Genomic DNA, 72,089 nt, shown 5'->3' with positions numbered 1-72,089 from the left:
CCAAATGGTGGGGTTTTTTATTCTAAATAAATTTGTGGAAAAAAAATTGAAACATTTTTAGATAGTTTTTTAGATATTTGAACTTAAAAGTTCCAACCCCATGGGATTTTAGTTTGGAAAAAATACCCCACAGAAAACCCCATGCAAACCCCATGGGGTTTTGCAATAAACCCCATGGGGCAAGAAACCCCATGAAATTTTTTATGGGGGAAAAAAACCCACCATTCCCGAAAAAAATCAGATGGGGTTTTTATCCCCATATTTAATGGTAATGTTGGGTTTTTCCCCCCATATTAACTAAAGTAATGATAATGGGGTAAAAAAACCCACAAAATATTAATTTGAAGTGAAGTAATAGAATCTGCTTAATGTCTGATATAAGGCCGATTGCATAGTTGATATACCTTACAAATTTTTACTAGGCATTTTCAAATAAAGTTGAATTTACTCATCAAATGTATGATGGATCTCTTTGTGACAGAACAGGTTGCAAGTGATTTTAATTTTTGGTTGTTTGAAAAAATCTGTATAATATTTCCATATTAGCTAGTTTATGCTTAAAATTAGCATTTAAAAACAAGGAAAATATATAGCAGCCCAGGTGAAAACTTAACTAACCTAATGTCAATTGTTGAAAAGTACCTGTTCATGTATTCTCATGAAGTCTACTTATTAATTAATTTCATAAGTTATCCTAAATTAATTGTGACTTTCACATTGCAATGGCAAGATGTGGTATTTATCAAGATATTGGTCAGCTAGGACGTATTACATGTAGTCTGTAATGTTCCAATCAAAAATTTTGCTGGCAATGAAGTTTTAAAAGTGAAAATATTTCAACAGCAAAACGATTAGGAAAAAATCACAAACAGCAAAATAAAACTGGACCAGTTAGCCTATTCAATATCAATCTACAACACATATATACTGTCTGGGGTTCTGTGTTCGTCAAGAAGAAGAACTCGTGATATTATGAGTATATAATGAGTTTCACACGCAAAAATCTACAATCCCTTATTTTGTACTTACAGTAAATGAATTCTTTGAAGGTGATGTTTAGTGAACTGATTCACGGCATCGAAAATTAGATTCTCGGAAAATTATTTACACGAGAAACAATTTACAAATGCATGATTCAGTCCAAATACTGTGACTGTCACTGTGAGAATCTTGTTCAAATGTTGCATCGTGTTTGTTTCAGATTGTTCTTTCCAGACTGATAAATAACGTAACAGTAAGCGCTTTTAAGACTATGACAGGTGTTGACTAAAATCAGAACATGCAACTGGGGAAGCTAATACACGATACTGTCTGTTTGAAGTTATTTCATTTTAAAAAAAAATATTTTAAAATATTCTAGAAATAGATCAGAACATTGTTATAAGGCCGGCGGAACAGCGATGACGGTTTTTGTCTCAGAAAAAAAGATCGCTTTTTTTAATTTACATTAGTGTACAGGTGTATCCTCGACCATATATTGGAGTACAGTACTGCAGTGTTATGGTGAATATATTGTACAACGGCTGCATCAGCGAACAGTGGTCATTAACTCTGTTGTATACACAAGCGCGAAGCGTGGTAAAGATATATACTTCCGAGGCAAGTGTATATTGACATTTAACATGGCATTTTAAATTGGGTATATCTTATAGTAGTAACTGCAAACTGTTTGAACTTCTCCGAGAGCTAGCTAGCAACTTAACATTGCTAATTTCTGGCAAACCCTATTTCATATACTTCCCAGTGTAAGTGCATGCATTTCCAAGTTAAAAGAAAGAGAAAACCCCAATTAATTAAGATACCTAAAGACACCCCACACACCTTCCCCTTAATGTGCTAATTACCCCTTAAAATTGGTTTTCATCCTCCCTCCCTAGGAATTCACCGCTATTACTTCTACTGGTCTGCATGGGTTTGATCCCTAATGATGAATACATCCCTGAATGTTAAACATATTTAGACTCATTAGACTGATTTTTTTGCATCATTAAAAAACCAAATCTTTATGATTGCAACATGTCATATAACCTGGAATTAATATAGCAAATGGTATATATATTACATAAGTAAATAAGGTTTAACCCTTTCCATTTTTGGATTTATTATATGATTTACTGATTTTATTGTCTTGGTTTTTATATGAGGAAAATTTAATGAGTAAACTAATATGAATTATACATGTTATATGGCAGCAATTTTTAAAAAAAAATGTTTGAGTTTGATATGAATACAAATCATAACTGCCATGAATCCATATTTTTATGAAAATTATACTAAATGAAAATAGATCAGTAAACTTTCATTAAGTTATAATAAGTGCATGCAGTTGATTAACAGCAGGAATGATCATTAAACTGTTATTTTAAGTAATTACAATTTATGAAATGCATTAACTTGGAATAGGGTTTCAATAAACCTCATAGACCCCTTTACTGTAAGAGTGGTACTGCTCTCTTGCAGGTAAATATGATCAATTATGGTGAAGTTTAAGTACTTGTGATGGTCATGCAGACCAGTTCGAACACTGGGGCGAGATAGCTCAGTTGGTAGAGCACCTGACTAGAGAATCAGGGGGCCCATGTTCGAATCACGGCCATCATTATTTCTCCCATCCTGTTACATTTGGTGCCGTGACCAACCCCTGGAACTGACAGGTTAACTCCTGCCAGGGAAAGAGTCTGGGTTGATCTTCAAGGGCGAAGATCATTTAAGGGGGGAGGAATGTGATGGTCAGACCTGTTCGAATACCAGCGCCAGATAGCTCAGTTGGTAGAGCACCTGCCTAGAGATTCAGGGGGCCTGGTTTAATGGTACGTCATGTTTCACCAAATAAAGTCATTTTGCCCTGCAAAAGAGCAGTCATCACAGTTACCGTGAAGGGGTCTATGACCCTAGCACAAGTGTTTGTTTCTGTTACTGTAAAAAAATATTTTTGAAATTAAGTTGATATGTAGACAAACAAAGTTATCATAGAAAACAAAATGTGAAAAAACCCATGTTTGCTCTGTTGCTTCTTCTGTCCAAAAGTTATATTTGAATAATGTTAGATACATCTAGTACATGTTGAAAATCTCCTCATCCTTCAGTTAACATGTAGAATATGTAAATGTATCTTTGACTGTAAAAATAACATCTACTTTGAAAATTCTTTTCAAAATGAACAAAAAATATATATATTTGGAATATTTATTTAATAAACATGTAGAAAAACATAGGTAAAATTTGAACATTTTTCCATGAAATTCTATTATCACCATGCAGCTATCCAGCTGTATATTAATCTTATTTTACTTAAAAGCATGCATCACTCTGGTAGCTATACATGACAAGAGAGTAGAAACCCCATATAGCTATAAGTACATGTATATACATTTATAAGATATTCACTAAAAATGAGTGTTTATAATTATAAAGCTCACTTTTTCATGGAATCAAGAAATATCATATGCCGGATGGAATGTCTCTTTGTCTGTGACTATATGTAAATATATACATGTAAAATGCTAGAAATCTAAAGGTCAATTTTTAGTTTCTATGACAATTGTTTTCAAATGTGTGTGAGAATTCACTCGAGGAAATTGCCATAGGTTTTATGATCCTATATGTGAAAGGTTTTTAACATCTAGCTGCACTTAATGAAAATCAAAAGATAGGGGGAGGGTATACATGTAAGGGTATTTCTATGTGATGTTATGCTTTTATCATGATAATGAAGATATACTTGTAGTATTGAATAATTAAGGTTTCTTATTAGAGGAGACTGAAGAGCAATTGACTTCTTAATGATTATATATAGTAAAATATAAACCCCATGAATTTGTGCATGTTTATACTTATAGAAAGATGATTAAGTGAAGTGGAGATAGTGGGATCACTTAAATGGTTATATTTTTTCTTAAACCTCAATGGAAGTGGCGCATTATGGGGTTTACTTTTTTTTTAGAACTGTATATTCTTTCTTATTATAATACAAAACTCTTTTTTATAGAAAGTTAGTGTAAGTGAAAGGTAGCAAGGGACTGTTTCAGATTATTTGTACCTGTCAATTATTTGGTGAAATGGAGAATTGCTCTACTTTCAGGCTTATGTTGTGTTGCAAAAAGTCATAAAATAGTTTTTAGTGATTAGCATTAGTTAGAGAGGTGTCTCCTATTGAAATTGGTATGCAATATGTAGGTCCCTATTGACTTAATTATATTAAGTTCATTATAATCCAAAGTACCGGTAAACTTTTAATTCATCTTGCAGCTATAATGACTGTTGTGTTGACTTTAGACAAGGGGTAAAATATAACATGAAATTTTTTATTCGAAGGGGAATAGTCAATGTGTTTACATCGTTTAAATGTAAAGAGTTCTTGTTGTAACTGGTGATTGTAATAAAAATGGCTTTTGAATTTAAAGTGGTCATAATTAATCTTAAAAGCAATTAATTTACAGAAACTGTTATTACCGGTACAAGGTGATTGGTTCAGCCGTGAATGGGAATGTTACTAAAACAGAATTAACTTTTTTATTTTTCAATAAAATAAGATTAAAATTGAAAATTTCTACTTAAAATTGCACAACCTAAGCATTCTGATTATAAAGTGTTTTTGTGAGAAATAAACTCTTAGACTTAATGTCAAAGATGGCAGTGGATACATTTATAGTTTTGTCTGAAAGACCTGTCTAATTCATGAAAAAGGAGGGGGGAAACCAGACATTTGAATGGTTATTTTAGGAATATATAGTCAGAATAATTATTGCAATCATTTGTTTGGGAGTGGAGCACATGTCCATTGTTCATATAATGACACTTTAATATTGGTTGTTTATTTTATCGAATAGATTAAGAAAATGCTACTGTAACAATGTTGCCAAAATTTTCACTTTTTGATTTGTGCTTGAAAAAGAGGATGTATGGGTCCCCCCAATAATTGATAATTTTTTGCATGGGTATAGACAATATCCCAAGTACAGTTGCTTCCAGCAGTTACTTGGGGCTTGTGCATGCTGGCCAGTAAGAAAGGTAACATTTTTAGAAAACAAATTGAGATTGGGCTCCTCTAGTTAGTGTATAATCATTATTTGAAAATCTCAAGAGTCAGGATTATATGTTTACCTTTGCATGCAGAACAATTTTAACAATTTTTAACCACCCCGCCCTGACCCACATGTAAGAAATACACAATATCCACTACATGTATACATCTAATTGACATATTTCTTTAATCGACAAAAAAAACCTGTCTCATTGTATTTAGAAAATTAACATAGATTGTATCTCAATATGCATGTATGTGATAAAATTATACATGTATTTAAAAAGCTTAACTAGTGCTACATATATAGTTACATGTAAATTGCGACAGACAACCCTTATTCTTGAATATATATTATTAGGTGTAATATTAAGTATCGAATACAACTGATAACTGATCAAGAACTTCTAATACCGCTAGTGCATTGGCAGCTCATTTTCCCTGATTGTCAATATAAATATTAATTAGAGCAAATAATTGTTATCTCATTCATCTTCATATTTAAAATAATATTAGAACCTTAAATTGATCTTCACTAATACAAAAAGATTGATAAGAAAATTACTAAGTCATTGAATGTATTTTTCTCCTCCTTGACATTTACATGTATATGTTTACTTAATGGATAAAACAATGCAGTCATAATTTGAATTTCATTATCAAAAAATCCTGCTGGTATGATTCCATAATATCAATTTTATAAATCTGAGCGACAAGTACGCGCTATTCAGTTGAATATAAAATTGTATTTTGATATTACATGTACATCTACATGTACAATCCAAATTCGCCATTAGGTTACTGATTATCTGGCATAGTAGCATATAGCAGTGTTTGTTTTATTGCAAAAATTATGTGTTAATTATGATCTACAATTTTGTGTGACCCAAATAAGACTTATCATCTGAGCACTCAATGAATACCAGAGATACATGCAAATTACATATGTAGTTAGTTATAGCTGACCGAGTAGAATTTTGAAATTTTAACTTGTTTAGTTTAATGTTATGCATTCCCAATAGGATAACATATTAATGTATCAAGTTACAGAGCTTGATTAATAATGAGATTATGAAAATATCAATAATTTTAAGAAATAACCTCATTACTACAAAATAATGCATTGTATATATTGATAGCATTTATCAAAGACTGGACATTGTTCTAGGAGATTCAAGAAATGCACAATGGGTTTGCGTATTTTTAGAAACACTTCATTGAAGAAACAATGTAATTTGTTTGCATATCATGATAATTTTTTCAGGATGTATAAAATTGAATTAAATTGATTGTGACCAGGATGATATTGATATAAATGAAACTTGACATCCATGTAAATACATGTATGTACCCATAATATGTACATGTATAGATACATTGTACATTCAATTAGAGATTAAATAGTCCAATATTCTAATACTGTAAGATTTTCTCTCATTGAAAAGTGAACCTAGGTGAAATTAATCTGCAAAATTTGGTGTTTGTACATAATATTATATATGTCTAAATAAGAGTATGAAAGTTAAAAAAATAATCCATAAACCCTTCCCAAATTAAGGAAAATGCAGCATGTATGTTTTAACAATTTTACATTTTTCTTCTAATATTGTGTTTGAATGAATAATTTAATTACTAGAATGTAGCCCTGTGTGTTTTTGTAACTTAGAAGATGAGAGTGCTGGGCTGGCCTGAGATGAACGAAGGAGACACACTGTGTATACCTCATTAGCACCTATTGTTCTTTCACAGACCTTGCAATTAACTAAGAATTTTTACGTGTCTTTGTAATGGGCACATTATGTGTATACCTTTTTACCACCCTATTGTTCTCCTAATGCTACAATCAACAGAGCAAAGCACTATATACACACGACACACGAGAACTTGAGAATTTGTAAGAAATTACAAACCAAAGGGTCTGAATGAATGAAATTAAAAAGTTTTTATAAGAATTTATAAAAATGAAAACATCTATAATCGAAATAAAATTTTAACATACATTGAAATAAAACACTTAATAATAATAAACAAAGAGACTTCTTAGAAGGTGAAATTTCCTTTAAAAAAGCTACAACAGTTGTAAAAAATATGGCAAATATTAAGAGTCCAGGCAGTGATGGATTTACAACAGAATTCTATTAAATTTAATGATCGAACCACAAAATGTCCTATCTTGTTCCAAAAAACTTTATAGAATTCTGTTGTAAATCCATCACTGCCTGGACTCTTATTATTTGCCATATTTTATATATGGGTACATGCAAAGTTCGGGACTCTCAGTCAAACAGAAACAAGGAATAATTACCTGTATCCCAAAAGATGGTATTTAAACAATTGGAGACCATGCAATAACACTTCTAAACATTGCTTATAAAATAAGTTATGGGTGTAATGCTCAGAGAATTAAAAATATGCTTGATATAATTAGTAGTCCCGATCAAACAGGTTTCATTCCAGGAAGATATATTGGTGAAAATACTAGACTGATATATGATCTTATGCAACATATGGGGGGGGGGGGGGGGGGTGAGACATTTCTGATGTATTATTCATAATTGATTTTTTTTAAAAAAAGCATTTGATACTGTTTCATGGAAATTTATTCACAAATGTTAATTTAAGATTTATTCAACTTTGGAGCATCCATTCAATCTTAGATATCTATTCTTGTCAATGTAATATAGAATCATCAGTCACACAAGCTGGAAACCTTCAACATTTTTCAAACATAGCAGAGGATGTCACCAAGGCGACCCAATCTCCCCATATTTATTCCTACTGTGTGCAGATATTTTGGCATATAAGATACATGTAAATAACTTTTATATTCGGGCTACACTCTGAGCCTATTTCTACAGACATTTATTCTATCTTCTTGATTATGAAATCCCATATCTATTGGAAAATATGTCTTAAGGAAACACTATCAATTCATGAATTAATGATAGATATTGAAAGACATATATCGACTCTAAAATATATTGATACAAAAAATTGCAGATTAGATGATTTCTATAAGAGATGGGAATCTTGGCTTTTTCTTCTTAATAGACTTACTCAAAATTGACTGTATAATAGAGATTATATAAAGCTCTCTCTCTCTCTCTCTTTCTCAAGAAACAATTTGGATTTGAAGTAAATGTACTTAAAAGCTGTTGTGATCACTTTATTTTATACAAATGTATTGGATTGTTCAACTTTCGATAAAAAAAGAAAAAATAGTCTAATATGTAAGATTTTCTATCATTGAAAAGTGGACCTAGGTGAAATTAATCTGCAAAATTTGGTGTTTGTACGTTACGGCTAAATAAGAATATGAGAGTTAAAAAAAAAACCATAAACCCTTCCTTAATTAAGGAAAATGCAGCATGTGTGTTTTAATAATTTTACATTTGTCTTATAATATTGTTTGAATGAATAATTTAATTAGAATGTAGCTCTGGGTGTTTTTTTGTTACTTAGATGAGAGTGGGCTGGCCTGAGATGAACGAAGGAGACACACTGTGTATACCTCATTAGCACCTATTGTTCTTTCACAGACCTTGCAATTAACTAAGAATTCTTACTTGTCTTTGTAACGGGTACGTTCTGTGTATACCAATTAACCACCCTATTGTTCAACGGAGCAAAGGTACATACACACGACACGTGAGAGCAGGTGTCCGATTGAGCTGTGCACGTGTAAGTAGGAACAAAGTAATGGACAGGGGGCTGCAATTAATCTGGATGTCAACTTGGGGGCCGGGTTGGGGGGGGGTCTATTTCTGCAGCAAAGATTTTTATTATAATTGAGTTATCATAGAGCCCACCACCCCCCCCCCCCCTCCCACACACACTCTTTTGGGGGAGAATATTAAAAATTGGAAAAAAGATGTTTAGAGAGGAAACTGAAGTTAAAGGTAGACTACACGCTATCACCCCCCCCCCCCCCACACACACACACACGCATTTTATAATCGATATTAAAATATATGCAACTTGGACCTGTTCATAAAACCGTGCATTTTGAACACACTTAAACGGCTCTGATCAGGAAGTATATCGCTACCGGATCGGGGGGTTGGGATTAAAGGCAATGGGTTGGGATGTAGATTTAAATTTTAAAATAAAAGTGTACTGGGTACATGTATGCGCTTGAAATTAATCCCTGGGTATTTCCTTTTGGTTATTTTCTAGGGACTTTTATAGGAGCAATAATTGAATGGTTAAACGATATGTTATGTTAATCATCTAGTAATGACCTTCGTCGGATTTTTTCTGCAAAGATGTATCACTGTTGACCAGTTTATTGCAGCGGCGATGATAACAGCGATCTGTGTTCAATTGAGCGGTGAAGTGTTTCTGGCGTGTGATCACAATTAACAGGGCATTGATTAGATAAAAGTAAAGAAAATACGTTCTCAAGCTTTTATGATTTATAACAAGATGCAAGCCATTACCAATTATCGGAGAATATTACTGTAACAATGAATAAGCATATCAAACATTGTGCATTGTACTGAAAGTTACTGTAGTAAAAATATCTTTATACATCTTAAACAACTTAATACAATTATCAGTAATGAATTATTTCTGCATTCTAATATCAATACTGGAAGGATAAATATATTTCGGCAAGAATTAGACGTTCTGGATGTGCAACAGAGACTAATAAGTAAATGATCATACATTAATATAAACTAATTAAATTAAATGTCGTCGAATGGAAACAAAGATCAAGTACAATGATTTTGCGTTGGTTCTGATAGTAGTAATTATATAAAAAAAATATAACATTAAATGTAAAAATCATTGGACACGTCGTAGAATATATCATTATTTCGAGTCAAATTAGGTTTAATCTCGACCCCCACCCCGCTGCTATCGATTAAATTTGCCGCACGGGTAAGAATACCTTCCGACGCCCAGGGTAATTAAACGAGAAACGATTACTGAATATTAAATCATATCTGATGAATATAAAAATAGGTAATGAGATTTTAAAATATCTTAGTTAAAAAAAAACACCATTTATTTATTATTTTTCCGTAATCAGTTAATGGCCCTTTTTGATATCGTTCAAATATTTAATTACATCAGCAGTAATGAGCGCCGTGGCGCATATGGTAGCGCATTGGCCTACGGACCCAAGGGTCGTGGGTTCGGATCTCACGACCGGCAATGATTTTTCTCCAAATTTTCTTTCTGTAAAATGCCACAAAAATTAAAATAATATCAATCCAGTAACAGTTAATTCTCGGCTCGATACAAATTTGACAACATAAAATCAAGCATGCATTGATATATTTAGTATACACAACGTTCCGATGATATGTATACACATGTGTTGAAATTTGGACAGTGAATACAAATTACATCTATACACAGGGCTTGGTCTTGTTCAGTTTATTATGAAATCGTGGGAATATATTAAACGATACAAATGTGCAATGGGCCTAGCTCATCCTTTGACTTAGATTGTGATGCCTTTTTGTCGGCCTTAGACTCTGTTATTATTGCCGGTGTGGAAATCACTCCAAGTATTCTCATGATTAAGCTTTAAAATCATTCTAAAGACTGCATGATTTGTTCTCCATGACTATGTATTTCAGGCACTGCTTTATTTTGTATAAAGGTTATCCATTATATATACTTGCCAAATTAATTGCAATGGGAAATTCGATTTTGAATAAAATTCCAGCTTTTGCTCGCTTGACATTGGGAAGAGTGGGAAAGAAATAGATAAGAGGTACTTACCGGTATACATGCTATGAATTAATTTAAAAACAAAATAATTATTGTGAGAGGCTTCTACAGTATATTTAAACGCACTGATTTTGTCACATGCTTCTGACGTACTATAGCCATGGTATCTATTTTTTATTATCCAAAATAGCTCCTGGACATTATCACAAAATTTATACTTTTACACTAAAACATTCTACGGAAAAGAAAAAATCAACGCGACTTTTCATCAAGCACCTTCCCCCCCCCTCCCAATGAGAAAACATGTACACAAGCTGAAACTATCCGTCGAAAAGTATTATTGTACATATATACCTTGATAACCACCTTACTATCTCCTGTTAAATTAAGAATTTATAAATAATTATTGGTTTTACTAATAGTATAATGATATAAAAAAATTGCACACTTTATTTATTAGTAGGCCTACTGCATTTAATATTGTTATAACTCCCCCCCCCCCCCCCCCCCCCCCCCCACCATTGGCACTAAATTCATCATGTTTATAGTTAGATGAATAATCTATATAATAATACGGTGTTCAGGATGCTAAATAACTATAATTGGATTTTCGAGTTCATTAAACGGCATTATACTTAAAATTCACGAAAGATCGACTGCTCTAATCGAAATATCTGTGTCCCGATTTGTCTGTAACTATTTCGACATCCGGTTTTCAACTCCATCAGTTGGTAGGGCTAGCGTTGCTAAGTTTGTGTTTCTTCTGTCCATTTTCAAAGGTAATTCCATTGACTGCAAATCAGTTTCATTTTAAATTTATACGTCAATATATTCTTTAATAACTTCCAAGTGAAAAGCTAGGTAATGAAAAAAACCCCAACATTTATTCTTGAACCGAATTTTCTCGAAATAGTGAGACCATAGATTTAAGACTGTTTTAATATGCTATGATATTTAACAGAAGTTTAAACATTATATGTAATCTTTGTGATTGCATAAACCGTAAATTTATGCCTTTATTAGTGGATCATATAACATTGGTACATACAATACAGTACAGTATTGGTAAATATTTACAACCTGTCAGATTTTAAAGAGTTTTATAATAAGCAGGGCAATACTTATTTTAAATTAGTTAGAACTTTTAAACATAATTTACATAGTTTTCATGACATTTTTTTAGGCAAATTAAAGGATGACAGAGCATACCTCTGATGCTGACACTTGTCATTTGAAAAAAAGGCATTTTTAGAAGACATTACCAACATCTGTGGATTATAATTCAATGCAAGAGAATATCTAGAGTCATTAAACTAATGCAAACATGAATAAATCAGTCTCGAGTAACTTATCATTGAGAATCTGATTTATTTGCTTGGATTGGTTTAGTTAACATCACCCCATACTGTCTGCACTGTGAGTACTGGTATTTTAATAGATTGGTAAAATATTTTAGTAATTTTATATTATGAACAAATGGGATAAAATACCCCATGAATATGTGGGATAATAAATCCCATGACATCTATTTTATGGGATTAAAAACCCTAAACTGTTATTTAAGAAAAAAGTGGGTTTTTAAACCCCACATTATTTTCATGGGGTTTTCTGCCCCATGGGGTTTATTGCAAAACCCCATGGGGTTTGCATGGGGTTTTCTGTGGGGTATTTTTTCCAAACTAAGAATCCCATGGGGTTGGAACTTTTAAGTTCAAATATCTAAAAAACTATCTAAAAATGTTTCAATTTTTTTTCCATAAATTTATTTAGAATAAAAAACCCCACCATTTGGTCCTAAATTTTGGTCAATAGTGTGTATGGAAAGGGGTGCGCAACGCCGGAAAAATGTCCATTCCGAAGTTGTCCGTCCCACTGTTAATAAATGTTCACCAATTGTTCAATTAAATGTGAAATCATTGTCATATTTTTACGTTTTTCAAAATTTCGTTTTATTATGCGAACTCCATTTCCTTCAAACAATACGTCAATTGTAACGCATTAAACTATACAAAAATAACACTTCCAAGTTTTACCTTGATAAATAGAATAGTTTTAAAATTAAGAAAAAAAACATTTGAGAATTTTCATCGGATATGTCATCTCATCACTACCACAGATAAAATAAGACAATACCGATTGAAATCATTTTTCTGCGACGAAAGATTGGTATTTTTCTGCGCCTGCTTCATATTATGTCAATTTTGTTTTAGATTGATATTAGTCGTTAGTAAAAGTTTCAAAATAAAACCACTTAAGGAGGCCGACTTTAGTTTGCATTGCGCATGTTTTGCGCATTCTAATATAATACAGTTGTTTTATACTTCTTATGAATTTTTTTCGATATCATTTATAAAATTGAACACAATAAACAAAAAAAAGATAAAAATATTTAGATTTTTAAAGGAAATTTTTATTTTTAACACGATTTTTACGTTGTGCGGTAGGGGAGCATTGCCATTGCGCTTTGATGACGTTATGATAAAATGAAGCTTTGTAGGAGTACGTTATAAAAAATAACATAAAAGAAAAAGTAAAAATTGTAAGCTGTTGAAATTTTAAATACAGAATGATGCTATCCTCGAGGATATTTTCCTCATTTTTGGAATGAATCCATTATACCAATCATCATTCGTGATGATCCAAATATATAGCAAAATTTGGTGCATTTTAATATTTTGAGATGGCCCCCACTAAAAACTAGACGGTAGAATTTCGTGTTTTTTACATATAAGGTAGGAAATGATATAACTTATCATATATAACAATTTGAGAAAAAAGCTATTGTAGTATTTTTTAAAACTGCTTTGATGTGCGGAAAATGACAGTTTCCTATACATTCCTATAGTAAATGTACCTCTATTTTGAGATGGACCCTTAAAAGAACCAGACGGTCGATTTTCATGAACCTTCGCATATAAACTAGAGTTAGTTTAAATTACATAGGGTTAAAAAATAAAGAGTTTTGCTATTGTAGTTTTTCCGCAAAAAAACCCAAATCGGCCTCCTTAAAATGGGCAAAATAATAAATAAATTAATAAAGAAGGCCGTAGGGATGTTGGTGTCTGAATAGCTCTTACGACAGGTTGTACTCACGTTAAATCGGTTGTTTATTTTGTAGATATAGATTTTAAATATTAAGCAATCCGAACGAAACGTTGTTTTAACTTATTTATTCTCTTCTAGGTTAAAGGTCTGGGATGAAATTCGACCGAACCGGAAGTATACATGACACCAATCAAATATCTAGGGTTGCAACCAAATGTCAATATCAATTCATCTTTCTGAACTACTTACATGTAATTGTTAAGTGGAAATCCCGACAAATAAATGTGTTTATTTCATATGGTAAATAAATAACATTTGATGAGCACTTAGAACTTTGGTTCAGTATAGTCATGTAAAAAATTAGATTTGTAGTGTTATCACAGACAAAGACACTGGGAAATGTAAATATTGGGACATCAAATCATACAGTGCGTTCTATTGGAGACACAGTTGATGATATACTGCTCAAACGATGTAAAATGAAAGACATACCAAACATAAATGTTGTCAAAAGAAAGATAAATGTAACTGATATATACATGCATGAATGCTTTCATCCAAAACAGAAAGACAGAGGGTATTGGACATGAACGCATCAATTCAACTATATACAATGTATGTGCAATTAAGCCTGTTATATTTGAAATGATTTCAATCTACACTTCAAAAGAGCCCAATCATTAAAAAGAGTTTCGGGACAAAATATATACGAATTGATAGACAAGTAAATTACAAAATAATTCTATCAACGATCTAAAAGAACATTTAACCCTCTTAACCACATACGACTTGCCAAGACCAGTTTAAATATTTTGTAATTCAGTTAAGAGTGGCGAATATTAATAATAAAGCATACCACAATGACAAAAAAATGAATATACTAGAATGTATTCCACGTATTTTAGTTGTTATGAATTTAAACAAATTTTTTAAAGATGTGATTTTGAGTGCTTACTTTCTGCATTTCTTTCAACATCCACAAAATTCATTTATCAAATGTAAAAACTTGTCCATTGAATTTTATAAATCTCGTAGTTTTGTCGGGATTATCAAGGTTTCATTTCTCAGCAACAATAGGAAGGATCAAAGATACGACTTTAGCCCAGTTCAAAATTTAAATATTTTCAATAATTAGCTCTAGAATGAATATACTGTGTATTTTGAATATTTGACTAAATGAGTATCAGAAGTCATGCAAGTAACAAGGGAGACACAAAGCCTTTAAACTCTTTGTAATATAAACAAAGCTTCTGTCATGTATGTTTACATATAGTGCAATTCAAGGAACTTACCATATCTTAAACAAAATGACAATTAAGATGATGGTTTTCAATTGCTCAAAAGATATAAAATATCTTGCTTTCTTTGTTTACATAATAGCAAATATTCGACTTAATGTCAATAGTTTACAAGCGATTTTCTTCATGTAAAATATTATAGTTACTGTGAGGAACAGAAACACGTTTGAAAATATCGTTTATCTCTGAAAAGGATTTTAGTAATTGTATTTCGTTAAAATGTGATTTTTTTTCTGTAAACAATTGACTAAAATGTTATTATAACGCCATATTTTACATGCATTGAGTACAAAAAAATTACTAGAATACTCACGGTAAAATCAATGAAAATTCGTCATCATGCAAAATCATTATCTATTAAATTTACACATGAACCCTTAATCTTTCATTCATCAATATTCCTGCAGGATGTATTCTATACATGCATCATGCCATATCTATTAACATGTAGCATACATTCTATATGATCAGACAAAAAAATGCTGGTTTGTCTTTTTTAAAAAACGAATAAAGTTTTTTCAGAATTCATCTTCTCCTCCACTTAAAGAATTTAGTGCAAAATAATTTATTCTAACTTTGATTTGAAACATACATTGCAAAAACAACAAAAGAAATTTTCGATGAAGTTTATATAAAAACTGTTCGTTTTGCATTGTGTATCCAACATTATATCCTTTCATATTAGTTTTTTTAGAATTATAAATGCTAGTATCCACATGGTACTTGTTATGTTTTATATTTATAAATTAGTGATATACCGTATATCATATCCGGACGGGTTTTTTTCGCGTATCACAAAATTTGCGAAAATGTGTAGCATTTTTTATTTGTGTCAGTCATTTTTGTCGATTTAAAAAGTTTCTTATAGAAAATGATACAGAATGTAATGTCTGCGTATTCAATATTTTGCGATTTAAAAGACATCACGAAAAAAGCGAAAATTTGATCATCGCCAAAATTTCCGGATATACGGTATAGCTAATTAATGCTGATTTATATGTGTTGCAAAGAATAACACAACATTGTCTTTATTTAAGTGAAGACAATACATAAATAAATTTAAATGGAGAGAGAGAGAGAGAAAGAGAGAGAGAGAGATGAATGTCATCCTCTGGATAAATGACACGCTTACGCTTCAAATTCATTCTTGGCAGCCTTCCCATTTACGTCACAATCTATCTTCAGAAAAACGTAAAGGATTTGCTAACGAGTTTCACGCTTATTTGATAGTAAGTAATATTAAACAATTACTTTTAACTTGGAACATCAATTATCATTTCATTTGAATTGAGAAAATAATACATTTTTTTGTACTTAATAGAATTTGTGTATTCCTACTTTCATTTTGAATACAAATTACAGGAAACGGTAGCAATATGGCTGTATTGCAATTATCGCCATCAGAAATATTCTTCAGTCAAGATTCTATTTCAATTTATTTTGGAAAATCTACCCGACATCATAAAACAATGATTGGCGAAACACTGGATGACATTTTATCCGGAAAATTTAAAAAAACAGATCTTCCACCCATTAAAGTGATTAAAAAAAGGGTTCGTGGGTAACAGCGGACAACCGACGGCTGTGGATATTTAAACAACTCCAAATGCTGGGGAAATGCGATAAAATTGGTGTTGAATTTGCAACATATATCAATCCGAAAAAGAAATTTATTTTATCCAGCACAAGAGTAAGAGGAAATGCAGGAGGGGATCTATGGAAATCTTCACTATCAATTTTAACAAATGAGCGTGAACATTCAATTCCAAGAAACAGGAACCATCAGGAATTAGAAAACAAATATCAAGCACAAGCTTCATTGAAATCGATACCATTAACAGATCAGACAAGAAAAACAGAAGTGGAACGATCATCGGAATTGTCTTCCAATGGATCATCAAGTAGAGAAAGTTCATTGAGTGATTATAGAGGCGTACGTAGGAAGGTTAGGCACACAGCTTCATCTGCGACCCGTAGGTCGAGAGATCAAGTAACACCAATAAATTCTTACAGTTCAACAAGTCTACAAAGAAGGTACCAAACGTCGGAGAAGTTTGATCTAAAAGCCCAGTCAAATAAAGCAACCTCAGTTAGTATTGAGTATAAAGACGCAGCAGCTAGAAGCATAAAGGAGGATCTTATTTGTCGAAAGAAGGGTACATATGCAACATCTAACCAAAAAACTATAGTGGATAGAACACGTGCTTATACTCTAGAACAAGATAAGTTTTTTGAAATTAGAGAAACTAAGCAGCAGCTAAGAGGAGACTCTACTATTCGAGAAGACACTCCTGACGTTGAAAACACGAATCAGTACGTTCAATCGCGAGAACATACGACAGAGAAGCAAACTCTAGTGCAAGAAAAAACGAGTATCATTGACCCGTTTGATGTGAAATTCGCATGCAGTTTATCTGGTACATTATTCTTCGATGGAAAATCAATCGGAGAAAATTTTGACAAATTCTTCCATTTTGAGCCCCGAGAAAAAGCTACGTCTTCTCTAAAAGTATTCGAGTATCAAGGAGAAGTTTATTCAGAAGAACATTTTTATCTATGGTTTCTACAATCAATTTACAGGTTTTCAGAGAACTTTGCACTATCAGTAACATTTATTCCACGACCAGTCAATATTTCTTCGATCTATTTATGCGATTCTTTGAAATCTGAGGACCGGATTGGTGGGGAAGAGTGGAAAAAGCATTCTACACTAAATAGTCTTTCCACAAAAAAGAGAATGCGTCTTGAGGTCAAGAATATCATGTATTCGACGAATTCTATTCAGGATGCATATAATGGACAGTCAATAATTAAGAAAATCATCGATGTGTATTCCTCTAAATGTTGTATACACGAACTCAATGTAGTGGAATATGATTGCAAATTCTACGCATTGGAAAACAAAAAACTTTGGGTCCTGAAAAACGCAGATGTTGTAATGGGGCCACTGACTGTGACCGGGAACGTAAAGATCAGCATGGATTATATCATGTTTCACAGCTTTACCTCTGATAACATCAGCGAGGTGGATATTGAGATGGACATAAGGAGGCATACAGCAGAAGAAAGGTTTATGCTGGAATATATTCGACGGATGAAAACATCCTAATATATTTCCATTCAGTATATATTTCCCCTTATGTAAGCATTGGAAATCTGCGACGTTCAAATACCTATGTATACACTTAGCTAATTCATGCACCATGAGCATGAATATAAAAGTCATCACGCACGCGTTTTGAGTATATTTATTTTTTAAGATTAAATAAAAATTTTAATTTTACATAGCCAATTTGATCAATACTTATGAAAAAATATTATCAAATTATATTTACTCCTAAATTAAAAAAGAGTTTTTTTCTACAAAGTTTCGGGCACTATATTTATAGTCGCAGAGGCGAACTAAATAACATGTTAATTTTTCATATCCCTAACTTAAAAAGTATATAATGGCTTAACAGCGACAATAAACATATATTTTATACAGATAGACAACACCATGAAAATAAAAATATAAGCTAGCGCACGGTAGTCGATTTTTTCTACACTCCTCAGTGTACTTTAGGACGGCGACATCCAAAATTAAACATTCAATGCTTTAATAATTATAATTCACTGTGAAGTTATAGATGTATAGGAGGGATATCTCTTGTTGAAATTGATATGCAATATGTAGGCCCCATATATTAGGCACATGAGAATCAGAAGTAAAATGCGAAACCTGCGGCTATGACTTTTGTGTTTACACAGTGAAATTGCAAGTTACAGAAGGGAGGTAAAATAACATGAAAAGTAGGTGGATGGGACATTGTAAGATACACATCGGTAAGTTTCTGACATGTGATGGTGCAAAATGCACACGGTACGGAAGGTCAACCTTTTGCAGGGAATTGGCTGGGGGTCAAAAAAGCTGAAAAATCATGAAAAATTAGCAAAATATGAAATGGTCAAAATCTCATAAAAACCAGTATGTAGAGAATTTTACAGGTTATTGACTAATAATTTTCTTCAGAAATTGGTGATTGGCCTAATAAAGAGTGAATTAAAGGTATTTGTGCTGAATGGGAACTGAAGATATTCTAGTTACAGAGTTCCGAAGACACGCATCCCCTGGCTACAATGAATTGTATCAAACAAACTGCCCCGTGCCACCATACGATATTTAAAATGCCATTTTTTAGGATTTAGTTATGGAAGAGAACTTCATATTTAAGCCATTCATGATGTGTTTGATTATAGTCTTATAGAATAATCTAAAATAGTAAATCATTTATAAAGAACAAAATGGCATTAAATAAAGTAAAATCTGTCTTAATAAGTAAAACATATCAGGAGTTTATCTAACAAAAAGAACTTTGTAGCATAGATGACTGAATAATATTTAAATTGTATATAATATCCACAAAACAAAAAATACAGTATAATTCTTTTTTTCTAAAAGAATTTTATAAGTTAAATTACAAACATAATTTTGGTAACTAAATGTAGTAATATTGATAATACATTGTATTGAAATATTAACAACAATATATATTTTCTTTTTGTATTAAAAATTAACATGCATTGTTTTATTTTCTATTTCCTTTTATATTTACAAAACCTTGCAATAGTTAAACGTGGATTGTTTGGATTATGTATAAAAAACCAGGCCGTTTTAAATATATGTATATACTTAAAACACTAAGCTATATAATCTGATTTATGCATAACGTGCATAATATAAACTACTTAGTTATGTTTTGTTTTCGATAATACATTCTTATTCTAAGTACAATATTAAAATAATTGCTTTAGTATCTCAGTATGTTTTAAATGGAACCCCTATCGCTTTACATGTACAAATTTAAGAAGACATTCAATAAGGGGTAGGTTTTCTAAATATGAACTGATGTCTGAAGAGTTAAATAAAGTTTTAGGATAATTGTGAAGAAGTAAAATAGCCTGATATCATGCCATTTATATTAATTAGTTAATGATATAGCAAACCAGAGCCTCAGAAGCTATCCAGTTATCTGCTAATAGAACGCCAATGACAGGTGAAAATAAATTAGTCACGAGACCTTCCAAAGAGTAATGCTTTGGAGAAAATTATTTATAAGGATTAAGGGACCAGGATAGCCATCAACATAAAATTACAATTTTTGGTGACATTACATCAATGATTACTTGGTGTTGAAAGTATAAATTCCACAATTCACTGAATTTAGCTACAAAATATCATAATTAGTTTTTAAAAAACCCAAAACTGACACAGGTGACATAGTTATTGATTTATGCAAATATTGTAAATATAAATCTTAAACACTTATCATTGTCTAATAGGAATTAAGGTGGTATTTTCTTTGTTATTTATGTTTATTTTGTTTTCATTAAATATATTTATCAGAAGTATTTATCAATAATATCAAAGCATACTGTTGATGAAAATAAAGACATCAATTTTTGATTAATATGTACTTATTAAGCTGTTTTTTTCCAAGTTAGAATTTTCGTTTTCTCATAAAAAATCTTTCATTAGTTTATGTAAGTCATTATATATTCAATAAGATGAATAAGTTTCATTGAAATTGAATGTTAGGAAGATATTTTCCTATACGTCCCTAGTATCATGACTACCTCTAGTCACTCCAAGTACATTACACTTAATCTGATAAAGTCTATACATGTACATATTTATAGTTTTAGTAACCACACGGTCATGAAATACGTCTTTAAGATATTTCAAATGCTATTTTCTTTCCAGAAATAACATAGAACTTAATTATTTTTTAACAATCATCTCTTGTTTGAAAACATTAAATAATCTAAATAGTAATAAATAAGACGAAACATTAATCATTAAATGCCATTAAACATTTAGCTATTAATTAACATTCCCTTGGGTAGGTATTTTAATTCTATGAAATAATTAATGAAAAAACAAAAACATAAGAAAACAACCCACCAAAAAGAAAAAAAAGAAAGGGTTGGTATATTCTGTATTTTTGTGTTAATTATGGAATAACTTACAGTACTTATACGATATACGTTTAACTGCATGTATGTGTAAACAGACAACTTGGCATTACTCTGAGTGTGGCATTCTGATATTTCATTAAGTTTTGTTTAGATATGGAATGTTGAAAAAAACAATATCATACTAAGACAATACTTAAATTACTGTTCATTGCCATTTAGCAATGTTTTGAATCGAAATCGAAAGTGAAACTTCTTGATTTTGCAGTGTAATGTACAAAGATAACACGGCCTATCGCTTTACATGTACAAATTGAACAAGACAATCAATGCGGAATAGGTTTTCTGAAAATGGACTGACTTGATAAAAATAGTTTTTGGAAAATTGTGAGGAATAAAAATAGCCTGATATCATGCTATTTAATGGAGTGTTAATGTAAAACAATTGACTGACCAAAAACTCAATATGCCTGAAGTACGACTAGCTCCGTCTGAAATATATTTCAGCCAGACTTCAATTGCAAACTGTTTTAATGGCGCATCCAAACATTCAGGGCGTTCTATTGGAGACACAGTTGACGATATTCTCCTCGAACGATGCAACATCAAAGATATCCAAAAAATTAGTGTGGTTAAGAAAGGGAAAAAGTGGGTGACGGCAGATAATAGAAGACTTTGGATATTCAAAACTCTTGAGTCCTTAGGACACTGTGCTACAATTTCAGTCAAAGTGAAAACGTGGCTATGTAGTAAGAAGGATGTCGTTTCAAAACACGTTAAGTCCGGGGAGATCCTGGGGGTGTCTTCTGTTTGTTGAAGGTAAGGCTTTCTAAAACAATCATTAATGAAAGCAATTTTTGAGCATACTTTGTAGTCGCTGCGTATTTTTTCATATCCATTTTATTTTTCAGAAAGAGGAACACACGGCTTTTCACCGTGTACTTTTTGCATTGTCAAAGCTCCATTTAGAAGCCTATTAATCTTGAAACAAGGGATCCGAATGTGAGATAATTGATGTAAAAGACGACAACACTCAAAGTACGTAGATTTCCAGACTGTGAAAGACAATCCTGTATTGAATGAGAATCAAGAGACCTATGAAGTTGTTCTAAAAAGGTTTTATCAAATACGAGATGAATATTCTCTCGACCAGGTACAGGGAATCGGGAGGAAGAGTGGAGCGGAGCTTCAACCTGCTGTCGCCTAATTTGTGCAGCACAAAGACAAAGAAACAGACGTGCAATCCTCGACCCAAAGTCAATAAGCTATGTGGCTTAAAGAATAATTCTTCCAAATGGACGTGATCGTTTGACGTTAACACTTTATCCACTGTACAACGTTTCTCATAGAAAGAGAAACAGATCTGATAAGACTGAGGTAGATGAATATGATTTTCAAGCTCATCATTGCCCTGTAAAAGTTTATTATTTTTATTCATTATAGAAATTAAACTGGTATTAATACGTTAGAGATATTCATGTATCTAGAATGTGTAAACAAAGTGTTAATTACAATAAAAATGGTTTGATTTGTCATTACTTTTTCTTCAGGACAGGATTTCATTCAATTCAGAGATATGATAAAAATGTTGCCTTTTTCGCGATATAATTGCAGAAATTATCAAATGATGTTTTAATATTACATTTGTTGCTAAACAACTAAACCTGTGTAGTCAAGGTACTCAATGTGACATAGGAAACAATTGTTTTATGCTTTTGCACCAACATCAATGTAAGCAACACGAACTCCGACTGTGACTAACACATTCTTTTTTATTAATCGGGGGGTTCTTTCGCATGTCACTAAACACCAATTAACGTTTTAAGAATTTACTTCTACACGTAACAAGCATTTTATTTTCGTAGTTGCCTACATTCTTTTTGCATAGAAACTTTACATATTAAATTTTTGAGCAACAATAAAAAAGATTTTATTAAATACATGTAATTATACGTTACTTGATGAAAATTCAACAAACTTAATTTGAAAATCATCGTCGATTTTTTTTACAGTGTAGGCTTTCTTACAGTTTTTCAGTAAGCTTTAGACAGTAATTAACATGACAATTTACATATGTACCATGACTCAAATAAGCTCAAGTCTATTTGAATTTCAACAAAAGGCCAATGGGCCACATCGCTCGCCTAAAGAACACTTCTATATCAGTTTTAAAAAAACCACAACATTTTCCTTATGTATACCTGTGTTAAACATTGAACCCCCCTTGGACCCAAGTATCAATCGCGGGGGGGGGGGGGGGTATTAAGAATCTTTATATATATATATATAAATATATATATATATATATATATATATATATATATATATATATATATATATATATATATATATAAGCTTTGGTGTAATTATTGGAATTTCTGGTGCAGTAGTTTTAATAGTATCTGATCCATATTAGGACCAAAATATTTAAACCTTGAATATCATTTATGTATCAAATACTCCTATATTAATTTAAAGCATTTTAGAGTAAAAAAAGATTTACCTAGAGAAATTTTCAAAAAAATTATTTACTATGCAGTAATTAATTAACGATTACATTAAGGTCTATGGGGACAATTCCATTTTTTTAAAATGAAAATAATAAACACTAAGATTATCAATCAATGCTTCTGTGGAAAAGTGTATTTTACTTCGGTTAAGGCGAGCTATTAAAATCTCTGTGTGACTTTTAATGTAATCTATTGCATGCATCATATATAATATGAATCAGTCTCTCTCTCTCTCTCTCTCTCTCTCTCTCCTTTAAAAATGTACATTTTTTCCTAATTTACTTTTTGAAAATTTTCAATTAAAATATGTTACTGAACACAAAAATCTTCGTATACAGTTATTTTGAAACTTTTCTGTTTCAATGGTTATTCTATCACACATTTTGTATCTTTTATGAGATCACAATGAGAATGTGCTGTTGAAGTTTGGGCTGACTGCACAAAAATAGACATTAAAAAACCTGGAAAAGTTTCTATTAAATGCCGCAAGAATAGTAACCGGGCTCCACGAGTACTGCTTCAAGAAACTCATTATATTTTTAAACAGGTTAGGGACCTTTGGAACATAAAAGAAATATAGCTAAAATAATAAATATTTACCAGATGGACACTAATTTAGTACCTACATGTACTTATATAAAGAACACTTTTCCTGATACAAGAGGCAATGTTTCAAGTTACACAACTAGGAGATCTCGTAATAATTCTGCTCCGAAATTAAGATAAGAACTATTTAATAAATCATTTATTCCTGATATTGTCAGACGATGGAATGACCTTACTCTTAACACCAGGGAGGTAACCTCTATTTAAATATTTAAAATATATGGTAAAGCCTCAGAGATATCTTTCCATTGGAAAACGATGTTTTAACACAACTCACACATGATTGAGATACAACTGTATTTTAAACTCTGATTTATTCCGCGGCTATTTAATAGCCTATCCAAACTTTTCATGTGGCTTTAATCAAGATGCATATCATTTGTTTTTTGTCTGTAAAAAGTATGCAAAAACATTCTTTAATTAATAACCTATGCGCATTACATTATATTCACTTTATTGATGCACATTTACTACAATTATGGATGATACTTTAATTTTTGAGATTATACAACTTTTCTTGAGTAAATGTAGTCGCTTCTAAAATAATGTAATATTTTATGTAGCAGACTGTCAATTTATGAATAATTATATTATTTTTATATATAAATGACGATATTTATAAAATTCATTGTTAGGAGAAGATAACCTAAGTTATTTAGAACTTGTGTCTAATCCATTTGATTTAATAAATATCATATGTTCAATTCAATTTTATTTACTTGAAGTCGGCCACCTTAAATGAAGTAAAGTCAGTTTTCTTGATGTCACAATTGCATGTGGCTGTTACAAATAATAAACACCGGAAAAATTTAATAAAAAAACATTTTATCGACATCTAAAATATCTAAAAATGATATAAAGAATCTTTAAAACAGTTGTTAAATATATGTTGAAAAAAACCCGGCTATACATTGAAAAAAAAAGATCCACAAATCAACATTTGGAATATCATAAACAATGATTCTTGACCTATAATAGGATCATTGCTAAATATATATCGAAACAATAATGTTACTATACCTGCTTATTTTTAATTGCCATCGCAATTCGAGAAAGCTTGTAGTTATAAATCAATCCATACAAAGTAAGGAGGGAATTTAAAAAATCACAAAAGAAAGTGTATTTTAAACTAAAATAAGCTTACTTGTTTGCCATTGAGTACTCCCAGATAGTTTAAATGTGTAATTCTAATCAAACATTTTCTCTTAAACAGAGTAAAAATATGAAGTCAGCGTAATCAAATTAATGAGCTGCTTCTTTCAGTTGCTTTCAAAAATGAATATATTTTGCAAAGATTAATTAAAAGATCGTTTTAAATATTATCAGTGTGTGTTTTGGCCCACTGTGTTCAGATACACTTTTTCATTCTATGCTTTATTTGAACTTTAAGAGTAGATACTGATTTCTTTTTCAAATTCGTTTACAAACAAACATAGACCTACTGTTTATAAATTCTATTCTATGTCTTGATGATATTGTACCTTTGAAAGAAAATTTGAAGCGATTTTTATAACGAATTTCCTAGACAGACACGGGAAATCTTCATTTTTACGCAGGATAAAGTCTGTATAATTTATTTGTAAATATATTATATTGAAATCTATTTGTACCCCTCTAATACAATTTTCCATCTAAAATAAGGAATAACAGTTATTTTTCAATCAGATCGTCGTCTTCTTATATAAACTAAAACAACTTTAGGCTCATAAAAGCCTCAAAATAATTATTTATGAATAGTAAGTCTGAGATAAGATATTTTTCTTAACTTTATCTAACAGATTTATTTTTTATTTTCCAGATCTATCTGAACATATCATCAATTACTTTCATATAATAGTAATAGTTTTACTTCTCTTAAAATATGTATAAGAATTCAAACTGCTATCTTATCAGCTTGTGACAATATTCTATTGGTCAGAAGAGATTTGTTACCTGGCATCATTGACTAAACCTAAACTAAGACACGAGGTTCATATATAGAAAAAATAATTCACTAGTATTATAAACACTTATAGAGTATACGCTGTCCATTTCCAAATCAACACAAAGACCAGTAGTATCAAATCGAAAATAAAACTTATCGATCTTGTTTAAGTTTCATAAATGAACAAAGATAACACGATTTCTACTCCGTCAATTGATATCTACTTATCACAGATCGTTTAAACAAAGGTTTTCAGAAAGCACGCTGTTATCAAAACGGGCCTTAAAATAACTTTTGGAAATTGCGAAAATAAAAATAGCCTGAATAAATGATATAAATAAGTCGTAAAACATCTAAATTAGTTATGAAAATCTCACCATGGCTGAATTACGAATAGCTCCTTCCGACATTTATTATAGTCAGTCCTCAATCTCCAATTGTTTCAGTGAAGCATCCGAGCATACAGAAAACTCTATTGGAGACACAGTTGACGGGATACTACTCAAGCGATATCGAATTGATGATATCCCCAAAATAAGTGTGGTTAGGAAAGGGGATGTGTGGGTGACGGCGGACAATAGAAGACTGTGGGTATTTAAGACACTGGAATCATTAGGACAATGTGCTAGGATTTCCGTGATCATTAAAAAACGTATCAGCAATAAAAAGAGTGTGGTTCAAAGAGACATCAAAGTCAGAGGGGATCCAGGGGGTATCTTTTACAAATTAAAGGTGAGACTTTGTGATGTAAAAACGATCAAAATACAATGTACTCTATTCTAAAACTGTGTTGCTCTATATTTTCGTGTGCTTTTTTTTCAGACACAACATCAAATGAATTTTCACGACGTCCTTCTTGCAATGTCGAGGATATGTTTGGATACGAAATGAATTTTATATCAACATATAATAGGCATTGACATAAAAAGACAATGGGAAAATTAGATTTATAAAAATTACTATGGGGTGAAATTATTATTTGTATTCGATATAAGCAAACTTTGTTACATGTATATTTAATTTCCATTATATACGTATTTTCAAATGAAAATAGTATGATCTTCATTCCTACTGCAATGTACAGTATATTGTTCAAAATGGTTTTTTTTTTTAAAAATAAAATCAGAATAGATCTACATAGCATTACTTAAATCATCTTTCTATTTTAGTTTTTATGATCACAAAGTGACCAATTCTTGTCATTTTTATCCGTACTCATATCATATCGTATTTGTGGAATAAATGTTCCTGATATTTTCAAAAAAGGAACACTTGTTCCACAACAAAACAATATTTTATTAACGCGATTTCGCGGTTCTTATGATTTCGCGAACATTCTTTCAACCAAGAAAAAAGAAAATCTCTGGAAGATATCTTGCATTCAAAAACAACAACAATTCTTAACGTATACAATGGTCAATCTATCGTCATAAAATTATCGAGGTGTATGTATTCTGAAACAATCTTTCACGAACTTAGTGTTGTTTGATACAATTACAAGTTTCATACATGTACACTGTAAAATAAAAGAAAACGACTTGGATTGTCTATAGGTTGAAATAATGCCACTCACTGTAACTGGAAACGTAAAGATATGCATGGACTATGGAATATTTCACATGATACGCACATGATAAAATAAAAAATGTGGAAGTAATATCAGACGGAAAAGAGACATACAAACGAAGAAAGATGTTTACCTGAATATACCCGACAGATGAAAACTTTCTAGTAATACGATGCCTGGAATTCCGTTGAGAGGTTAAACGTAGACACTATGTTTGACAAAGAATAATTATGATATAATGAAAGCAATGCAGAATCTTATTAAAAAAGAATATCTTAAAACATTGACAAGATCAAATAACAAGAATAACCAAATTGTCTGCACACTATCATATTTTGTCAAATCGGTTTTGTTTTGTTTTTGTGTTTTGAGTACTCGTTTAATTGATTATTCATTATGACCATAAATTTATTGCGTATCATTAGTTTAGTATGCATTAATTTATTTGTAGCCAATTAAAAATTAAATTTGAAAACCTGAGCTCAAATCGTGTCTAGTTCTCTTTAAAGGTATATGTGGCGTATTTTTCATGCTAAGAAATATTTGATTGATTGATTGATTTAAATAAGTTATATAAAATATATCTTTACAATACAATTCGCAGTTTTTATCAATAGGGTTAAAAAGATATTTAAATTAATATATAATTTTTATAATTATTTTCGCGTCCACAATAAATACAGCATTTGAATAAAACCCGCCTTAAATCGGCCACGTGATACCACGCTCAGTCTATCACAACAACAATGGCGACGATGAGAAAGATAGGTATACCCGTAAAACCGTAAAGTTTGACAGACTTGGCCAAGAAAGAAAAAAGAGACAGACTGACAGGATAGGAGCAAAGGGAAGATTGTCATCGGAGAACATGTAGATTGATGGAATAGGAATTAAAACCGAGTTAAACTTTTTTTTAAAGTTTAATAAGTTTTTATCATGAAGTTGTAGGGGTTTTGGTAGTCATGTAGTGCTCCATGTGTTCCATGTCTTTACTTTATAAGTTATGAACCACAAGTGGATTTTCGGTTAGAGAATTTTTTTAATAATTAAAGAATAAATAAACACTCTCAGTACACGCATCCCTCAGGAGAGGGAGTATTCACTCTTTTACCGTGTCGTTGATGCTAAAATAATGTTTCATCTTTATTACAAATAATTAGCAATTTATATCGTTCTACATTAATGAATAAGGGAATACTAATGCTTCGGGTATCATCTGATATATCATCTGATATAAGAATTATCTAATTTAAGACATGAAAAACGTGATTCTAATTTGTAAAAAAACTGTTCTTCCATCGTGTTTCCAATTCTAGGTTTTCCTGCACTCAAGCGCAGTGACTTTACAAATGGCCGATCACATTAATATTCATCAGACGTGTTTCACGGGGTTAGAGTCCGTGAAACGTCTAATTATAAGAAGCATGATGTATATTTTTACTAAAACTCATGTCAAAAATTTTACTCCAAATACACCACATATACCTTTAAAGCTCTTTTGATAATACAATGTATATATCTTATATCATTCAGTTTTGGTTTATATAATGAAATGAAATGTTTTTCTTTTGTTTCAAGCTCTTTTTCGGTTGTTGTTTTATAAAATTTATAGATAGGACACACTGTAAAGTTCGGAAAAATGTTCTTGGCACAGTTTTCATTTTTCCGAACTTTACAGTGTGTTCTATCTATAAATTTTATAAAACAACAACCGAAAAAGAGCTTGAAACAAAAGAAAAACATTTCATTTCATTATATAAACCAAAACGAATGCATTATTATTATGAATGTTTGAACATATTTTATGTTTTTCTTGTACATTTATAGAATATTTGAATTTGTTATATTCAGTAGTTTATTCCCACTATATAACTCTATATGGACGAATAGTCAATAACTGTAATATTAGCTCGTCCGAAAAATATTGACCGGTCAATATTTTTTTGATATTGACCGGCTAGGAATAATATCTAGAGAACATTCCCTCTATTCCAAATAATCGCCTCTGATTTGTTGATTCGTAAACGGTGACGTAAATAATTCTTCGCGACTCCAAAACAAGGTGACGTCATAGTAGACAGCCAGTCAAGTAAACAACGAACGCGCAATGCGACGGTTTGCTATCATAACGGATATAAGGATTTGCGAATTACTGTGAAGTAAAATCAGGTAGAACACCTGTCTGATAATTCTTACGGTCGGCGGAATATCACAAGTGACTGTTTGATGCTGAGGATATTTTGGAAATGAACTTTGCACAAAATTGAATTCGTGAATTCTTTGTTGAGCTGAGAAAATTACGGCGATCTGTTTTCCATTACTTTCTTAAATTTTGGTGTGTTTCTTCATATAACAAAACAAATGTTGACTGTGTTTTCGGGCAACATTGATTATATTAGCCCCCATGGGACAAAAATAATATTTCGTCCCTCGGGGGCTAATAAAATCAATGTTGCGCTCAAACCCAGTCAATATATGTTTTTCCCGTACTATTACAAAACGCTTATACTATGACGTCATAATGAACTCTGAAAAGCGCAAAAATGATCATACATAGGGTGTTTTCCATTAACGTTGCCTTGCCATCGACGTTATCGGGAAACGGGGACGTAAATGGAACGGTTGGCAACGTCACAATGCTACAACGAGGGCGATTGCAACTTAAAACTGATACTTATCTTAAAATTTGAACCAGAAAGTTTGGCTATTTGCAGTTTTAATATATTTCAATGTAGTAGGACAAATGGTAGTTTTAGAAGTATTGGATTTGTAGAACATAATAACCTCGACGCCATATTGTCTCCTAATCGGCAACGGTATATTGCGTTGCCACAATCGCTCGCCGGCGACGCGCGTTCCAGCAATCGGCAACAGAGGCAACACCGGCATATCCGGCGATGCCCGTTAAATGGAAAGCACCCATACAATGTATATATATATATATATATATATATATATATATATATATATATATATATATATATATATATATATATATATATATAATAAAAAATAACAGAAAGCCGATTCAAAACTCTACCGGTTTATATATATATATATATATATATATATATAGATAAAATTTAAATAAGAAAACACGAAAAACGGTCGGCTTTAATTCTTTAATTATGTTACAAAAAGAAGCATATCGGATTAAACAAAGAATTAAAGCCGAATGGAGTAGACTTTTTAACTACAGAAAACAAACATACTACAAGCAAATTAACAATGCTAATCATGCAAATTACTTTGAAAAATAATTAAGTCAGGGCAATCCCATCATCCATCGAAAATTCAGAATCAGGGAAATTCGTGGAGAACCGAAAAACCAAACTGAAATTCGGGTAGAAATGGCTATAAATCGGGTAAACGGAGAGATATCATTACTGCGAATGAGAGCAGAAAACAATCAATTGAAGGTTTAAAGATTGATGAAGAAATTGATCAAATGTTACATCAAAATGCCAGTGGATTTATCCTAGAAAAATTGCAGAAAATGTGGAAATCTGACTGTCAAAAGGAGGAGGACCGATCGTTCAACAGATGGCTGTACACCGAAGCCTGGTTACTTGATTATGCGAAAAATTACGGCAAAGATAATGTTAAACAACCACATATACAGCCGACTTCTAAGAAACCAAAACCGACTTCAAGCTCACATAAACAAACAACAAAGCAAAACCTAAATGCAAGCTATGCCTCTGTAGTGGGTATGGATTCTGAGAATGCTGAACAAACGGAAACCACTTCTCCTGTAACCAACAATAGTAAAAAAACATGGAAATTCCTCAACATCCAATTTACAAGGGCGAGAACAACAATACGCCAGACAGCGCTATACAGGAATCAGAGAGTTTACAACGATAAACTAAAAAATCAACAAACGGATTGCCGCAGGAGAATCAATCAAAACCATTATGGCCAAAGACCTAAACGGCACAGACCATCAAACATCTACAGATATGGGAAAACAACCTTTATTGGACGTGGAGTACAACATCATTTTTTAGGAGGAGGCAAGCCCAATCGAGGGCAAAGATACATACCGAGGAAACGCCAACAACGGACACAGATGTATTAGATGCTCGTGAAGCTAATATCACACAACAACCAATGCAACATAATCCTAAAGTGTTCAACCTCTCGAACAGAGTATTGAATGAAACTGAAATAAAATTATTATCAAAAGGTTTGAAATATAAACCAACTCCCCGTATGAATAACGAACAACTTAAAACGGATATTAAGGAATATACAAGAAAACTTCGACTAAAGGAATATTTGTACGAGGATGATGACGATTCTACACAAAATCTAAATGAGGAACAAGAACAGGATCTCGTCAGAAACAATTCAGATTTTAATCCAAAACGGGGTAGAAATCAAACTTTAGATACAGTGTGTAATACTCTTGATAATTTCCAACTTTCTAATGTTCCAAGACAAAGTCAAATCTATCGAAAAAAGAGGAACAAGCCTTAAAAGATTTATGTGATGATGATAGCATTGTTATCAAAGAGGCCGACAAAGGAGGCGGAGTTGTTGTAATGAATAAGGCATATTATGAAGTTAAAATATTAGATATGCTTAATGACCCAAAATATTATAAACACGTTGAAAAAACTCTGTCAAAAATAAAACAATTTGTGAATGAAAATTAGTCAAATATCACTACAAAGGAAAGGGACTATCTTATTAACTTTGATGCCCGAGAAAGTCAATTCTACGGATTACCAACAGTGCTTAAATCATAACAAATAAAAAATGCTGTAGAAACCCAGACTGGAGAATAAATTTGCTGCCTAAATCCAGAAGACCTCTCTTTTCGACCTATTGTAGGAGGACCTAATTCATCCACCCAAAGATTAAGTCATTTGATTGATATTTTACTAAAACCCTACTGTGAAAAAGTTCCCAGTTTTATTAAGGATGATGTGAATTTTAAAAAAAAACAATTGCCTGAAAGTGTTCAACATACCGCAAAACTTGTGTCATTTGACGTGGTTAGTTTAAATTCTAATATACCAACAGAGCTTGGAATAAAAGCGGTGAGCTATTGGATCAACAAGCATCCTGAAATTCTACAAGATCGCTTTACAAAAGAATTTATACTCGAAGGATTACATATAATACTTCAAACCAACACCCTTGCATTCGGAAAAAATCATTATTTACAAGTGAAAGGTACATGTACAGCAATGTGGACAAAGGTGGCACCAATGTACGCCACTCTTACTCTTGGATACCTTGAAGAAAAGCTACACGAACAAATACTTTCACTCTGGGGAGAAGAAGAAGCCAGATCTATTAAATCTAGTTGGAAACGATTTTTAGACGATTGCTTCATTTTATGGAATAATAGTGACGGTAATTTAGAGATTTTCATCAACTTGTGAACAACCTTGATCCCAACATCAAATTTACTTTAGAAAGTAGTGACACCAAATTACCATTTTTGGACGTTCTGGTTATAAAGAAGAATTCAAAACGTTTTACTGATATATACTACAAAACAACTGACACACATCAATATCTCATTTTAATTCGTGTCACCCTCATCATACAAAAACTGCTATTCGATATAATTTAGCTCGACGTATTTGTACCATTGTGAGCGATGAAAACACCCAAGACATACGCCTCAGGGAACTCAAACATTACCTCACTAACCAAGGTTATCCCGAAGGTCTCATTGACGACGGAATTCGTAAAGCCAGGAGGTATGATAGATCGGAATTATTAGCCAGTAAACATCCGGAAAAAACCATTGATATTATTCCATTTGTACATACTTTTAATCCAAGAAATATGAACATTACGCCAATAATTCATCAGTTAAGTAATATCCTCATCAACGACCAATCCACGAAAGAAATTTACAAAGATGTGAACAGCAGACGTCAGCCTAAAAATCTAAAACGAATATTGTGCACTTCCCATTTTGATACTAAACACACAGTTACTAAGTGTAGAAACCCACGATGCGGGACCTGTGACCATATTACAGAGGGATCTAAGTACGACTTCAGCGGAAAAGAATTCATCGTAAAGACGGACATGTCATGTGACACTAAGAATGTATTATATGTTATAACATGTCCAGGCTGCAACGAGTACTATATTGGGGAAACAAGCAATCCACTTCGGGCCCGTGTGCGTGTGCATAAACAACACATACACACCCCGGGATATCGACAGATACCGTTAAGTGAGCATTTGGACACTTGCGGCAATAAACAGTTTAAAATATTTCCATTTTACAAACTGTTGAGTGACAGTAATGTGCAAAGAAGAGAAAAAGAAAAACATTTCATCCGTATTTTTAAACCCAAATTGAATTGTCTGTAATAATAATGTATTGAATTGTATGTTATCTACTATGTTGCAAATTATAATTTTTCCGCTAAATCTAGCTATGACGTCACAATAGACATTGCCGTTCAACGTTCAAGTTTTTTGACGTCACGTTACTATGTTACCATTATATAGCTTCTGAAGATTTTAAAATGAAAGCGCTTAAGGTAGCTCGCGGGTTTACCTGCTTGTGAGAAAACCTACCTTGAAAATTTGTCCACGTGATCCATAGGTTTTATAGAGTTTTATTTTTAAAATTTATTTAAGATTCGTCTGCGCGGTAATAATGTTATCGTGTTTCAAATACAGTGTCATTAATAAAATCAAGCAACGCCATTTCAATGAAATATATAGTAAAATGCACATTTTAACCGAAAAACGCATTACAAAACAATGCTCCAAACTTTTAAACGATTCAGACGAAATTAATCATACTCAACACAAAAACGGAGGAGATAATTATGGATCAATTCATAAAAAATAATCAGTATGTGTTCTCGGCCAATTTTTGGCAAAAATACTTTAAAGAGCGCATGCTTGAACAAACAAAATATTTTAATCAGAGATGTATTTAGCCAAGACTAATGAGTGACAAACAAATTTATCTTGTTCAAGCATGCGCTCTTTGTTTCCCCATTCGTAAGAAGATAAGAAAAATGTCAATTTCTGACTGATTTTGATTGAATTCTAACAATAGCGTCACTTCTGAAGTCATATACTGCCAGTGAGAGCAAAAATATCAAACAAATACATAAAAAAAATATTTTTTTTCTAAAAAAGAAGTGAACTTTTCATTGTACCCGAAACACTTAAAAAATGGCGAATTATGGGGGCAAAATTTAACTCATATCATATATAGTTCTTTATGCGGGCATAAACAGAAAATTAAATGCCTATCTGAAAAATTAGTTTTATTAAAAACTATGTATAAAATATGTTTTAAAAAAGCGGTTTTCTCCTGATTTACTGGCATTTGGCATTTGAGTACATAAAATCGAGTCTATAATGTTTTTATGATAGTATAAATGTTAATCTCTACACAAATATTGTCGAGAGCAAATTACTAAGATGTCGCGGAATTTTTTTCTCATTGTACCACAAAAGTAAATTATCAGAATTATTCAGAATTAAGTAACGGGAATATTCATACGATGTAAAGATGTTTTATAAATGAGTGATTTTGTTTTACATTAATTTTTTATTTATGACACTGTTTATAAATTTTAAAAAATCATTTCCAGGGAAGCAAGCATCAATGTCTCATTAATAAGAAATAAATTTTCGCCGCTGTTTATAAATTAAGGAAAATAGAACGTGAAAATGCAAGAAGTAGTATTTTTCTGTACTTTTAGTGTATATAAATCATTTGCAATTAAATTATTTCAAATTAATACTGGAAACTAACAATTAGTTGTAAGCTTAAACGCGGAAAAGAAAGCAGCCAAGTTTTAGATTAACGAACGACACTTATTCTGTCATTTCTAAGCAAATGTTTCTCATAACGGGAAAGTAAAACAACCTTTTTTTTCTCAATAAAGCTACTTAGTTGCATGTACATGGTATGCTCCAGATTATCTTCATCATAGAAGAGCTCTTTAAAAACTTTTGACATGATTGATCCCATTTCGACGTCCGCTTTTATTGGTGCGTAAAATTATGAATGTGACAGGATGGTGAGAAATCCTGCTTTACCTTTCACCTCGCTAATGCTCTGAATGAACTCATCCATGGATCCACGTAGATAGGGACAAAACAATTATTTGACACTTGTTTTGTTAACAACGATACATATTACACTTGAGAGCAATGTTTTTGAAAGAATCTATCAAAAAAGCATACTGTAAAAGTATGAGACTCATCAATTAATATATTAATAAATCTAATTACAGTATTAATTACATTGCTCGGTAAATAAAGCTATATTCTGGTAATAGTTTTCTTTTAAACCACCCTGGAAGAACAAATAGGTTTACCTGCTTAAGTTTATCAATGCCTTTAGGATATATGGTCTTTACATTGTCAGTTTTAAAGGTGTGTTTTTATGAATGGTATCTATTGGTTCTTAAGTTTGTTTAGTTATATGTTTTATTGGTCTATATATTATCCCCCATAAATTCTTTGTGTTATAAGAATTTTACTGACTGACTCTTCTGACGAAGTCCGAGTATTATATGCGTCCGGGGAAACAACGCGGCGGTGTCTCTTCGTGTCGTAGTTGACAGGTGTATGTATTAAGATGAGAGGACATTCACCCATTACTTTGATGGTTATGTCATAGGGTTCCTCGAAGTTGGTGACCATGTCAAACTTAAATGATGTATTTAGAACCAAATGTCCATTTATGATCACCATGTCATAGTCAAAACGTCCTTGATTGTCCTCAGGTGTTTGTACACCCATCATTAAAACCTATATAATGTATGCAGCATCAAATGTCCATTTACGACCACCACGACATGGCCAAAATGTCGTTGTTTGTTATCGGGTGTTTGTACACCCATCCATAACTCCCGCGTAGAAATGAAAGTGTGCTTCTCTGTACAGGTGTTAATTAATGTCCACGCTTGTCTGAAAAAGATAAATGCAACATAAACAAGGATCATAATAATAACACAATTTGTTGTAGCTAATTGTGTTACAAACATTCCCCTTTTCACCGTTAAAACATGGTTATCTACTTTAAAATTAAGATTACACATGTGTGCATGGCGAACCTCCTTTTTGCTTGAAAAACTCTTCACTGTTGCTTAATACTTTCAATATAACCATTTCATGAATTGTTATATCCTATCTTTTTCACGAAAATATTGGTATTTCTAGCTCCATTGCCTGCACCGCTTCATAGAACGCAGCTTTTAAACTTTACTTATGACTGTCGTCATGACGTCAGACATTTACAACCGTCTTTATAAACTTCTTTGCCTTTGATCAGTGGAATGCTGGAGTGCTATACTCAGTCTCATGTCTCTGCTTTGACCACTTTTGTTCTTAATAATAAGATAATCATAGCAAAAAATTGAGCGAAAAATACATTCATTCACTAAAATGAAAAAGGGGAGTTTTTTTTTATTACAAATGACATGAAAAGTACCCAGATATTGCTATTGAAAAACTGTACTAGGAGTCCAAAAATTCCGATGGATAAAAAATATCAGACCTTCCCGTAATAAATCCCTGTAAAAAATGTTTTCGCTCTCGTGTTTATTCGCTGGGTATAAAGAGTGAACTTGTCAAAAATTTAAGTCGTTTTAACCGACATGTTGGTTTGTTTATTTAGAAAAGAAATCAATGTGATAGAAACGGTGACCTTGGACAGACTAATGAAGGATTAATATTATGTACTTGCATATGTTGCAATGTTACCTTCTCGTTTTATGTTTGATTTTTTTATTTATTTTTTGCTTTGTTGTTGTTTTTTGTTTGTTTTTTTTTCGTTTTTGAACTAAGAAAGTCTAGGATAATGCTTCGGCTTTTTCATTGAAAAAAAAACCTTGGAAGATGTCATGCAACATTCATAGATCTTGAACTTCAATTAGATATATGGTATAGGGAGTAGAAGATAACTTCTTCCTCGCCCAGCTGTCGGGGGGGGGGGTGGTGAAGTGTTATTTGTTTTCGGGTATTTGGAATATAACCTTCCTTCAAAACATCTACAAGTTATCAAACTATTACATGACCAAAACATCTTAGGCCTTTCACACTCCTAACTCAACTAATGTGGACTAAACATCATGGATATCAATGAGATTGGCGTTAAATGAAAACAGTTAATTTTAATTCCCTGTAACTTACATTATCTTATAAATTATGACAAAATTATATACATGTATATTCAAATTATCATTTTATTGACACAAGTTTTGAAGGAATAAGAAAAGAGCTTAAACATTTAATTAAAATCTACGCTGGTGAGTTTTGACTATGTATGGGCAATTCGATGCAAATAAGCTAATAAAAAAACACATTAAATATGTTCTATTTATAATATCTGATGTGCTTGACAAAGTTTTCCTTATGCACGCAAGCATATTTTTTATTCACAAAATTACAGAAAAATTGAAAAGTAAATGCTGTCAAAGACAAATCTTATTTACCGAGGTGTCGAAGTAAAAGACGCATTTTCAAGTACCCTTATATTACTGTAAACTACAAAAAGTCAGCATTAATAAAATTCATAAAATTGAAGATAAATTAATATATCACTGTCTTACTAGTCTAAATCCTATCTCAATTATCATAGTTAGATAACTACATGTAACAGTCGTGTTATCGTTCATGGAAATTTACTAGGCAATCATTCTAGGAAAACCTTCTTTCGTTTTTAAATTTAGTTCACAAAATGGACGCCTCATTTCCTTGAATTATATTTTCTTTTTTCAACAGTTTACAAAAAAGGATCTCCGACTGCACAATGGTTTTAGTGAGTTTATCACCGTCTGAAATATTCTTTAGTCAGGATAGTATTTCAAATCACTTTGGCAACTATACGCCACATGGAAATAAACTAATTGGAGAAACATTAGATGATATTTTATTGGGGAAGTGCAAAGTAACTGATCTTCCAACTATTAAAGTAGTGGAAAAAAGAGGCTTGTGGGTAACCGCTGACAACAGACGGTTATGGGTTTTCAAGAACCTTCAAATCCTTGGAGAATGCGAAAAAATTGTTGTTGAAAATGCAAATACACGCCGCATTCTTGCAAGAAAAAAATGCGTTTTAAGAAGCATTCGAGTGAGGGGAAATGAAGGAGGGTATCTTTGGAGGTTCAGAATTTCAAATATACATGTAACAGATAAAAGTGAGTGTGCAATTAAACCATACGCTAAATCTTTGGACCTGGAATCTCAAGAAGGAACATCATTAGATTCAGTTTCAAAAAAATATCATTTAGAAATGGAATGTTCAACAGAAACCATCAGATCTCCAATAGCAGAGGATGCGTTGAGCGAAAATGATATTGAATTAGTTTGGAAATACACGGATGAAGCTCCTTTTTCAAGTAAAAACCAATACAAAACAACAGTTAATTACTTCATGAGTCTCCAAAATGAATGTCGAACTTCAGAGAGAGAACTTAATTATGTGGCTTGTTCAGACAAACAAACATTTTTAACTCCTCAGGAAAACCACGATACTAGCAAAGAACAGGATATTTGTGATCAAGAAAAGGATGAGTCTTGTACATTTTCGAATGACATTTTTCAGAAGAAAACGTGTCCCAGTACTTTCAAACAGGACAGGTTTATTGAAGCAAAAAACCCCCAAAGTTCTTTCAACATTGGTCTTTATTTTCAGGAACACAGTACTAATGTTCCCAAGAAATGCAAAGATTCAAATACGATTCAAGCTACGGATCAAAGTACATCAGCAGACTCTAACATTTTTACAAGCTTAGGAAGTTTCTGGGAAATGTCAGGTAAAGAACTCAATATAGCAACCCAATCCAGCAGCCCAGTCACTCCCAGATTTTTAGAAAATGAAAATACAGCTAAAGTTTCAGAAAAAAAATATTTTGAAGAAAAAGATGCAGCTTTGACTCCAGCTACTAATAAACATCAAATAACACCGACAAATTCGTACCATGCAATGAGTACCAAAGGATTGTGGCAACCATCGGATATAAAACTTGAGTCAGGAACCGAATCAAACAAATCAATCTCTTTCAGTCCTCTGGATAATGAAAATACGACTACAAGCATAGGACAAGCTCTTCATTATCAAAGCAAAGATAAAGCTGGGGTAAGATCGAGCAAAAACATTTCGGAAAAAACTTACGTAAATACCACCCAACATGATCAATATTATGGAACTGTAAAAAGCGTAAAGTCAGAAAGCAAAGAAGCTAGTTTTAGTGGATATACATCAGAAAATGATATTCAGTCCGAAGAATTAATCAGAACTCTAGCTGAACATCCAAACCAAACGGGGAATTCTTTTTATACATCTAGTCTCAGAGATGTTTGCCGACCATCAAGGGACATGTATGAGACAAAAAACCAATCGATCAAACCAACCTTTGTTTACCCAGCAGAGAAAAAAATGACAAGTACAATTGCCGAGCATCTACATGTAACTAGTCCTCACAAAGAAAATATATCTAGTATAACCCTACGACGCAAAAAAGATACTGAAATGAATTACCCTATCAAAGTAAACGAAGATCAGATCCCTGATACCAGATATCATGATTTAAAACCCCAATCTGCCATCGCCTCTAGTTCTAATCTATTGAAGAAGAATACTGTAGCTTTAAGCAGAGAAAAGGGCGTCTTTTCTGAGGAAAAGGATAAAGTTGCAAGATTCTTCCACAAAAACAAACCAGAGAAAGACTTTATAAGTACCGTGAAACACGACAGTTACCCGAGAACTGAACAAACAGAACAACAGACGCTAGGCAGATATTCAAGTTATCAGAAATGCAAACCTGATGCTACGAGTAATGCAGATTCATCTCAAACATTTACAGAAGATAAAAAAACGCTTCCGCTTTCTTTTTTTCCTACGAGTGATAAATTAGGTTCAGAAATCAAATCCATGAAATCAACCTGGTTTTGTGCCATAGACAATGAAGCTACAAATATAAGCAAAGGCAATCTTATTTCTCACAGAAACGATGCTGCTGATTCATATTTGCGCGAAACAGATTCAGAAAACTCTTGTTTAAGAAGTATTAAGCAAGATGAAAACGATAGAACTGGACAAGTAGAACAGCCATGTGACAGAAAAAACTCCAGATATGAGGAATACTCTTCTGATGAGGCACAATCTTATGACATAACCTCAGCTCCAACTAAACATCAAATAACAAGAACAAACTCATACCATTTAACGAGTTCCCGAAGTTTGTGGCAACCATCAGAAAAAACACTTGAATTTAGAACCAAATCTAACAAGTTAACTTCTTCTATTCCTCTGGATAAAGAATATGCGGCTAAAGGCACAGACCAAACTCGTCATTCTCAAAGAAAGGATACAGACGTAGGATCCAGGAAAAACATTTCAGAAAAAACTTACGAAAATGCCACGAAACAAAACCAGTGCTATGGAAAAGAAGGAAGCAAAAAAGCAGGTAGAACAGAGACTAGTTGTTGTACATTATCATCTGAAAATGGGAATAAATCTAGGGAATTCACCAAAACTTCAGAAAAAGATCAAATCCCATCAATAGACTCTTATTATATCCCTAGTCCAAGAACTGTCCGCCACTCATCACGTGAGAAACAAGAGAGGGAAGTTCAATCGATCAATCCAACCTTTGTTAGTCCCCCAGAGAGAAAAAATACAATCACAAAACATCACACAATTTCTGGTACTGAAGAGGTAACTGGTACAAACCTGCGCAAAAGAGATGCTGAAATTGATTACCCTTATACCGAAAAAGAGGATCAGATCGCTGAAACCAGATATCATCATTTGAAACCCCAATCTAACAACAATTCTGGTTCTAGTCTCTTGAAGAAAAATACTGTAGCTACAAGCAAAGAGAAGTGTCCTACCTATGATGAAAGGGATACAGCTGCTGGATATTCGCGCAAAAGCACATCAAAGAAAGATTGTGTAAGTACCATGAAACACGACAGTTATCCGAGAACTGGACAAACAGAACAACAGTCTCTAGGCAGATATTCAAGTTATCAGAAATGCGAATCTGATGCTTCGAGTAATGCAGATTCATCTCAAGCATTTCGAGAAAATAAAAAACCGCTTCCGCTTTCTTTTTTTCCTACGAGTGATGAATTAGGTTCAGAAATCAAATCCATGGAATCAACCTCGTTTTGTGCCATAGACAATGAAGCTACAAATATAAGCAAAGGCAATCTTATTTCTTACAGAAACGATGCTGCTGATTCATATTTACGCGAAACAGATTCAGAAAACTCTTGTTTAAGAAGTATTAAGCAAGATGAAAACGATGGAACTGGACAAGTAGAACAGCCATGTGACAGAAAAAACTCCAGATATGAGGAATACTCTTCTGAGGAGGCACAATCTTATGACATAACCTCAGCTCCAACTAAACATCAAATAACAAGAACAAACTCATACCATTTAACGAGTTCCCGAAGTTTGTGGCAACCATCAGATAGAACACTTGAATTTAGAACCAAATCTAACAAGTTAACTTCTCCTATTCCTCTGGATAAAGAATATGCGGCTAAAGGCACAGACCAAACTCGTCATTCTCAAAGAAAGGATACAGACGTAGGATCCAGGAAAAACATTTCAGAAAAACCTGACGAAAATGACACCAAACAAAACCAATGCTATGGAAAAGAAAGAAGCGAAAAGACACATAGAACAGAGACTATTTGTTGTACATTATCATCTGAAAATGGGAATAAATCTAGGGAATTCACCAAAACTTCAGAAAAAGATCAAATCCCATCAATGGACTCTTATTATATCCCTAGTCCAAGAACTGTCCGCCACTCATCACGTGAGAAACAAGAGAGGAAAATTCAATCGATCAATCCAACCTTTGTTAGTCCCCCAGAGAGAAAAAATACAATCACAAAACATCATACAATTTCTGGTACTGAAGAGGTAATTTGTACAAACCTGCGCAAGAAAGACGCTGAAATGGATAACCCTTACACCGAAAAAGAGGATCAGATCGCTGAAACCAGATATCATCATTTGAAACCCCAATCTGACAACAATTCTGGTTCTAGTCTCTTGAAGAAAAATACTGTAGCTACAAGCAAAGAGAAGTGTCCTACATATGATGAAAGGGATACAGCTGCTGGATATTCGTGCAAAAGCACATCAAAGAAAGATTGTATAAGTACCATGAAACACGACAGTTATCCGAGAACTGGACAAACAGAACAACAGTCTCTAGGCAGATATTCAAGTTATCAGAAATGCAAACCTGATGCTACGAGTAATGCGGATTCATCTCAAACATTTCGAGAAAATAAAAAACCGCTTCCGCTTTCTTTTTTTCCTACTAGTGATGAATTAGGTTCAGAAATCAAATCCATGGAATCAACCTCGTTTTGTGCCATAGACAATGAAGATACCAATAAGCTTAAGGGCAAAGGCAATCTTATTTCTCACAGAAACGATGCTGCTGATTCATATTTGCGCGAAACAGATTCAGAAAACTCTTGTTTAAGAAGTATTAAGCAAGATGAAAACGATGGAACTGGACAAGTAGAACAGCCATGTGACAGAAAAAACTCCAGATATGAGGACTACTCTTCTGAGGAGGCACAATCTTATGGCATAACCTCAGCTCCAACTAAACATCAAATAACAAGAACAAACTCATACTATTTAACGAGTTCCCGAAGTTTGTGGCAACCATCAGATAGAACACTTGAATTTAGAACCAAATCTAACAAGTTAACTTCTTCTATTCCTCTGGATAAAGAATATGCGGCTAAAGGCACAGACCAAACTCGTCATTCTCAAAGAAAGGATACAGACGTAGGATCCAGGAAAAACATTTCAGAAAAAACTGACAAATATGCCACCAAACAAAACCAATGCTATGGAAAAGAAGGAAGCAAAAAAGCAGGTAGAACAGAGACTAGTTGTTGTACATTATCATCTGAAAATGGGAATAAATCTAGGGAATTCACCAAAACTTCAGAAAAAGATCAAATCCCATCAATAGACCCTTATTATATCCCTAGTCGAAGAACTGTCCGCCACTCATCACGTGAGAAACAAGAGAGGGAAATTCAATCAATCAAACCAACCTTTGTTAGTCTCCCAGAGAGAAAAAATACAATCACAAAACATCATACAATTCCTGGTACTGAAGAGGTACAGACCCTGAAACGCACTACTACACCAAAAATGCGTGTGGCTTTCGTGCGAGAAACGTTTCGTATAAACCGTTTAGCGTTTCATGTGAATCGTGAAGCGTTTTGTGTAAACTGTTTAGCGTTTCGTGCAAAGCGTGCAGCGTTTCGGGCAAAGCGTGTAAATCGTTTCGGGCAAAGCGTGTGAGAACCGTGTGAAACGTTCATCAGATTTCATTCGGAACTCTGTGACAATTTAATTGTTTCAAAATAGCGCTCGTGTTAAACATTACTTTAAACTGTTTGGGATTGGCAAAACACCTTTGTAGATATTCTAGTGAAAAAAGACTATAAGAAATAATATACTTATCTTTTTACAAAATTGAATAATTTTTAACAAACAAAAGAAAAGTACACGTATTGAAAGAAGACTAGTTACTGAGACTATTCGGCTGTGTACGACCAGCACACATAACCTCGGACATCGGGTAAGACCTGCACCTGGATGAACCTGTCAATCAAACTCTGTGTATTCGTTTTCATTGGATGGTCACGCGTCTCTTCTTTTGTCAATAGCCAATAGAAATTTAATGACTTCAAGGTAGTCGGAATCGGAAAAAATTATGTTATTTTATTATCAAAATATACAGTTTTATATAATAGTCTGTCCTCCATTATTACACTTTTCCTATCTTCATTGTATATATTGTATATTTATGCTTATTTACTATTTATCTACTACTTATCTATTCCTTTATACAATGTACCTCTGACTTTTGAACTGTATATAATGATTGACCTCATGTACCATTCCATGGTGTGAGCGAAATAAACTGAATTGAAAATTGAATTGAATTGAATTGGAATCAGTATTCGATGATGCACACAATTTAAATGATAGATTATTTAACATTAATTTAAACAAAATTAAATGTAAACATAGGAAGAAAATATACTGTTCATTTCTATGAAATACGGGAAGTAAATTCTTCTGAATCCCGATTAAAAATATGTCACAAGTTATTATTTTATTGATTTAAACACTGATAACGGAAAACAACAAGTAATTAACACACTGAAACTTTCCTAAAATGTACACATGCAATTAATTATTATGGGAATCTATATGCATGGTACTTAATTCAAATAGATTATGATAGATACATTTTACGACGTTATGCGGGACGCCGGTTATGTATACGAATATTGAGAGAAAAATTTTAATCATTTTTATTTTTTGTTCTTTCCGAAATCCGAAATAGTAATGACAACTTTCTTTATTGTTTAATCGATTTATTTTTTTCTGTGATTTTATGTACGGAACATTTATTTACGCGAATGATACGACATAAGAAAAAAATTAATCGGTTTTATAGCATTTTTCTAACTTATGTGACTAATTTTATTTTACATAACTTTCAAAATTATCAATGTAAATAATTACTGGTTAGTACTTTTACAACGTATTCTCTTAAACCAATAAAAACACTAATGTGAGAAGAAAAAACAAATCCCACCGAATACTGAAAAACCGATTTCAGTTTGTATTGTAATCATACGGATTTTTTTTGGTATTAAATATTGTGTAACGGTAACTTTTTTCTCTGGAATTTTTATTATTAACGGCACTAATAAGAATCGTGGATATTTCTTTTGAGCAATAAATATGTTTAAAGAAGTAGTATTTTTGGCTAATTCTGTAAATAAATAATTTTTTTGCTTTAAATATTAGTACCAAATTAATTTAATTAATCAATTCAATACTTATGTACATATATGTTTCTAATATCATTATTTCTATTATATCGTGTTTTCTTAAAATTAATTCTTACTAACAGAGTCGGGGTAAAAATCCGAGAGGACCCGAATCGATCAGAATAAAAGCATGTCCAAAGCGTGTGAAAAGCGATAAATCGTTTCGTGCGAGAATCGTTTCGTGTAAACCGTTCAGCGTTTCGTGTAAATCGTTTAGCGTTTCGGGCAAAGCGTGCAGCGTTTCGTGTAAACCGTTCAGCGTTTCGTGTGAACCGTTTAGCGAGCGTGCAGCGAGCGTGTGGTGTAGTAGTACGTTTCAGGGTCTGTAACTGGTACAAACCTGCACAAAAAGGATACTGAAATGGAATACCCTTATACCGAAAAAGAGGATCAGATCGCTGAAACCAGATATCATCATTTGAAACCCCAATCTGACAACAATTCTGGTTCTAGTCTCTTGAAGAAAAATACTGTAGCTACAAGCAAAGAGAAGTGTCCTACATATGATGAAAGGGATACAGCTGCTGGATATTCGCGCAAAAGCACATCAAAGAAAGATTGTATAAGTACCATGAAACACGACAGTTATCCGAGTACTGGACAAACAGAACAACAGTCTCTAGGCAGATATTCAAGTTATCGGAAATGCGAATCTGATGTTAGGAGTAACGCCGATTCATCTCCAACATTTACAAAAGATCAGAAAATGCTTTCACCTTCTTTTAATCTTACAAGTGACTTTCTTTCTGCCAATCTAATGAGATGAAATTTGATTCAGGAATCGAATCCATGGAAACAACCAAGTTTTGTGTCTTACAAAAAGACACTACAAAAAAAAGCAAAGGCAATCTGAGTTCTTGACGAAAAGGTGCTGCTGATTCATATTTGTGCTTAATAGATTTAGAAAAGTCTTGTTAAAGTAGTATTAAGTGAGAAGAAAACAATAGAACTGGACAAGGGGAACAACCATGTGACAGAAAAAACTCAAGATATGAGGATTACTCTTCTGACGAGGCATAATCTTTAAACTTAACTTCTGCTCAAACGAAACATCAAATAATAAGAACAAACTCATACTATTTAACGAGTTAAATAATAATAAAAAAAATATTGACCAAATTCGAGACCATGTTCTTACAAAAATGAATATTATGAAGAGCAAATTGTAACATTCAGCTAATATATTAATTGAAAGTTCTCATTGTTATATTAAAAGCGGGGTTTTTTTTCTTTTAAGATGTTGTTCGGAGTTATTTTATATCAACAAATACTGCTTCAAATGTATCGTATAAATTTTTATGTGTTTCATCATGTTTATAAAAACTTATTTAGCAAAGTAGTTTTTAGTATTGTTTGTATATTTCGAAAACGCTATTGTTTCATTTTGATATTTTGTTATGTTTGCATATCGAAGAAACAGTATTATACTATGTAAAAATCTAAAATTCCTGCTTGATACAAAATAAATGTATTATCTATTTCAGTAAGTTTTGAATGGGAACCGAAAGTAAAACTAACTGAGTTTGCATTATAAGGTACAAAGATAACACAGCTTATCGCTTTACATATACACACTTTACTTTAACAATCATTTCTGAAAATGAAATGACGTCCGAAATGAGTCAAAAATAGTTTCTGGAAAACTGTGCAGGATAAAAATAGCCTGATATCATGCTATTTAAATGCATGTACAGGTAGACCATACTAATGATAGAAATCAATATGCCTGAATTACGACTAGCTCCTTCTGAAATATATTTCAGCCAGACTTCAATTGCAAACTGTTTTAATGGAGCATCCAAACATAGAGGGCGCTCTATTGGAGAGACTGTTGATGATATTCTCCTCGAACGATGCCGCATCAAAGATATCCCAAAAATTAGTGTGGTTAGGAAAGGGGAAAAGTGGGTGACGGCAGATAATAGAAGACTTTGGATATTCAAAACATTGGAGTCCTTAAGACACTGTGCTACAATTTCAGTCAAAGTGAAAAAGTGGCTATGTAGTTAGAAGGATGTCGTTTCAAAAGACGTTAAGGTCCGGGGAGATCCTGGGGGTGTCTTCTGTTTGTTGAAGGTAAGGCTTTCTAAAACATACATAAATGAAAACAATTTTTGAGCATACTTTGTAGTCGCTGCGTATTTTTTCATATCCATTTTATTTTTCAGAAAGAGGAACACGAGGCTTTTCATTGTGTACTTTTTGCATTGTCAGAGCTCCATTTAGAAGCCTATTAATCTTGAAACAAGGGATCCGAATGTGAGATAATTAATGTAAAAGACGACAACACTCAAAGCACGTAGATGTCCAGACAAGGACTGTGAAAGACTATCCTGTATTCGATGAGAATCAAGAGACCTATGAAGTTGTTCTAAAAAGGTTTTATCAAATACAAGATGAATATTCTCGACCAAGTACAGGGAATCGGGAGGAGTAGTGGAACGGAGCTTCAACCTGCTGTCGCCTAATTTGTGCAGCACAAAGACAAAGAAACAGACTTGCAATCCTGGGACCAAAAGTCAATAAGCTATGTGGCATAAAAGAATAATTCTTCCCAATGGACGTAGTCGTTTGACGTTAACACTTTATCCACTGTACAACGTTTCTCATAGAAAGAGAAACAGATATGATAAGACTGAGGTAGATAAATATGATTTATAAGCTCATCATTGCCCTGTAAAAGTTAAGGTGGATTATTATTTTTATCTATTATAGAAATTAAAGTGGTATTAATACGTTAGAGATATTCATTCAAGCATGTATCTAGAATGTGTAAACATTGTGTTAATTCCAATAAAAATGGTTTGATTTGTCATTACTTTTTCTTCAGGACAGGATTTCATTCAATTCAGAGATATGATAAAAATGTTGCCTTTTTAGTGATATAATTGCTGAAATTATCAAATGATGTTATAATATAACATTTGTTGCTAGAAAACTAAACCTGTGTAGTCAAGGTACTCAATGTGACATAGGAAACAATTGTTTTTTGCTTTTGCACCAACATCAATTTAAGCAACCACGCACTCCGACTGTGACTAACACATTTTTTAAAAATAAATCGGGGGGTTCTTTTCGTATGTCATCAAATACCAATTAACGTTTTAAGAAGTGTATTTTACTCACCTGAACCTTCGGTTAAGGCAAGCTATTAAAGTCTTTGTGTGAATTTTAATGTTATCTATTGCATGCATCATATATAATATGAATCAGAGTCTCTCTCTCTCTCTCTCCTCTCTCTCTCTCTCTCCTTTAAAATTGTACATTTTCCTAATTTACTTTTTGAACATTTTCAATGAAAATATGTAACTGAACACAAACATCCTCGTATACAGTTATTTTGAAACTTAGGTTTGTTAGAACAATATGATAACATTTTTAAAAAAAACTGTGGTTACTTGATTAGGTAAAATTTCTGTTTCAATGGTTATTCTATAACACATTTTTGTATCTTTTATGAGATCACAATGAGAATGTGCTGTTAAAGTTTGGGCTGGCTGCACAAAAATAGACATAAAAAACTGGAAAAGTTTCAATAAAATGCCGCAAGAATTGTAACCGGGCACCACGAGTATTGTTTCAAGAAACTCATTATATTTTCAAACAGGTAAGGGACCTTTGGAAAATAAAAGAAATATAGCTAAAATAATAACTAAGTACCAGATGCACACTAATACAGTACCCATATGTACTTATATACAAAACATTTTAACTGATACAAGATGTTTCAGGTTACACAACCAACTAGGAGATCTCGTAATAATTCTGCTCCGAAATTAAGATAAAAACTATTTAATAAATTATTTATTCCTGATATTGTCAGAAGATGGAATGTTCTTACTCTTAACACAAGGGAGGTGCCCTCTATCATAATATTTAAAATATATGGTAATGCCTCAGAAATATCTTTCCATTGGAAAACGATGTTTAAACACAACTCGCACACGATTGAGATACAACTGTATTTTTAACTCTGATTTATTCCGCGGCAATTTAATAGCCTATCCAAACTTTTCATGTGGCTTTGTTGAAGATGCATATCATTTGTTTTTTGTCTGTAAAAAGTATGTAAAAGCATTCTTTAATTAATAACCTATGCGCATTACATTGATGCACATTTACTACAATTATGGATGCTTCTTTGACAAATACTGTAATTTTTGAGACTATACAAATTTCCTTCAGTAAATGTAGTCGCTTCTCAAAAATGTTTAAATTTACAATGTAATATTTTATGCAGCAGACTGTCTATTTATGAATAATTATATTATTTTTATATATAAATGACAATATTTATAAAATTCATTGTTAGGCGAAGATTACCTAAGTTATTTAGAACTTGTGTCCAATCCATTTGATTTAAAAAAAATCATATGTTCAATTCAATTTTATTTAACTGAAGTCGGCCACCTTAAATGAAGTAAAGTCAGTTCTCTTGATGTCACAGTTGCATGTGGTTGTCACAAATAATAAACACCGGGAAAAAATTAATAAGAAAACATTTTATCGACATCTAAAATATCTAAAAATGATATTAAGAACCTTTAAAACAGTTGTTAAATATATGTTGAAAAAAAAACGGCTATACATTGAAAAAAAAGATCCACAAATCAACATTTGGAATATAATAAACAATGATTCTTGAACTATAATACGATCATTGCTAAATATATACTCGAAACAATAATATTATTATACCTGCTTATTTTTAATTGCCATCGCAATTCGAGAAAGCTTGTAGTTAAAAATCAATCCATACAAAGTAAGGAGGGAATTTAAAAAATCACAACAGAAAGTGTATTTTAAACTAAAATAAGCTTACTTGTTTGCCATTGAGTACTCCCAGATAGTTTAAATGTGTTAATTCTAATCAAACATTTTCTCTTCAACGTAGTAAAATTATAAAGTCAGCATCATCAAATTAATGAGCTGCTTCTTTCATTTGCTTTCGAAATTAATATATTTTAGAAAGATTAATTTAAAAAGTCGTTTTAAATGTTATTAGTGTGTGTTTTGGCCTACTGCGTTCAGATACACTTTTTCATTCTATGTTTTATTTGAACTTTAAGAGTATATACTGATTTCTTTTTCAAATTCGTTTACAGACAAACATAGACCCACTGTTTATAAATTCTATTCTATGTCTTGATGATATTGTACCTTTGAAAGAAAATTTAAAGCGATTTTTTAAAACATATTTCTAAGACAAACACGGGAAATCTTCATTTTCACGCAGGATAAAGTCTGTATAATTTATTAGTAAATATATTATATTAAAATCTATTTGTACCCATCTAATACAATTTTTAATTCAAAATAAGGAATAACAGTTATTTTTTAATCAGATCGTCGTCTTTTCATATAAACTAAAGCAACTTTAGGCTCATAAAAGCCTCAAAATAATTATTTATGAATAGTAAGTCTGAGATAAGATTTTTTTCTAAACTTTATCTAACAGATTTATTTTTTTTCCCCCAGATTTATCTAAACTTGTTATCAATAACTTTCATATAATAGTATTAGTTTTACTTCTCTTAAAATATGTATATGAATTCAAACTGCTATCTTATCAGCTTGTGACAATATTTTATTGGTCAGAAGAGATTTGTTACCTGGCATCATCGACTAAAACTAAACTTAGACACGATGTTCATATATAGAGAAAATAAATCACTAATATTATAAACACTTAAAAAGTATGCACTTTCCATTACCAAATCAACACAAAGACCACAGTTAGTATCAAATCGAAAATAAAACTTATCCATCTTGTTTAAGTTTCATAAATGAACAAAGATAACACGATTTCTACTCCGTCAACTGATATCTACTTATCACAGATCGTTTAAACAAAGGTTTTCAGAAAGCACGCTGTTATCAAAACGGGCCTTAAAATAACTTTTGGAAATTGTGAAAATAAAAATAGCCTGAATAAATGATATAAAGAAGTTGTAAAATATATGCATTCATTATGAAAATCTCACTATGGCTGAATTACGAATAGCTCCTTCCGACATCTATTACAGTCAGTCCTCAATCTCCAATTGTTTCAGTAAAGCATCCGATCATACAGGAACCCTGTGGGGGACACAGTTGACGGCATACTGCTCAAGCGATATCGAATAAATGACATCCCCAAAATAAGTGTGGTCAGGAAAGGGGATGTGTGGGTGACGGCGGATAATAGAAGACTGTGGGTATTTAAGACACTGGAATCATTAGGACAATGTGATAGGATTTCCGTGATCATTAGAAAACATATCAGTTATAAAAAGAGTGTGGTTCAAAAAGACATCAAGGTCCGAGGGGATCCAGGGGGCATCTTTTACAAATTGAAGGTGATACTTTGTGATGTAAAAACGATCAAAATACAATATTACTCTATTGTCTAACTTTGTTGGTCTATATTTTCGTGGGGTTTTTTTCAGACACAACGTCAAATGAACTTTGACGATGTCCTTCTTGCAATGTCGAGTATACGTTTGGATACGAAATGAATTTCATATTAATAGAATAAGTATCGAAATGTAAAAGACAATGGGAAAATTGGATATATTAAATGAGTATGGGGTGAAATTATTATTTTTATTCGATATTAGCAAACTTTGCTACATGTATATTTAATTTCCATTATCCACTTTTTTTAAAATGAAAATAGTATGATCTCCATTCCTATCAAAATGTACAGTATATTTTTCTAAATGGATTTTTTTCTGAAAATAAAATCAAAATATATATTCACATAGCTTTACTTAAATCATCTTTCTATTTTTAGTTTTTATGATCACAAAGTTACCAATTCTTGTAATTTTTACTGTTGTCATACCATATCTTATTAGCGGAATAAATGTTTATTTTCAATAAAAGTGATAACATTAGGAACACTTGTTCCACAACCAAACAATATTTTATTAATGTGACTTCGCGGTTCTCATGATTCCACGGAAAGACCTAACAAATTGAAAAAAATCTCAGTACTCTTAACATTCTTACAACCATAAGTAGAAAACCTCTGGAAGATATCTTGCATTCAACAACAACAATTCTTAACGTATACAATGGTCAATCTATCGTAAAAAAAATTATAAACGTGTATGTATTCTGAAACAATTTTTCACGAGCTTAGAGTTGTTTAATACAATTACAAGTTTCATATATGTACAGTGGAAAAAAACACTTTGGATTTTAAAGAACCCAGGTTGAAATAAGGCCACTGACCGAAATGTAAAGATATGCATGGACTATGTAATGTTTCACAGTTTTACTGTTGATAAAATAAGAAAAGTGGATGTAATATCAGACGAAAAAGAGACATACAAACGAAGAAAGATGTTTACTGGAATACATCCGACGGATGAAAACTTTCTAATAATACGATGCCTGAAATTCTGATGAGAGGTTATAGACACTATGTTTGACATAGATTCATTATAATGTAATGAAAGCAATGCAGAATATTATTCAAAATGAATATTTTAAAAAATTGTCAAGATCAAATAACAATGATAGCCAAACTGTCTGCACACTATCATATTTTGTCTAGTCGTTTTTGCTTTGTTTTTGTGTTTTGAATACCCGTTAAATTGATTATGCATGGCATGTCAAAGGTTGCAATATTCAAACTTTTCCATTTGTGTTGTATATATATTCATTTGTATTGTATGATTTTCTATTTGTATTCTTTAATTTTCTATCTGAATTCTATAATTTTCTATTTGTATTTTATAAATATTAATTTGTAATGCATAATATTTCATTTGTATTCTGACTATAATTTTCCATTTGCATTGTATGAATTTCATTTGTATAATTTTCTATTTCTATAGTATGATTTTCCATTTGTATTGTATAATTTTCTTTTTGCATTGTATGAATTTCATTTGTATTGTTGTTTTATTTTATTGTATAATTGTCCACATGTATTATAATATCAATTGGAAGTTAAAAAAAAAAGTAACCTTTTTATTATCAAGGAACGCATATCATTACTAATCGAAGCGGTTATTTTTCATTATTAAAGGGACTTGGACACGATTTGAGATCAAAAATTTTATTTTTATTTTTTATGTATAAAATGGTTTTCTAGTGTATTTTAAATGATTGACCAATATATTGAATGTTTTAATCAAGTTACAAGCGAGATACAGAGGTAAGAATTGGTTGTTATGTAAACAAAGCTCGGGTCTTATAGTTGTTTTTTTTTTTTTTTTACAAAAAATGTAATGTAGAGAATTACCATTTTTTAGAAAAAAATGGCATGTACAAACAATTTAAACTAATTCATGATCTTCATAAATACTATTATCAACAAAACAAGGATATATTTGATTGAAACTTACACCAATACAACACATATTTAAAAATGACAATCTTTGAGCTTTGTTTACAAAGCAAAGAAATATGAACTTTGTATCTTGATTATAACTTAATCTTTGACTTTCAAATTGTGACATAGCATAATAAACTTCTATATTTATCAGTATAACCATTGAAAATAGAAAAGTTCTAATAATCAATAAACGGATGTTTAACTTTCCATGTTACTCATAGCAAATAGTGTTTTTTTTCCTTCTGAAAACAGCTGCCTGTTAAAAAAGGAACTTGAGATAGCTTTAGAAAATTTTCAGAAAATAAAAAATATTGAATGTTTTAATCAAGTTACAAGCGAGATACAGAGGTAAGAATTGGTTGTTATGTAAACAAAGCTCGGGTCTTATAGTTTTTTGGTTTTTTTTACAAAAAATGTAATGTAGAGAATTACCATTTTTTAGAAAAAATGGCATGTACAAACAATTTAAACTAATTCATGATCTTCATAAATACTATTATCAACAAAACAAAGATATATTTGATTGAAACTTACACCAATACAACATATATTTAAAAATGACAATCTTTGAGCTTTGTTTACAAAGCAAAGAAATATGAACTTTGTATCTTGATTATAACTTAATCTTTGACTTTCAAATTGTGACATAGCATAATAAACTTCTATATTTATCAGTATAACCATTGAAAATGGAAAAGTTCTAATAATCAATAAACGGATGTTTAACTTTCCATGTTACTCATAGCAAATAGTGTTTTTTTTTCTTCTGAAAACAGCTGCCTGTTAAAAAAGGAACTTGAGATAGCTTTAGAAAATTTTCAGAAAATAAAAAAAATTCCGACACAATATTATAAACGCAGGTAAACTAAATACATTTATGATAACATATCAAAATGACTGTAATACTACTAACTATCGGATCCCTCTGACATATATTATAGCCAGCAGACAATTGCTAATTGTTTGAACAAATTGAAAACCTTATCGGAGAAACTGTTTACGATTTTTTTTTACTTAAACGATACCAAATAGAAAGTGTTCCCAAAAATAAATGTGATCAAAAAAGGGGATGTGTGGTTTTCGGTGGATAATAGAAGACTGGGGGTATTAAAAACACTAGAAACATTAGGTCAATGTGCTGATTTTACAGTGAAAATTATTAAACGTATATCTTGTTAAAAGAATGAGGTTCAAGAAGATATAAATATCCGCAGGGGAACCGGTGATATATAGTGTGTTTCCGCCTAGCCATCTTTCCCCTCGGGAAATGACTATATAGCATAGGGGATTGGGGCCCTCGGAAAAATGGGTATATAGCAGTTTTCCAAAACAGCAAACTGACTATATAGTGGGATTTCCTCCTTTTTATAGTATATAGCCAGATTGCCCCCACGGAAAATCTGTTTTATATTCTGGTCATGATTATGGCGTACCATTTGTGGCAATAATTTGCAATATCTGGGATGATAAATAACTCATAAATGCATTAATTTTATGCATAGTATAAAATACATGGGTTTTTAAAACACTGGTATGTGCAAAGGAACGCGCCTTCATCACATTGTTGCATCACCTACCTTTATTTCACCTTCTTTTGCACCTTTGTTGAAGACCTTGCACCTTTTATTCGAATTTTGAAATACTTCGGATCTTTTTCTTTTCTGTTTCCTTATAATCGATGTATACCTGCAGTTTGGACTATGACGTTGTGACATAGACATTTTTTTAAAAAGAAGACAACAATACATTTGAGCTTTGAAAATACGCCGGTTTGGAGATTGGAAAACTAGAATAAAGCCGGATTAAGTTTTTCACATGAAAATATAATCGAGTTATCTATCAAAAATATGATAAGATATGATATGGTACGATACAATATCTAATATTGCTAACAAGTGTTAATCATTTAAAACTAAGCTTTAAAAAACTCGGATGTTGTCTTGCTTCGATGAGACTGAGAACAAAACATGTACTACAAAAAGTTGTTTATACCTGAAATTTTAAGTTTTAAAAACCGGAGGTCTGATGATATACAATTTACATTATGTTTTAAAGAAAATTTCTTTTAATTCTATTAAACTACTTAAACGTTAAAAAATACAATTCGTCAATAATAAGATAAATTAAAGGAGAAAACCACCTTAGTTACTACCAAGATTGGACGCGGATCACCTAATGAGAAACCCTTAAAGGGTACCTGCAGTGCCGGTCAATTTTTGATATAATGGAGATAGATGTGTAAAAACACCATCCTGAAAATTTTACAGCGATCGCATAAGTAGTTTTCGAGATATTTGGGGAAAACCCGATTTCACACCTGAATACTTTTGAATCAAGCCGATTTGGCGCAAGATGAACTGTGACGTCACGGGGTCAACGCCGCTGTATGAGAAACAGGAATATCGTATGAAAACTGTTCGTTTTCTTGCATTGTTTTATCGATATATGAACATTTTTTTCTGTTGTTTTATTTCGTTATCGACCCTGGATGACTAGTTACACTGTCATTTGAGTTTAACCCGTATTTTATCTAACAAAAATGCCGAATTCGGACAATTGTTTGCTTCATGAATTTTGTCAAATGTGTAACACATTTTACATATAAATGCACACCATATGTAGCAAAATGACAATTAACCAAATCATTATTGTTATAAGAAACATGTTTTGTTAATATTGTCATTCTTTCGAATGATTTCTCAGTGACATTATTAACTGATTAATGATATTGATAATACATAATGATATTTCGTAAAAGGTAACTCGGGGTCTATTCCTCGTATAAGGCATAAAATTACAAATGATGTCGCCCGATTATTCAATAATATTGATATTGGACCAATAACAATCAAAATAGTATGCATTCTTTAACAAACAAACACGGGATTATAAACGGATCAAGGCGATAGTCCAAGATGACTGCATGATTAAGTCTGTCTCGTATCCTTTTAAATATACAATAATGTAATTTAATTTTACATTTATTTACATCCTTTGTCAAAATGTTCTAGTTTATTTAGATTTCATAATGATTCGTTGTCAGTATTACAAATTAAGCTATACTGAGTTATAAAGGCGTTTAATTGCTGACCATTGCGCTCGAAAGAAACTTGCACTTTCTAAATAAGAAATTATAAAGACCAACGTAATTACTTCCGAAATAATTACTTGATCACGTAAAAAAGGTTTCAATTGCTTAATTGTAAATTTGGTCATTATTTAAGTGTTAGATAAGTAACAATAAAGGCATTTACTTCGAACATTAGTTTTACTATTAAATAGTATCATGCATGATTCTTTAATCACTGATTGACGGACTATACACATGATTTAGCTGACGAATGCTTGATTTTACACAGTCTAATTTATTTTTCTGTTTTATCTTTTAACAATTGAGTAGCTAATTATACACAAATCAATTTACCAGTCTAGTGGTGTGAAACCCTCCCTTTGTTCAACAGACTCGTGTACCTTGTGTATACATACCCCAGATACACGTGTGTCTGGAGCAGTGGCTTCGTTAGTTTACCTGTGTCATTATCCCGGATCAATCGTGTGTGAAAGGATATTATGTACTCAAAAAATGAATAATGAACATAAATTTGCCCATATAAGCGTTTTAAGACATCGTATTCATCGGTAAAAAGGCGACGAGAATAACAAATTTTAAAATCCTTTAAAAAGAAATCTGATTATAATAAAATAATAACGGATACAAATTTCTAGATCTACAATACTTAAAATACCAAGATACGTCAAAACATCAGACCTATATCAATCATTTTGGCTGAAAACTAGAATTTAATTTGTATAGCTTTGTAAGGAAATTTCCCTCCTGTTGACCTCGTGACGTCACTTCCACTGAAGCCTCGTTATCGCCTAATTCTGTTTTCTCTTGATTAGATTTCCCAAAGCAGGTAAAAATAGCCACTTTGAAGAGGCGTAACTCCGTTAATTTTGCACCGATTTCGATGCGGTTTTTTGCATTAAATTTTGGTAAATAAACTCTTTAACATATGTTTCACATCGGCTGGGCTGCAGGTACCCTTTAATCAAGTCACAGGGACCGTCGTTGGGAATTTTAGGACAAAAGCTATTGTATGCATTAATCAATTTTAATAAAAAAAATACTTATTCTGCATTCAATATCAAACCTATATAAACCTTACAAATATTACAGCTTAAGAAACTTTAATCACTTCTGGTGACGATAGGATGTAACGACGAACGCTCTGGTGTATGAAATCCATCCGTAAAGATAAAGTAATATTATAAAACTCGAAAAAAAACCCACGAAGCACCGAAGATAAATCGAAGATATTTTGATTATTTTTCTCGAGTATTAACAACTTCATCAGGTACGTAGCTTCGGGGGAAGGGGGCCTGCTCCCTCTTACTTTTTGGCGCAAATCCTTCTCAAATTAAACTTATTATTACATATAAAATATGAAATGAAAATGAGGAAATAGACAGTGTACAGGTAAATTCTAGTCCCCTCTCTCAACAAATTAGGATTTTCACGATTTTGCAAAGTTTTTTTATTTTGCCTGAATTTCAAGATGTTTGGATGAGTTTTTTACTTTTACCCCCTTTTACTTTCAAAAATATCCAACATGCTTATTCGTTCAAATTCAATGTGAATTTATACGAAACTAGAATTTAAGTAAAGTGACATTTAATTTCATTTAGAATTTCGCACATATGCACATAATAACATTTGTAAGTCCAAAATATTAAATGAATAATTCTCATCGAATCTTACTTCTGAACAAAAAATTTTTCTTGCCTCCTCTGATTAAAACCATTTTATAAATGTCAATTTTTTATATGCCTGTAGGTGATAAATACTTTAGAAGCGATTTAAGCGATCATCAGTTTTATCGATCATCAGTTCTTCTTAAGATTTTTCTTAAACAGGGGTATCGCCTGAACAAAATTGCACAAACAGATAGACGGACTGCTAGATTTATTTTTTTTTAAAGTTAAAAAAATTTTATTTACAAAGTCAGAGCACATTGTTGCCCATATGAATGTATATCTCGTCAAACCAGATAATTTATGTAATATTTACCTAAATTAAGTTTTACATATATTCAAGTTTCAAAATTGTCTATGAAAAATGACAATAACAAACTGTCAACCAGCTCAAAAATCCATAAAAAGAAATACAAATTCAAAGCAGAGCAATACGGTCCTCTAAAAATAGAGAGGTAGGATCAAGTGCCTATTAGGAGTGACCATCCTCTGATTACCGGTCACACCCTTCGTGTGCACTCTGTCGTAATCGGCAAAAAGACGGAAAAGTCCGTAGACAGTTAGGCGAATAATTATGGTCTACAAGAACAATAAATCGGCAAACCGAAACTAAACTTGTACAGAGAAATGCAAAAATATATGCAACCTTGTGGTGTACAAACATTGATTCTAATCCTTTATGGGTTTCCATTAATAATTTTTTATAAAATCTGAACCCAAAAACGTGAGGGAGAAACCTTACTATGGGGAAAAACTACTATAAAGTAGCCCCCCCCCCCCCCACCCACTCCCCCCCACCCCATCCCCTCCTCTAAAATAGAGGACTTCATGGATATCATTACAATGCATTTTCTCAAATATGTATCGAAACATAGAAAAAGTTTTTCTAAGATTAAATAATTTTTCACTAAATGGCCATATTGGCTGAGTCCTAGGGCCTGAGCCCCTGATTCAGGGACAGTGAATTTAACTGAGGTTCAAGAACATCATAACCATGCATTTAGGTTTTTTTTCAACATTTTTATATTTTTGCCTATTTGATCCCGCAAATGAGGTGCTCAAAATAAAAAAAAGAATGATGATATCCATATAAAGACGTTGAAACCCTCCTTTAATTTGGTGAATATAGAAAAAGATTAATTCGTAAAAATGATTTCTTGAGCGGAGTGGCAAGTAAAGGGGATAAAATTCAGGGGATGACCCTACTTCACGTGTTAGGACCGGCCGCCATTGATGTTTGTAACACTTTCACGTGAACCGAAGATGAAGATATGACAAATTTGGCGGATATCAAGAAGAAATTTAAGGAATGCTTCAACCCGAGAGAAAACGTGACTTACGAGAGACACGGTTTAATACGAGAACTCAGAAGGAAGGGGAACCTGTCGACGCTTTTGTCACAGAACTTCGACAAAAGGCAAGTGTATGTGAATTCAGTAAACTGAAAGATTCTTTGATTAGAGATTGAATAGTTGGTGGCATCCGAAGTGATACCGTGCGTGCTAGATTACGAGGAGAGCTTGAACTCACACTATAGAGTGCCATAAACATTTGCAGAGCAGCGGAAGTCTCTGAAACGCAACTCAGAGAAATGGGAGACGAGAAAAACGTACATGCGGTGAAAGACAAAAAACAGAACTACAAGCAAAGAGTAGCAAAGCTGGAGCCAGTAATTCGATGTAAGTACTGCGGAAAAGACCACATTAAGGGAGCTGATCATTGTCCAGCTTAAGGCAGATTTTGCAGTAAATGTAATCAGAAAAATCATTATGCAGCAGTGTGCAAGAATGGGATGCAGCCAGCACCACATTATTCTAAACATAGGAAACTAAGAAATCGTTAGATTCATCAGATCGAAGAAGAAAGTAAAGAAGACAGTGATGACAACTTTTTCATGTACTCACTTGACTCAGGAAAAGAAGATGCATGGACGGTGCAATTACTAGTCAATGACGCAAAACCCATTAACTTTAAAATTGATACTGGTGCTCAGTGCAACATTATGAATTTAAAAACCTGTCAAGATGCCAACATCAAAATGAAAAAATTGACGCGGAGTAATAGCAAACTAGTCTCGTATTCAGGTCATGCAGTGAAAGCCTGTGGAAAAGTTCAAACCTCAGTGAGACACAAGGACCAATATTTTCTCATTGAAATTCAGATAGTTGATGACGACGTTCAGCCCATACTCGGATTGAAATCCAGCTTAGATATGAACTTAGTGAACCGTGTGTACACAGTGAACAGACTTCAATGTACTGAAAGTGTAGAAGGACTATTCAATGAATATGATCATTTGTTCCACGGAATCGGATGTTTATCTGGAAAGTACGACATCAAGGTTGATCACCGTGCAAAACCAGTAGTAGCAACACCCAGAAGAATACCTCACACTTTGAAAGACAAAGTACGTGAAGAACTCCAAAGAATGGAATCCATGAAAATTATCTCAAAAGTGGAAACTCCAACTCGTTGGGTTAGCCCCATAGTAGTAGTGAAGAAACCTAGCGGCAAAGTTAGAATTTGTCTGGATCCCAGAGAACTGAATAAAGCTATATTAAGAGAACATTACCCTCTAAAGACTGTCGAAGAAGTTGCTGCAAGCTTGAAACAAGCGAAACACTTCACAACAATGGACGCAGCCTCATGATTCTACCAAATACAGATGACAGAGGAGAGTTCTTGTCTCACAACGTTTAATACCCCCTTTGGCAGATACAAGTTTGAAAGACTTCCTTTCGGGATATCTTCAGCACCGGAACTGTTTCGGAAGGCGATGTCTCAAGTGTTTGAAAATCAGCCATGTGAAGTCATAGTAGATGACGTTTTGATATGGGTAGATAGTGAACAAGAGCACTTGGAGAAACTACGGAAAATACTGAAGAGAGCTAAGGATGTTGGATTGCGCTTTAATAAGGACAAGTGTAAAGTCATCAAGAAAGAAGTTGAATATGTTAGACATATTTTCAGTGCAGAAGGTGTAACGCCCACTGATAACAAGATCAAAGCAATTTTGACAATTCCAACACCAGAAAATAAGAAGGGGTTGCAGCGATTCATGGGAATGATAAACTATTTGGGCAAGTTCATTCCAAATCTGTCAGCACGAAATCAACCACTGAGACAGTTGTTGGAAAATGAAGTAGACTGGCACTGGGACGAGGCCCAAGAGAGAGCCTTAAATGACTTAAAGGACGCAATCACCTCAACTCCTACACTGAAATACTTTGATATCAGTGATGACATCACATTATCCGTAGATGCATCATTTAGATTAGGTGCTTGCATAATGCAAAGAGAGCAACCGGTGGCTTCCGCATCTAGAGCCTTGAATACAGCTACATGTAAAAGAAATTATGCACAAATTGAAAAAAAGATGCTTGGAATTGTGTATGGACTACAGAAGTTCAATGAATATGTGTATTGAAAAACTGTTTTAGTCGAAACTGATCACAAACCACTAGAGAGCCTATTCAAGAAACCCTTATCTAGTGCACCACCTCGACTACAACGGATGATGTTAAAAATCCAGCAACATGACATAGTAGTGAAATACAAAGCTGGCAAGGAACTTTATATTGCGGATACATTGTCTAGATTCAAAGGATTTGAACAAGTTGGTAACCTTGAGGAGCAATTTGAAGTACATGTCATTGACACTATTCCAGTAAGCCATGAAAAAGTGACACTATTTCAGAGTGAAAATAAAAAAGACCCGCTTCTCATGAAACTAAAGGATACGGTTCTACAGGGATGGTCGACAAACAAGAGAGACTTGGACAGCGAAATTACTCCCTATTGGAATTTTAGAGATGAAATCAGCATTGTAGATGGCTTATTTTTGAAAAGTGACCGCATTATTACACCAGAGAAGCTTCGACCAGAGATGTTGAAAATTCTACACACCAGTCACCTGCAGGGACAAGAGAAATGCATACAAAGAGCAAAATCAACACTGTTTTGGCAAGGGATTACCACACAGCTGAAAGACTTGATAGAACAGTGTAATATCTGCAACCGATACCGAAACTGTCAACAGAAAGAGCCAATGATACCACATGAGATCCCAGGATATCCATGGCAGAAAGTGGCAGCAGACATTATGTTTTTCGGAAACGCAAGATATCTCATAACAGTTGACTACTTCTCAAAGTTCATAGAAGTGAATCGCTTACCAGATGGGAAAGCTGCTACAATTATTAACATACTGAAACAGCATTTCATTTCCAAATCACCTGCATAATTATTCTAGCGCTCATTCTGGAAAACCTGACGTGCCAAGTAGTTTTACCACATCTAGTGGTCGCGTGGTCAAACCACCTAGCAGACTGGTTACTGAGTGCCGATTTCTGTTGTATATTTTAATAGTTTACTAGTTGTGTTGTTTGTAGTTGTTAGTTAAAAAAGAAGAAGACATTATTGAGAACTGTTTATATAGACTGTACTGTGAATTTATTTCCAAACATATTTTGGTTGCAGAATTTACTTAAAAGGGGAGATGTCACATTTTGTAAATCCAAGAACAATAACACCTTATAATCATTATACTGAATAGAGTTGTCTTTCTTTGATTATGCTGCAGGTATTTACATATAAACTGGTTCTCATCGCCATCTTGATTGTGATTGTGCTACTGGGCGGAGCTAAAAGTGTACGGGGATTAATTAAGAAGCAGTATTTATTCAATATAGTTTATTTGCAGGGATAAGGCAGCAAGCACAGCCTGGATTAGCACTTTTCCTATATCAAGGTCAAAATTGAAATATTCAGATATTCAATATTGATAATTCAACTCAGACTTTAGAAAAGATAAAAATAAAAGGGAAAAAAGAAAAAAAAATAACAATATGATACCGGTTTGAGAAGAAAAGAAAAGACTTAATAATGTATCCATCGAGATTTTCGAAAAGCGTTTTGTTGCTGCAATAAAAGTACGTACTGCTTTAAATATCTGAACATCGATATTACGTCTGACCATGTTTAGGACAACCATATAATATTAATTTAAGAAAAAGTTGATGATCCGTACTAATAATGATATATCTAATGGCGTGAAAAAATGTCATTCAAAATTATTCATACTTGGGACATTTGGAAAAATAATAAAATGCATCTTCAACTGAATCCACAGAATAAACACACTTTATAGTATCTAATTAACCATGATTATACATATCTGCCATTAAGATACTTGGATTCCTCCTTAAATGACAATAATATATTATATGTATTATACTTACGTGTCCCAAAAAATAAAAAAAAGTTCATTACTTTTCCTTCAAAAATAAATTATTTAACAATTTCTAACGTGACTTGGTAAATGAAGCCATTGTTTAAGACTGGGAAGGAAAAACTATGGAAAAATCAATCCATATTTTAGATGTTTAAGATGTAGTTCTAATTTGTGGAATTTCAAAATGTACATCGCTAAATCTTAGATTATACCTGATTAGTGTGAACTGGTAGACAATATGGTTCTACTACTAGTAACTCATACATATCCAGAGGTGAAAAACCATTAATAATTTAAAAGACATAAGATTAACTTACGAATTTTCCTCCTAGTTTGTAAAAGGTCCCACTCTAATTCATCATATAGCTTTGTACGAGAGGAATTACACCTTACTCCTGTGATTATTCTGGCTGCTTCAACTTGATTATCTTTTAAGAAGCGATTTAAGCGAGATTCTATGGGGAATGAATGTGAACAGAATATTTGCCATGTGATTGTTTTATCTCAAATATTATATAAAGGCACATGGAGTATATCAAATATTTAGTATATGTTTCAACAATGAAAGTTTTAAGATGTAAAGTTCCTATCGTGAATTTTTCGTGAAGTTGTGGTTAGCCCGGTAGCATGTCACTCGGCTTTCTACTAAAAATACTTCCCAACTTTTACTAACGTATATTGTTTTTGATTTGTATTGTAAACTGTAAATTGTAATGTAAGCGTTCTTAAAATCCATATGGTGAATTCAGGGGTAAGCTAAATTCGTTACACTCGCTCAAGTTTAAACTGAATAAAAACTTCAAAACGAAACAAAAAGTTCAAGAAGTTGTATTTAAGTTGATGAAATAAACGGTACATGGTATTTCAATGAAACCGATTCTCGGAGTTCCGAGATAACAACTTAAATGTAATAACGTGATTCCAGCACGGACAGTCCGATATAATTCTGTACACAAAATCGACATCAACTTGCGGGAATTCAGCACAGCTAGCCCGATATCACAAACACTACACTAACTGCACTAATCTTAATGACAGTTTAGAAATTTTAGAATTTTTAAAACTTTTTTAAAGGGGCATGGTCACTATTTGGTCAAAATTTTTTTTTTCGATTTTATTGATTACAATGCTTTAGGAAGGCGTTTTTAATAAGCCACCAAATTTTAATGTCATTTGTTGAGTTATAAGCGAGTTAAAGAGCTTACAATTTTTCGCTATGTAAAGAAATTTAAAGCTTTTGTTTACATTTTAAGTGTTGAAGTAAAAAATCCAGTTTTAGACCTAAGATGAATGAGATAATCGTTAGGAACTGTTTTTATGCTGAAAATAAACAAGAAGATAGACAAATCAGCTTGAAAAAGATTTTTACTGGTATATTGAACCTATGTAAACAAAAACAGGGCACGAGCCTTCTTTACATGACGGAGAATTGTTAGCCCTGTATTTTGCTTAAAACTCATCGATTGGCACCCAAATTTCATTTGATCATTAGAAATACATTGCTAAAGCATTGTAAATAATAAAAAAAGAAAAATGAAATTTGACCAAAATCGTGAGCATGTCCCTTTAATGTAACATATGCAACTGAAGATGAAAGAAAAATTCCAGAATTCATTTTTGTGTCAATTTTCTGGGGACCGTATTTCACACAATCCTTTCCTCTTATCCAAGAAAAGCATCAAACCCAAAACGATAACAATTGGCCTTGTACTTTTCATGAAAATTAAAATAAGAATGGTTCACGGATGACGCACGGCGACAGACGAAAACCAAAAGCAGTAGCTCTCAGGTGACCTAATAAGGGAATTAATAATCTGTATGTTTGTCAATAAAAAATTGCCTCGTCTAGTTAAATATTAACAGTTATCAGATTTACTTGTATTCGTTGAATCACGTAATAGCGAGCGAAGCGAATTCTAAAAACCAGTGCACGCGGAAAAAGAACGAGCTAAACCTACAGATTCATCAAGAATTGTTCGTCTACCTTCCATAACGCTCTCTAATGTTTTCTCCTGTGGTGCTTTGCCAAAAATGGCTAATACTTAACTCGTAATTTACGGTGCATTGAGGTTTGATTGGCTTCGGCCGATCACCATTGTGTCCATATGAGGCATCCGGCAAATGCTTCCATGTGCCCACACATTCCGCTTGCATAAGTAATTCTTAAAAAAACTTGAAGTTTGGTTTAGTATTTATGTAACATTTTACTCAGTTTTATTTCAATTCATTTACCTTTAGAGATGCAAACATACATAAAATACAGTTCGACCTGTTAATTCAAGAATGCACATTTTGTCTCGCGCGTAAGAATTTAGATCGAAAGTTTCATTCAGTAATGCAGTTGACCTCGATTAACTGACCTCAATCATAAGAAGATGCTCCATGAACTGACTTCGATCTTTATTGATGTTGCATAATAGTAGCTAGGAAGACGGCTTTATTTATAAACAAGGTTACGTTATAATGCGACCTCAATAGCAAGTTATGATGGCATTCAATGTTTTTCAGTCGCATTGAATTATTTTAATACAACTCTTTCTTTGTATACGTGTTAATGCTCTTTTAGAGCCCTACTCAGTATTCTGAAGAAGAAGATACATTAACATTTAATAATTACGTTTAAAATATAAAACTAGACAAGGAGTTTACGAACGGCTTTCCCCAAATTTTTTTCAAAATTTAAATTTGTTGACAGTTTATAACGATGAAATTATGGTGTACAGATTCAAAATATTCTATATGTTTTAAAAATACAGTACTTTTTGAATTATTTTACATCAAACTGATCATGTTGAATGCTTCTTGCTATCAATATATCATTATTGCCGATCATTCCTTTAAAAGGAATGTTTGTTTTTACATGTTTCCAATTTTTCGTATGGAGTTGAAATACGTAAAAAAAAATGATTCTAGATTTTAATATATGACGTCACAGTTATCTCGTGCTATATTTCCCGCGTTAGACAGGCTCCGGGATCATGAAACTGTCTTGAGTCAGACTTAAGTCAATAAATTTGCACTTAGATATTAAAATTAAAAGTGGATTACTAAAAAAATAACTTAAGGTTAAGTCTGAAATATTGTCTTAAATCTTGAGACTGCTATTGGGCAGACTTAAGTATAAAGATTGTTACAAAGAAAGTTCAAAATGGCAAGATACTCGTTGAATTTTTAATAAGAAATGATCAGCAAAGAAAGCGGCTCCCTCGTCCTCGGGTTTCCTATTTATAGTTTTTCTCTTTGTGGACTTGCTATTGAAGTTATTTCTCTTTGTTAAATTGACAGTTTGTTAACACGTCTGAATAATGACTGACATGTTATCCAGTAAAAAACTATACTAATATTTGTGTGAAGCATCTTCTAAATATAATTTTTAACTTTGTGATATATGATAATGTTTACGATGCAGCCAATAAGAATCTTCAAACGAAAAAGAGTTCTACTCAATTCGGTCGAAAAATCGTGCAAGTTACTATGACGTATAAGCTTAGACAAATCTTTGCTTAGTTATTTTTTGATATCGTTTTGTGATCCACTTAAACAATCTTAACTAAATCTAAATCTTAGATTTAAGACAAAATTCTAACTTAAATTTAAAATTCTTTCATGATCCCGGAGTCTGCAATACCTGACTCAGATGATATTTTTATTTTTTTTTTTTGGGGGGGGGGGGGGGTTGATAAAGAGATTATATACATACTAGCAAGAGCCATAGTTTTCTGCCATACCGATCCAATTTTAAGCTAATTTTGCATGCATGTACACTACGTATTAGTAGGGAAGATTAAAAATAATTAGTCATTTTGATTTTAATAAATAGAACAAAGAGTAAAAATAAACAGTTGAAAAATATACACAGATATTGCATATTGTCAAACCTTTAAATTGGAAAATTGGAAATTAAACACCTACAAACAGGGACCAGGGACACAGATACAACGTATGTATTTAGAATGCAAAAAAAAAATATGAACCAGGAAAAAAAATTAGAAATGAGATAATAAAGTACAAAAAATAACACTGTATTTATTGTTGACAATTTTGACCGAATTAAACATAAATTAGATTTAACAGTCTTACTCTACAAGTAAAGAACGGTTAACGGTTTAACGTCTATGTTTTTTGTTAGATTCTTTAAACCTAGAAATCTTATTCTCTCTTATTCTCTCTCTCTCTCTCTCTCTCTCTCTGTTCTCTCTGTCTATGTTTCCTTCTGTCTGTCCGTCTCTCTCTCTCTCTGTTCTATCTGTCTATTTGTCCTTCTGTCTGTCCGTCTCTCTCTCTCTCTCTCTCTCTCTCTCTCTCTCTCTCTCTCTTTGTAATTCGATTCTTGCTGCGCTCGCCACAACGTTAGCACCGTAAAAAATATTATGAAATTGTTTACTGCAATTTGTGTAAACTAAAATTAACGATGGTTGTCCAATACGAACCAACTCAAATCATATCCTTTATTAAAAATATTCTAATAAATAAAAATTAAAACCCCTGATTTGTCATTTTTATTTGTCATAAGTTAATATCTAAATCATAAATGTAAAAGACTATATACAAAATAATAAATTTGTTATCACATGATCATGTGTAACTATTTTCAGTTTACAATGTTAACTTGAAAACATTGACAACGATGATGTCATTTCTAATTCAGATATATTTACGAGGAAAATGTAGTTTCGCTTTATTGTAGGTAACTGTAACAATGTTTAGTAGAAAAAAACCATCCGAAATACGCTTTTGTCAGGATTCCATAGCAACTCATTGGAAAGATAATTCATCTCGCATAGGCGTAACCCTTGACCAGTTGTTAAAAGGTGAAATTACGCCGGATAATATCCCTACAATAATTGTGAGTAATAAGAACGGGTTCTTATATACCTCAGACAACAGACGCTTATGGGTGTTTAAGAAACTGCAGGAATTTGGAAAGTGTGAAAGTATTAAAGTAAAATTTGGGAATATACAACCGTGGAAATTCACTACAAACAACCGAGGGACCTCAATTTATGTAAGAGGAGACCCTGGTGGTAGAATTTGGAAAATGTGGGGGGAGGATCAGAATGTTGCTGCTACCAGCAAACACACTGAATGTAAGTCAAGTCGTTTACCAAATCGAGAAGAACGGAACGACAATGTTTCGGCATTTGCGGAAGAACTAGAATTTGATGAAACAGAATATATTCGTCCTGGTGATATCCAATACCTTCAAACTAGGCCTTATACAAACGGAGAATTCTTGGGAAAATTATTAGACGACTGGTTGATAATGGACAGTTCAAAACATACAATCGAGATATTCAAACTAAAGGAATGTTATTTCACTCTAGAATGTGATAAATTGTGGGTTTGGAAGATTCTGGAAAAATTCGGTAAAATACTCAAAGTAAGGCCTAGATTAGAAAAGAATCCTTTTGAGAAGCATGGAGACAAAATATTGCATTTTTTGAAAGATTCGTTAGAATGCGATTTTGATAAACCAATTGGAGGAATGCTTTGGAAAAACATTGACCGTATGAAAAATTTGTCAACTGTAGAAACTATTGAATGCCTTGTTCAAGAAATATATTTTACTCAATTGATCATTTCTGATACATTTGAAAACACGTCTATCGCTAAAGTATTAGCAGACTCGTATGCCTCAATGAAAGTACCAAGGCGGCTTCGAGTCGTAAAATCCAGTGGAAAGATTTATGCACTCGACAATGAAATATTATGGGTCATGAAAGAAGTACAAAATCTTAACAGTACAAAGTTGAGTGTTAAAGTGGACATTAAGATTGAAATGGATGAACTTCTCTTCCAGGGATTCGCTTCTGATAACATTCAAAAAGCAACAATCCAGACATCATCTTTCAGTCATAAAAATGAAGAATCATTTATATTTGAGTGCATAAAAAAAATGTCCGCTTAATGATTAGTTATATTATCTCTCACTACTGCTTTGTTCTCTGCGTATGTATGTTTGTATTGCATTATACAATAATTTTATTATGATGTGAGATTAACACTTTTTACTGTTGTTTTGATTTTCATGATTTTGTTTCAATTTTAGGAAGAAGGATAGAAAGAGTATTTCTAGTTTTTAATTTGATGATGTAATTATCAATTTTTGTTGTTGCTGTGGTCTCTTTTTTTCATAAAGTCTTTGGTTAAAAACTATTTTGTAATAGCAAACCTTTTAAAAGGATAAGTTGCATAATTCCATAGTATAATAGTTGTTAACATGAAACAAAACCAAAACGTAATAGTTATCCATGCAATGCTTTGAAAGATATTAAAGGGACACTTATTGCAGACGAATTCATGTGTCATATTTTCCGAAAACGTTAAATAAAGTGTTGTGACGGACTTAAAATAACTTTGGAAAATATAAAACAAAAATAGCTGGAATCTATTTTTAAACTTTTCGTGTACATACTGACATCTGATTGGTCGATAACTGGCAATGATTACATTAGGGTCAAATAAAGATTAAATCGACGAAATGCACTGGAAGAAGAAATGGGTGGATTTTAATTAGATTGTTTTCTTTAGGCCTTACTTAACATAATAATAATGATTACTGCCATATGGGAAATAGCCAGTAATTCATAGTATTCTTTTCATTATAAATTCTATTTTTGTAGAATAGTTTTGAGATAAACTTTTACTCTAGGAACAGGTGCCTCGGCTTAAGGTAAAAAGTGAAAAGGTGTAAAAGTCGACTCTGAAATACAAGTTGTAGCTTGACAGATCGATTACCACACAGCGGTTTAATTTGTGCGATTCAATCATCATTGAATCAACATATATGCCACTCTTTGTAAGTGTGTGTCATTCAAGCAAGAGGACCATGGGCCACATCGCTCACCTGAGAAACAATAGGTCTGATAAAATCATCTTAATGGATTCATAATACAAACTATCTGGACAATGTAGCATTATACATGTACATGTAGAATCTGTATAAATCCATTTCCCCCTGGGTATTCTTATGTTTAAAATTAGGTCCTTTTTTGAACCAAATGATTTTATAATCATATTACATGTTGAGCATTGCAGTTCTCCAAAAGATCCTAAACAATTGTTAACATATGGGATATAAACCTACATCAAACTCTGAACCCCTTGTGAGACCAAAGAATCGTCCAGGGGCCAAAGTCTAAACAAATTTAAAGAATCAGCAATGTGTCAAAATGCTTTCACGTAAGTTAACTAAACATATGACATTTAGTTTTTTTGAATAATTAAAATGTTTTACTTAGTAAAAATGGATCCCAAATGTGACCCCATCCTACTCCTCAAGATATTTTTAAAAAAATTTCAATCTACATTATCTGAGGTTGCTTTCACCAAAGTTACATCTTTTCTTGGAAATAATATTTTAGAAGATATTTTTTTAAAAAAATCTATACATTCCTGTGTAAATATTTGCCCCCCCCCCCTCCTCGTTGTGACCCCATACTACCCCAAGAGAATATGATTTAAACAAACTTAACTCTACTTGAGGATGCTTCCATGCTTCCATCCAAGTTTCAGCTTTCTCTGCTGATTAATTTCTGAGAAGAAAATTTTTAACGATTTATTCTGTATATTCTTATGTGAAAGTTCGACCCCCCCCCCCCCCCCATTGTGGCCTCATTCTACTCCCAGGGGTCATGACTTTCACAAATTTGAAATTATCCATGTTCCAGCTTTACCCGTTCGACTGTTAAAACAGAGGTTAATAATAGATTATTGACCTGAGGATGCTTCCATCAAAGTTTCAGCTTTCCTTGCTGTTTAGATTCTGAGACGAAGGTTTTAAAAGATATACTCTATATATTCGTATGTAAAATATCAATCTCCCATTGTGGCCCCACCCTACCACCGGTGATCATGATTTGAAAAAAATTAAATCTACCCTACCTGAGGATACTTTCATACAAATTTCAGCTTTCCTCGCTGATTAGTTTCTGAGAAGATTTTTATAGACTTCGCTCTATATTCCTATGTAATTATTCGACCCGCCCCCACTGTGACTAAATCCTACCCCCGGTGGTCAAGAATTTCACAGCTGTGAATCTGCACTACCTAAGGATGCTTTAATTCAAGTTTCAGTTTTCATGGCTGATTTGTTTCTGAGACGAAGTTTTTCTTAATGATTTACTCAATATATTCCTATGTAAAAAATCGACCGCCATTGTGGCCCCACCATTCCCCCGAGGGTCATGATTTTCAAATTGATAAATCTAAAGTATCTGTAGCTGCTGTCTCGTAAGTTTCTCGGGGGTCATGATTTGAACAAAATTGAATCTGCCTTATCTGAGGATACTTCCTCC

The 72,089-nt window shown here is 32.5% G+C and overlaps 3 protein-coding genes, 1 long non-coding RNA gene and 1 pseudogene across 4 annotated transcripts; all 5 read left to right on the top strand.

Annotated features, from left to right (window-relative positions):
• Window positions 1-21,921: 21,921 nt before the first annotated feature.
• On the top strand, window positions 21,922-22,536 carry LOC128184882 (uncharacterized). Its single transcript, XR_008243785.1, has 2 exons — window positions 21,922-22,044; window positions 22,160-22,536. It is a non-coding gene; the product is annotated as an uncharacterized LOC128184882 (long non-coding RNA).
• A 3,840-nt stretch (window positions 22,537-26,376) lies between these two features.
• On the top strand, window positions 26,377-27,200 carry LOC128185075 (uncharacterized). Its single transcript, XM_052854747.1, has 2 exons — window positions 26,377-26,778; window positions 26,869-27,200. Exons 1-2 carry the CDS (start codon window positions 26,425-26,427, stop codon window positions 26,935-26,937), a joined length of 423 nt encoding a protein of 140 aa, XP_052710707.1. The 5' UTR covers window positions 26,377-26,424; the 3' UTR covers window positions 26,938-27,200.
• Window positions 27,201-38,373: 11,173 nt separating this feature from the next.
• On the top strand, window positions 38,374-46,241 carry LOC128185469 (uncharacterized). The gene is made up of 2 exons (XM_052855058.1): window positions 38,374-43,742; window positions 45,786-46,241. Exons 1-2 carry the CDS (start codon window positions 38,379-38,381, stop codon window positions 46,239-46,241), a joined length of 5,820 nt encoding a protein of 1,939 aa, XP_052711018.1. The 5' UTR covers window positions 38,374-38,378.
• Window positions 46,242-51,460: 5,219 nt separating this feature from the next.
• LOC128182979 (uncharacterized) lies at window positions 51,461-52,139 on the top strand (annotated as a pseudogene).
• A 7,691-nt stretch (window positions 52,140-59,830) lies between these two features.
• Window positions 59,831-61,209, top strand: LOC128185467 (uncharacterized protein K02A2.6-like). The gene is made up of 3 exons (XM_052855057.1): window positions 59,831-59,976; window positions 60,117-60,228; window positions 60,721-61,209. Exons 1-3 carry the CDS (start codon window positions 59,831-59,833, stop codon window positions 61,207-61,209), a joined length of 747 nt encoding a protein of 248 aa, XP_052711017.1.
• Window positions 61,210-72,089: the final 10,880 nt, after the last annotated feature.

Source organism: Crassostrea angulata, chromosome 5 (assembly GCF_025612915.1).
Source record: "Crassostrea angulata isolate pt1a10 chromosome 5, ASM2561291v2, whole genome shotgun sequence".
Taxonomy (NCBI): domain Eukaryota; kingdom Metazoa; phylum Mollusca; class Bivalvia; order Ostreida; family Ostreidae; genus Magallana; species Magallana angulata.
Note: the sequence above shows the minus strand (reverse complement) of the source record. Positions and strands in the feature narration are given on the sequence as shown.

Excerpts from the sequence above, each read along its gene's own strand:
- LOC128185075 (XM_052854747.1), top strand. The coding sequence starts at position 26,425 with ATGGCTGAATTACGAATAGCTCCTTCCGACATTTATTATAGTCAGTCC. Across the intron at positions 26,779-26,868 it reads GTATCTTTTACAAATTAAAG|ACACAACATCAAATGAATTT; the intron begins GTGAGACTTTGT and ends CTTTTTTTTCAG.
- LOC128185469 (XM_052855058.1), top strand. The coding sequence starts at position 38,379 with ATGGTTTTAGTGAGTTTATCACCGTCTGAAATATTCTTTAGTCAGGAT. Across the intron at positions 43,743-45,785 it reads CAATTCCTGGTACTGAAGAG|TACGTTTCAGGGTCTGTAAC; the intron begins GTACAGACCCTG and ends GTGGTGTAGTAG.
- LOC128185467 (XM_052855057.1), top strand. The coding sequence starts at position 59,831 with ATGACAAATTTGGCGGATATCAAGAAGAAATTTAAGGAATGCTTCAAC. Across the intron at positions 59,977-60,116 it reads TCACAGAACTTCGACAAAAG|AGCAGCGGAAGTCTCTGAAA; the intron begins GCAAGTGTATGT and ends AAACATTTGCAG. Across the intron at positions 60,229-60,720 it reads GAGTAGCAAAGCTGGAGCCA|ATAGTTGATGACGACGTTCA; the intron begins GTAATTCGATGT and ends ATTGAAATTCAG.